General features: G+C 32.6%; 5 protein-coding genes across 8 annotated transcripts in view; 2 read left to right on the plus strand and 3 right to left on the minus strand.

Annotated features, from left to right (window-relative positions):
• Window positions 1-631: 631 nt before the first annotated feature.
• Window positions 632-9,096, plus strand: NFXL2 (NF-X1-type zinc finger protein NFXL2). Its single transcript, XM_011078391.3, has 13 exons — window positions 632-1,870; window positions 1,991-2,104; window positions 2,185-2,240; window positions 3,092-3,158; window positions 4,729-4,821; window positions 5,002-5,087; window positions 5,172-5,334; window positions 5,498-5,671; window positions 5,848-6,038; window positions 7,089-7,170; window positions 8,074-8,280; window positions 8,460-8,549; window positions 8,641-9,096. Exons 1-13 carry the CDS (start codon window positions 740-742, stop codon window positions 8,794-8,796), a joined length of 2,610 nt encoding a protein of 869 aa, XP_011076693.1. The 5' UTR covers window positions 632-739; the 3' UTR covers window positions 8,797-9,096.
• Window positions 9,097-12,901: 3,805 nt separating this feature from the next.
• LOC105160888 (putative serine/threonine-protein kinase-like protein CCR3) lies at window positions 12,902-15,767 on the minus strand. The gene has a single exon (XM_011078392.3). It carries the CDS (start codon window positions 15,615-15,617, stop codon window positions 13,227-13,229), a length of 2,391 nt encoding a protein of 796 aa, XP_011076694.1. The 5' UTR covers window positions 15,618-15,767; the 3' UTR covers window positions 12,902-13,226.
• A 7,071-nt stretch (window positions 15,768-22,838) lies between these two features.
• LOC105160889 (uncharacterized) lies at window positions 22,839-29,519 on the minus strand. Its single transcript, XM_011078393.3, has 6 exons — window positions 28,968-29,519; window positions 26,939-27,067; window positions 26,715-26,835; window positions 26,525-26,606; window positions 23,462-23,615; window positions 22,839-23,377 (listed from the first exon to the last, which is right to left on the minus strand). Exons 1-6 carry the CDS (start codon window positions 29,496-29,498, stop codon window positions 23,246-23,248), a joined length of 1,149 nt encoding a protein of 382 aa, XP_011076695.1. The 5' UTR covers window positions 29,499-29,519; the 3' UTR covers window positions 22,839-23,245.
• A 4,845-nt stretch (window positions 29,520-34,364) lies between these two features.
• On the minus strand, window positions 34,365-43,880 carry LOC105160890 (uncharacterized). 4 transcript variants are annotated; one of them, XM_011078394.3, is made up of 8 exons: window positions 43,280-43,870; window positions 39,716-40,559; window positions 39,231-39,510; window positions 36,700-36,807; window positions 36,268-36,546; window positions 35,613-35,756; window positions 35,100-35,280; window positions 34,365-34,655 (listed from the first exon to the last, which is right to left on the minus strand). In XM_011078394.3, exons 1-7 carry the CDS (start codon window positions 43,572-43,574, stop codon window positions 35,101-35,103), a joined length of 2,130 nt encoding a protein of 709 aa, XP_011076696.1. In that variant the 5' UTR covers window positions 43,575-43,870; the 3' UTR covers window positions 34,365-34,655; window position 35,100. The 4 variants fall into 4 exon arrangements, 3 of the variants coding, with proteins under 3 accessions (XP_011076696.1, XP_011076697.1, XP_088735797.1); XM_011078395.3 differs by lacking the exon at window positions 34,365-34,655 and having other exon boundaries at window positions 34,774-35,280; window positions 39,716-40,556; window positions 43,280-43,867; XM_088879671.1 differs by lacking the exons at window positions 34,365-34,655; window positions 36,700-36,807 and having other exon boundaries at window positions 34,774-35,280; window positions 43,280-43,873.
• Window positions 43,881-71,055: 27,175 nt separating this feature from the next.
• Window positions 71,056-72,089, plus strand: part of LOC105160981 (protein SMAX1-LIKE 7) — a 6,289-nt gene continuing 5,255 nt past the window's right edge. The window contains exon 1 of the mRNA XM_020693305.2: window positions 71,056-72,089. This exon is cut by the window's right edge and continues 394 nt beyond it. Within this exon, the coding sequence (XP_020548964.2) occupies window positions 71,270-72,089 (820 nt within the window). The 5' untranslated portion in view covers window positions 71,056-71,269.

A 72,089-nucleotide genomic window follows, 5' to 3' on the forward strand; every position in this document is an offset into this window, starting at 1 on the left:
TCTGACCACCGCTTTTGCCACTCGAACCCTCTCCTCTAGGCGATCATTTCCATCCAATCATCACATTCTTAACCATTTCATCAAATCCTCATTTCCAACTCCGTCTCAAATTCCTTGTCGATTCGCCAATTATCGAACGTCTAACGCCATCGGACCACCACCATCTTCTTGCCCATCTTTCGAGGAGTGCATTGCACCCTTACCCATCTATTTCCATAAACATTTTGGCCAAGTCATGACCCCTCCTCCTTCGCGATGCACTTCTATGTTTTTTGTTGTTTTTCTGCCGTCATTGGCCGTTTTTTCGGCGGGCTGCCACCACTAGCGTCGCCCTCTCATGGCGTATCATCCCCTTGGTTCAGATTCAGTCACCACCCTCTCAACGGACATGGCCATCACAATACACACTTCGAACGAGTTTTCCGCCAGTTAGCACTCAACTGGCAGCTAACTTGCCTCCTTCTAAGTTAATTTATCCTGGCTCAACCTCTGATCATTGACCAACGGTACGTGTCATATGTACCGTTTTTATCAAAACTTAATAGTACAAGACCAATAATATTAAAAATTTAGAATTTTGAGATAAAATATGTCGAATCGATAAAATTCAGGACCAAAAGCAAGAACGGCCTGTCTGGCGACTAAAAGTGAAATTTTGCCATTTGGGTAGACATTAGGACTGCTGTTCTGGTTGGCATAACATAAAGAACGCCCAAAGTTCTCTCCTCCGCCACCCAAAATGCTCTCCTCCGCCACTCAACCGCCATCCCGTTCTCCACTGCTCTCCTCTGACTCCGACTCTGATCCCTCCTCTCCCTCCGCCAATCACCGCCACCCCGATCTCTCCTCGTCCATCTTCCAGTCGTACCTCTCCCACTCCAGTTCTCATCATGATCAACGCCAAGATCTCATCAAGATCCAATCTTTCCTCGTCTCCTCACGCTCCGGAGCACTATCCTGCCTCATTTGCCTCGAACGCATCAAACCTACCGATCCCACTTGGTCCTGCTCCTCCCGCTGCTTCGCTATCTTCCACCTCCTCTGCATCCAATCCTGGGCCCACCAGTCCACCACCCTTGCCGCCTCCAGAGCCTCGTCACGTGCCGCCGTCGTCCCCGATGAGGATTCCCTTGTGTGGCCCTGCCCCAAGTGCCGCATCGAGTACCCCAAATCCCAAACCCCCAAGTACTACTATTGTTTTTGCGGTAAAGTTCAGGACCCCCCTCGTGATCCGTGGGTTTTGCCCCATTCGTGCGGGGAAATCTGCGGCCGGGCTTTGAAATATAATTGTGGACATTTCTGTCTGCTATTGTGTCACCCAGGTCCATGTCCCGCCTGCCCAAAATTGGTCAGAAATAAGTGTTTCTGTGGTAAATTAGAGGATGTGAGGCGGTGTGGGTTCAAGAGTTTCTCGTGCAATGGTGTGTGTAGGAAGTTGTTGGAGTGTGGAGTTCATAGGTGTGTCGAGATTTGCCATGATGGACCGTGCCAGCCGTGTAGGGAGAAGGGGGCTTATAGGTGCCAATGTGGGAAGGTGGAGATGGAGAGAGAGTGTTGTGACAAGGAATTTAGGTGCAATAGTGCTTGCAATAAGTTGTTAGGTTGCGGAAGGCATGTTTGCGAGAGAGGGTGTCATGAAGGTCAGTGTGGAGAGTGTCCTCTTCAAGGGAAGAGGACTTGTCCTTGTGGAAAGAGAGTATATGAAGGGATGGCATGTGATGTTTCTGTACCACTATGCGGGGCAACTTGTGAGAAGCTGTTAATCTGTGGGTTCCATAGGTGCCCTGAGAGGTGCCATCGTGGACTGTGCATTGAAACTTGTAGGATTGTCGTGACAAAGTCTTGTAGGTGTAGGAGCTTGAAGAAACAGGTAAAAACTTTGTAATGGTTGATTATTTTGAAATGTGTTATATTCTCTTGTCTTTTCATTCAATATCTATTCCATATAATATTTTGTGATATGGGGAATGGTCAATGGAATTTAGAATAGGTTCCTTGCTATCAAGAATTGACATGTGAGAGGAAGTGCCAGAAACTCAGGGATTGTGGGCGCCATGCTTGTAAGCGCCGCTGCTGTGATGGGGATTGCCCGCCTTGCTTGGAGGTTGGTTTCTCTATTATCTAATGGTCACAGTTATCCAGATGGAGACAGTAGTTAATTATCACACAACTTTTGTACTGCAGATTTGTGACAGGAGACTCAGGTGTAGGAACCACAAGTGCCCAGCTCCATGTCACAGGTAGTTTTAGTTGTTATTTGTTTTGCAATGTGTGGATGATAGGTTCTTTGATGAATCCTTATATTTGTGGAGTATTTGTTGGGTGCATAATTAGTTGAACACTTAGTGAAACACACAAACACAAAGCACTTGTAGATAATGTGGCAAAAGCAAATGAAATGAACAGTTAGCCTCAAGAATCTCCTCACCTGCAGTCTTGCAGCATATCTTGAAACTCTGATTGAACTATTTTAAATGGGACTTCTTCACCAAGGTAATCACTTTCTGACATATGAGCTTACTTTATAAAATGACAGTTTGACATTGGAACAATTTTTATCTAGATTCCGATAAAATATGTGTTACTACTGTATGTTAAACTATCAGTATGCGAGCTCGTAACAGGAAGCATTTAGGATTGATGCTGTTAAAATATTTGTGTGATTCATCAGGCAATATATAAGTTACATGTAAATAGTTTCCACTAAAAGACAAATTTAAGAGACCACCACCTTTGTTCTAAATCAATCACAGAACTCCAATGACGTGTAAATGCAGTATGCACACTTTATAGCTGTGATTCTTCCTCTTTAAGAATTGAAGAGCAGCATGGTAGCTTGTGTATTGATTGTCAATGCTTAGAGGTGCCATTTTGGTGCTAGACTAATTAAGTAACTAAATAAACAAGAAGTTAGTAAATAAAAGCTAATCCAATGTTTGAAGAATCTTAATTCAAATATCCATAAATACAAACATTAAATGTTGGCTTGTAAATGGTAAGTCAGATGTTCTTTTGCGTAAATAACATTCATAGAGGAGACCCAGATAATTAATTTATATGATGATTGTCATTTTTTTCATTTTTGTTGTAGAGGTGCTTGTGCTCCTTGCCCATTAATGGTGAGAATTGCATGTTCATGTGGAGAGACACAGTTCGAGGTTAGCATTCACTTGCTACTTGATTGTAGTTAACATGTCTGTTCATTTTATTGGATTTCACTTTTATCTTCTACAATGTTATCTTTTCATTGTGATAAATGTGCCCTTGATTTTGAAAATATCAAAGTTGCTTAGCTTTGCCAATTGGAGGTAAAAGAGTATGTTTTTAAACTTGTATTGTAGCCAGGTAGATTGAACAATAGTGAGAGATGGGGAAGAAGCAGAGTGAATATTTAGAGAATGAAGAAGGAAGAGATGTTTTTTGGTGGAGTAGAGGTACTCAGGCAGATATGGTGGAAGGTGACAGGATTGCCCCGGAGGAGAGAGTAGACTGGTGTGGACAAGGCAAGGAGGGCGAGGAGAACTTAGTGTAAAGGAAATTCTGGTAGCTTAAAGAGTAACACTGGTGGACAAAGGGAGAGATATAGGTAGTGGGGCTGTGGTGGGAGAATGTGACTGAGTCACTGAGATGAGAGTAAAGGGGAGAGGCAGATGTGAGAAGATGAGGATTTAAGAGAACTGGGGATTTGGGAGAGGATTAAATGCTATCTCTGGCTTTTAGTATGAATTGCCCTACTCAATACCTAAACTTGATTTGGGAAAATTATCCCACTAGTAGACAATCTATTTGAACAAGATCAGGTTGGTTGAAACTAAAAATTCCAGTCCAATGCTGTCCATAAATTTAACAGAAAATTTACATCACCCAGCATGGAATTGATGGGAGATTAGGCATACACAGCATAGAAAGTAGTTCAGCAAATCTGTTAAGTTAGGGATGTATGAAATCTCCCTTGGACACCTGTGTAGGTCCAGATTTCTATAGCTTTTTGTCGTATGGAAATACTTTTCTATTTTGCTTCAACTGTTCCCTTATAAAGACAAGAAACAGGAATGGACACAGAAATTACAGTAATTATATAGTAGGCTTGTCTGGTCGGGTCAGATCATAAATTTTGCTATCTTGATCATCAGTTTGTGCCTGATCTTTGGATGTTCATGTGGTAAAACAAATGCCCATGAACTCAATAGCTCGCTTAGGATTTAAGCGTGCAATGGTAGAGTATGTCATGTAAAAAATGGTAGTTAATATGGGAGGATGGATTAACATTTTAATATTTTGCTTCTCACATTGCAAAAGTGGTTTGTATTATTAACAACCAAATCTGTGATGAGGTACCTATCGGATTAACTTATCTCATGACTCATGAAGAAAAAGATTTCTGTCACATGCTTTGTAAGTTCTATTAAATTTTCAAATATAACCAGGCATGTGCTTTTGGGTGAAGGCTTATTTTGGTGGCCACTGCAAAGTCATAAAGTATTCTGCTCCCTATAGTTATTGAAAAACCACCACTTCATGGAATAGATGCATCTTGTTAGGTACTTCTGTTATCGGTTATCCTTTTTGCTTTAGACATTTTATATTAGGAGTAGGCAAAAAACTTAACGTTGCTTGTATATTGTGGATTGAAAAGAATTTAGAACATAATTTCAAAGCACTCAAATTCTGTTAATACAAAATTTCAGTAACTTGAAGGTTCTACTAACATGTTCAAATTGTGGCCAGGTTCCTTGTGGCACCGAAACCGAACAAAAACCTCCCAAGTGTCCGAAACCATGTCCCATAGCTCCTCTTTGCAGGCATGCGTCGAATTGCAAGGTTGGCTGGCTGATTTGCATTAGTGTAGTATGCTACCCTTCACTATTAAGCAAGACTTTCTGAAATCCGATTTGGCTGTCAATAATGAATGCTTTGTCTTAGATCTTTCCTGTATTAGTTGATTAATATGTCAAATTTAGATCAGAAATCCCACATTGTTTCATGTTTGTGTATTTCCAGCCACACAGGTGCCATTATGGTCCTTGCCCCCCATGTCGTCTAATTTGTGATGAAGAATACTCATGTGGTCACAGATGCAAATTAAGGTTTGCTTCAAATACTTGTAGTTCATTGTACAGTTTTCTGCAAGCATTGCCTCACAAATTCTGTTGTTTAAATATTATATGAAGGTGCCATGGACCTAAACCGCCTCCTATTCCTGAATTTACTCTGAAACCCAAAAAGAAGAAGCTGAACCATCTGATTGAAGCAACTCCTGGTTCCCCATGCCCTCCTTGTCCGGAAGTTGTGGTGAGGTCATGCGTTGGACATCACATAGGAGCAGAGAGGACGGTTGGTTTCTTCACACAGTATATAGGCTTTTTTATTACCTTTGAAATTTTTATGCTCTGTCTTCTCTGATGTTGGGGAAATAATCATACAATCTTGATCTGAAATAAAGTTTTATTGAGATTATTGAACATATATCTTATTGCCCTACCATTTTCGCTTTCAGATGGTTTGTTCAAATAAGGCAGAATTTTCTTGTGATAACTTGTGCGGGAATCCTCTCCCTTGTGGCAATCATTATTGCACTTATGTATGCCATCCCTTGAAAAGTCATTTTTCAATATCAGATACTTACCGGACAGGCGAGTCCTGTGAAGAGTGCAATCTCCCTTGTCAGAAGGTGTTCTGAACTCTAATTGAACTTTTTGGTTATTCTCTCATTTGTAATATATATTTCATGCATTGGTCATTATTTCTCTGGAATCCATTGATATATCTGCGTATCAGAAACTTCAACTGATGCTGCACACTGAACTTATTAACTTGTCTTCTTTGTTCATGATATTTTTCTCTTAGGAGAGAGATCCCGCATGTCCACATCCTTGTCCCCTGCCATGTCATCCTGGAGAATGTCCCCCTTGCAAGGCGCTGATTAAGCGTTCCTGTCATTGTGGGTCCATGGTACACGTTTTTGAGTGTATATATTTTAATTCCATGTCAAAGAAAGAGCAAATGGCTGTTCGTTCATGCAATGGACCTTGCCACAGGTAATTTCTATAGTTCTGCATCACAGTAACTTCATTGGAAATTGACATGTTTGCTATTTGTTTTTTTCCCCTCCAAATAAAAGCAAATCACGGTTCTAACCTCTAGAGATAAAGAGGCTAGTCATGTTTAGACTTTTTGTTAGAAAATTATTGTATTATCCTTTCCGTGGATTTACTTCCAAGTTGTGTGTATCTGAACTTCTGCTTCTATCCTTCATCCCTCAACCTGCAGCTAAATAATATAGATTGCTTACTGCATGTTCATTCTGAGGAAAATAATAGACTAGGTAGACAAAGAAAACAAAAGCTGGAACCTAAATGGCATCCTCGTTCTTGTGTTTGCTTGCCCTTCAGTACGAGATCCATTGTTACTTGTCGGCAGTGCTGGCCAACTTTATTTGATGTGAAGAGAAACTTTCATTGCTCTATTGATTAGTTCAAAAGGGATAGATTTGGCTGGCTATTTGATGATGAGTGTGTAGCAATGTTCTGCGATGATGATTATTGTTTCCCATAGTGAAATTTCTTTTAGTCTAGATTTGCTGTTGCATCAAGGTCCTGGGGCATGTGCCACTGCTTAGAATGTGGGATGTAGAGACATGATATAAGAGCATTGCCTGCAGTGCGAAAAAAATTTGCTGACAATTCACATCTGTAAGACTTTTAATTTATTGGTTGATAATTTTATCCCTGCAAAATGAAAAATGGTTTGTTTAGCAGGCCTCTATTCAGGGTAAATAATTTTGTTTTCTAAGTAATGTTTGTGATTCTTTCTCATCCTTCTTTTTGCTTTGGTTTTGGGGGGTTGTGGTGATTGGTAGAACATATTTGGACACATCACATCAGAATAGGTAATACCCTTGTGTTCTTAAGCAAGTATCACAAATGACGAATATGGACACGTGTCTGTGTCTATCAGTTCTATTTTTCCATGATAAGTTATATCCGTTTTTCTTCTCTATCTGTGTCTTTTATTCCTTGAGTTATGTTTGTTTCTTCTCTAATTTCTGTAGTGCAAAAATGAATTTGATAATGATTTTGGATTTGCAGAAAGTTGCCAAACTGTACACATTTGTGCCCAGAAACATGTCATACTGGTCCCTGTCCATCACCAGACAAGTGCTCTAAGAAGGTAACATAATGTTGTATGATCTTGTGGAATCATTGTCAATCTACTCATATACAAGAGGGTTATGAACTGAATTTCAATTTATGGAGAGAAGCTACCAACACCTCCATTTGCTCTGATGTCCTCATTTTGTTCAGAGTTAATAGCTGTCTGGTGGAATCTAATAAAATAAGATATTTAGAAGAAAAGTTTTGAAATTTTGTTACGTCAATCCTACCATAATACATCCACAAAAAAAAGAAGAAAATTTTTGATAAAGAAGAGATTAGAATGTATTATTCTCCTGCATTATTCTGGTTATGATGAAACTGTGCCGCCAGCAGAATTTTATATTAGAAACATTTGGCAAGATCTTGTAGTATTTAGAAAATCTTGTCTATTAAAGTTTCGTTCATGAGATTGTAGATACAATTGCCAATAATAAATTTTATTAATGCATCAACATCCCAATCTTTAAACTTTTGACTTTATTTTCAGTTTAGAAAGTTTCTAACTAGGAAACTATGATGCCTCTTTTGCACCTTGGAATAACAGAATAATGATAATGTTGAGTATGACAATAAATAGTTGAAACTAAATTATTAAATAAATAATGCGTGTTAGTTATAGAATAATTGCTGCTCATTTGCCTTGTTCGTTTTTAGCATTTATACTCTACTTGTACTTCCCACCACGTACCTAGCCTCACATTGAGGTAGGTGAGGAGTACATTCAAAGAATGAAATGCTAGATAGAAAAGTGGTGTAGTGAGAGTTAATTTAACTGTTTTTCTTTTCCTCCCAAAGGAAGGGTGAGGGTCGGGATTCTTGTTGTCAAAACCAACCCTTTTATCAACAGGCCCACATGTGAGCAAAAGAAACAGAAATGATAAGTTGCTTTATTAAATCTCTTGTATTTGTTTTGCAGGTAACTGTGCGTTGTGCATGTCAAACCTTGAAAAAGGAGTGGCTGTGTCTGAACGTGCAAGCAGCATATCGCAGTACAGGTTGTGATCCCAAAGATGTACCCAAGAATCAGTACGGAGTTGGACTCCTTCCTTGTGATAATGATTGCAAGAGCAAAATGAAGGTCCCTGATGCAGAATTACATTTTCGTCAAACAAAGCCCCCTGAGGTAATGCACCGTATTCTAGCAGTACCAGGTGAAGAATCACATAATTAGTTATAATATTTCATCCTATGATTCTGCATGTAAAAATTGTTTGGAACACATCATCTCTCGGAAGTCGGTCGCTACAGACGCAATCCTCAACTAATATTTAATATCACCCTGGTTTGTCTATTCTTTGGCAGGAAAAGGAGTCTGATAAAGCTACTAATGTATCAAAACGTAGAAGACGACGGCAAAGGGTACATGAGGAAGAAAATACTTCGACACTGCAGGTTTGGCTGTATTCTTAAGAAAACCAGTATACGTAGTTCTTGGCGCTGTTGAATATTTTCCTTACAATTAGCGAAATTGATTCGAGTGCAGAAAATAGTTGCTGTGGCTCGAACGGCTCTGCTGCTGCTTATTGTTGCTGTTATTATAGTTGCATCTGCATACTTTGGCTATAAAGGTCTCATGTGGCTGTCCGACTGGATGAACGAATATGAAACTCGACAAAGAACACGACATTCACGATTCTAGTCAGTCTAAGTCCCTGCATTTCAACACGTGCTGTTCTTTTATTAATTCTTGTTCAATTTTGAAGGTAAACTAAAAATCGAACCTCCATACAAATTCCGGTAGAATTTAAGAGTTAGTATATTATTTCATGTTCTGTTTTTTAGTTTTCCCCAGTAAGATTTTCGTACATATGTGAAAAAGTAGCTGCAATGGATCATTGTATTTAGTCCTTGACATACACAAAAGTAGGTTTGTCTTAGAACTGAGATTCCACTTGTTTTATGACACTTTAAATGAGTTGAAGGATGTTTGTTTTGTGCCTGTCCTGCTGCACCTTCTCTTCCGTACTTGCTGTTACTCTTCAGCCTAAGATGATGGGCATCCTGTTGTGCTGTAGACATGAACTCTTAGGCTAAGTGAAAAATACATGATATGCAGGAAATTGTGTAATTTGACAGTTACTGTCTGAGTAGTATGATGTCTGTGTTTATCTTAAAAGAAATTGAAAAGTGTTGGGTAAGTTGTTTGAGAAAAGAGATGGAAAAATGAAATGTTACGAGTTTATAAGATATTTTAAATAAGTTTAGTCAAATACACTCATAAAAAGCTCCTTTTCTAGTATTAATTAATGACCAAAGAGTATCAAATTTGAATTTAAATTCATGTAAGTATATATTTGTGCTCTGAGATTAATTACGTGAAGAGTAAATTAAAGTATTAATAATATTGATGTGGGAATATATTTCATGAAGGTCGCACTAAAACCTACTCCTATCGATTAATAGCATTTTATTCTAGTAGACACGAAAGCATTGGCCAAGGAGCCCAAACTTGAGGGGGCTAGGCCTATGACCTGTGGTTAGCTCGAGGAGACAACCAACTCATCCCTCAAGCTCCCACCACTCCTCCCCTCCTTGCCAAAACTCATTCTTGCACATCAAAAAACAGTCATTGCTCAATCATACTTGCTCTTATTTTATTATTCCTTACTACTCTTTTTATCCATCATTATTATTTTTACGATTCTTTATTCATTTGAACATCAGAGTGCTAATATATTTTTTTGTAGGTTTCTTGCAAAAATTCAGGTCTAAGAATTTCGAACTAACATTGAGACGAGCAATTTTTTATTCGCATAAACAATAAAGGTGAAAAATACCATGACAAATTGTAGAGATTTTAGAACCGGTTCGAAGTTGTTGAGATATTCTCAAAATTCTTGATATCATTTTTAGAGTTATCTTCTAAAAAGATATGCCAGCTCAAAAGTGATCCGGTCGGGTCAAACGCAAATGTGGGAGAGTTAGTTATTTGCTGCTTCAAACAGCTCGATCCAGCTGGCTTCATCATCGTTCTTGGACACCCTTTTAGGGTAATATGGTCCCAGATGTGTAGAAATGTGGCTGACGTAGTGGTCTTGTTGTTTGGTATTGGGCTTGTTATATAAATCCTGTTTGAGAGTGTTGTCCTGTCAATAGGGTGGCTGGATTGGACTAACGGGCTCTATGCCCTTGCTGCCTATAATTGTGCTTGGCCCAATAAAATTGAGCCTGATGAACTCAACAGATAGAAAATTTGACTCTTCGACTAATATTTGGACATTGGACTTTAGAATAATAATTATTATGGGCATCAAATTTAATTAGAATTGATTATGCACCAAACTAATCTAAATAAATAATATTGCATGATCTCATTTATAATGCTAAAATGATATGCATAATTGATGTAGAACACGATGTTTCATGACAAATCTATAGAATCCTTCATTTTCCTTTCAAATGAATTGATTATAATTATGTCATTAATTTTAATTATTAATAATTAATACATCAATTAATAATATATAAATCTTGTAATTAATCAATAACTATTATATAAATAGAGAGTGGACCACAACTATATTATCAATGCACATATCTACTAATTAAACACTCATGAGGCTTATTAGGGTGACCACTAGTTGAATTCCTCCCACACTCAATTTAACAATCACTTTGGTGATTGAGGTCGGATTAATAAGCTATATCTTTTTTAAGCAACCACGATTAATTATTATTAATTGAAATAAATTAATTATAATCTTTTCTGTTGTATTACAATAATCATACTCTAATTAGTAATATCAAATAAACTAAATCTAATCAATACCTATTATTACAATAGAATCAACACTTACTATTCAGTAGATACAATATCCCATACATAAAGTCGGGCTCAAACTCTTGACCTCTAAAATCATGAGGTCTCAGCTTCATCAACTGAGATAGACTTCATCAGCAATAAGCTACAACTTAAAACGATTAATATAATATCTATCGAATAATGCATTATGAATTTTAATATATTATAATTTATACGACATGAGAATGTAAATCAAGGGCAAAATTATAATTTTTTTTGCTTACATTAGCATTATCTGTTCAAATCCTAACGAAAGAAAGTCAAGTAAAGTAAGAATTTTTGGAGGAAGTGTAAATGTAATTTTAAATTTTTTTTGGAGAAAAGTATAATTTAACATTTTTAAAGGGAGTCTGAGTATAATTAATCCTAAAAATGGTTATGATCATCTTATTGTATTGATACAATTTACAATTTGATCGATGCTCCATTCGCGGACTTTGACTTTAAATGAATTTTATAATTATGTACTGAAAAAAATCTTATTAAAAAGAAGAGAATTTAATATTTATAAACAATTTGAACTTTTTATTTACAACAAATATAGAACGAATACATACATTTCTCGTAAAAAAAAATTATTAGCTTATTAAGTTAGCTCCATCTGACTCAAGAAATCAGATGAGAAATAGGGCCCACTCAAGTTCTAGCCGGTACGTGATAAACTCAGAGGTGCCTCACCGCCGCCGTCCACCATTAAGAACCACCGGTCCGCCGCCGTGACATTGGACGTACTTGCTCAAACATTTACTCACAAATGATATTTCACTATGAGAAATATAACCGAATTATAGTATTAAGTTTTAATTAATATTCGATTGGGGCCCATGGCCCGGGCCCAGGGGTAAGTAATAAATAGATCAACAATTCGACGGCCAGTATAGTGGAGGGTCCACACTCCACATCAATGAGGCTAATGCACCTGATCCACGCTCCAGACGTGTTAACACGTTGAGGCTTAACTGCCTTAAATTGACTGCTTTGATGAGAAATGAGAAAGTCAACAACGTCCAAAAAGCGCTTTTTCGTTCAAACGCAAGAGTGGACCAACCTTTGCTACGTGGTTTCACGCTTTTTGCAATCTTCAAATTGGTCAATTTCAATTTCCTTTTTTGTTTTTTCGAAAATTTTATCTCGAATTTAATTCGAATTAAATGTACATTTACATCATCATAAGTGTACTAAATTTATTACATAATTAATGTATACTCTAGATTGAGTGACAATCGTACGATAAGTATAATAATATTTGTTATAGTATAATTTAATTTGATTTGAATAAACATTTATTTATTTTTAAAGCACCGAATCTTTTGTGTGCCCTCTTGAAAAAAACCGTATTATAACTTAAAGAATGTTTGCAAAAGCTTAAAAAAAAGTATTTATCAATTTATTGCTGAAAGTAAATTAACAACAGTGTTTTTTATTTACAGTAGACTAAAACTACTTAAATTAAATTAATTCAAGTCAAAAGTTATAATAAACTTTCTAACCAGTTATGTGATTTATTGGTAAAATTATAAATATTAAGTCGTATTACAAAATATTCCTATTTTAGTTTCTTTCCAATTTTCACTTTCATTTTAAGAAAAACTACAAATTTTCATCAATACTTAAGTTACAACTTTTTATACAATCTATTCAAAAGTATAATTTCTTTGAATAATAGCAAAACTTAAGTTACAATTTTTTCTACAATTTACTTCCAGCATGAAAGTAGAAATTATTACGAACATCCTATGTGAATAATAGCGATACTTAAGTTAAAATTTTTTCGACAATCTATTTCCACCATAAAAGTAGAAAGTAGAATCTATTACAAACAACGTGTGAGAATAATAGCAAAACCCATCATCTATACATGTTACTAAAGTTTTAACTATACATGTATGGAAATCATAGTTCTACATAGGAAGACACAATACCATTCAAACAAGTAACAACGTTTCATCAGCAATTCTGCTCTCGGTCGTAATCAATTAGGCATGTTCTCATCTTTCATATCATATGCAAGAACTTGTGCATATACTTCTATGAAAATGGGAAGCTAGAAATTCATATTTTCTTGATTTCAAATCAGAAATTATGTGGAAAAAGAATAGTGGTGGCTGTTAGTGTTCTACAAAATCCTACACTACAGCTCATGTTAGAACAGAACAACCTTTACACTTGACAAATTGTACCCACATATCTAGCTGAAAAATCTTGAATAGAAAGAAGGGGAAAAAAAAGAGGAAAGAATCGAATTTCTTTATGCTATGTCTAATTCTTTAATCTGAAATAAAGGAGATTGGACCACTAGAGATGCTGCCATGGCTATCATCACATAGACTCAATGCTCGTTCCAGATTAGCGACAATGTCGGTCATTGTAGGCCTATCTTTGCCTTCCAAATGCACACAGTGCATTGCGGTGTAGGCCACGAGTTCCACCGCCTCCGATTCATTCATTTCCAGTGAACCAACTCGAGGGTCCAAAATCTTGGCTAGTTCACCGGCCATGATTGCTGGCACAGCATAATCGACCAGGCTGATTGGTGCCCCTCCGTTTTCGCCCATCTTGAATATAGCCCTCTTCCCTGTCAAAAGTTCTAACAACACCACTCCAAGACCATAAACATCACTCTTTGCTGTCAACACATTTAGTCCATAATATTCTGGGTCGATGTATCCCACTGTACCCGCTGCCTTGGTTGGCCTATAATCGCGATCATTCTCAGGCCCCATTAGCGACAATCCAAAATCAGACACTCTAGCAGTCCAATTTGCATCGAGCAATATGTTTGAAGACTTAATGTCTCGATGAATTATTGGAGGAACTGCATAGTTGTGGAGGTACTCAATCCCACGAGCGGCGTCCAGTGCAATCTTGATCCTCATTTTCCAAGAATTCACAATGCTACTACTCTTTTCAACGTTGTTCTTGTCATGCAAATGATCATACAGAGCTCCATTCTTCATATACTCGTAAACTAAAAGCCTCTCATCCCTCTCATCACAGTAACCCACTAGCCTAACCAAATGCTTGTGATGAAGCCGAGACAAGAACGCTAGTTCTGACTCAAACGCACTCTCCTTCTCTTGAAACTTCTTTGTCTTTGGACCCGTCTCACTTCTTTTAATAGCGACCTCACGACCATCAGGAAGTTTCCCTTTATAAACGACCCCAAAGCTCCCAGCTCCAATCTTGTTCTCTAAAGAAAAATCATTGGTAGCGGCAACAAGGTCCGAGAACAAGAACTCCTCGGCCCTGTCGGTGTGTTTCGACGACGTCCCACTCCTCTGGCGCCTCATGAGTATCGAACCTTGGCGCCTAAGAGTGGATGATCGTGAAGGTGGACTGCTACTAGACTGTTGAGCAGCATTAGAACCATTAATGGTTGGCTGCACAGAATTATGAATCTTCTTCTTCCCAATACAAACACCAGTCCACAAACAATAAACCATTGTACAGATCCCAGCCAATCCACCAACTGATCCAACAACAGCGAAAGCCAATAAACCCCTTCTGAGCCCTTTAGAAGGCGGGGAAGGACTAATAACAACTAGTGGAGGTGCAAGTGATGGCGGTGAAATTGGTGGAATTGAAGTTGGAATATCACAAGGTCTACAAATATGACCATTTCCAGAACAAAGTACTTGAGATTCAGGGTATAAATTGCACTCACACCCCTTCTCCACGCACGGCCCTGGAAGAGTCTTCTGCAAAGGCAGCTCTATCCCAGATTCATAATACCGATTAGGCCAACCGGGACCCCAACAAATAATCGAGAAATTGCTTGTGATCAATCCACAAGTAAAATCAAGCCCTGCGACAATTGATTCAAACGAAATGCCATCAGTTATACTACTAGAGAACTCACCATTTCCACCCCAACAAACCACCGTGTGGTTCAGTCTTCTGATCGCGCAGCTGTGGTTGGCCCCCAGAGCCAGACCCCTGTATTCATACGCCGTATTAGCGGGTACGTTGAGTTGTCCATTATCGTTATTCCCCTTGCAGACCACAAATCCGGCATTATTCATCCCGCAAGCAAACCCTCCCCCGACCTGAATATTCATCATCGAAGAATTCTTGAACTCCGATTGTATCGAAAGAGAAGTTCCATCATCTCCCCAGCACAAAACCCGGTTATTATTCTCAAGAACTCCGCAAGAAAATCCCAACCCGGATGAAATCACGCGAAATTGAGGATTACCAGTAGGAATTCGAGCCCAAGAAACACTATTTCCTCGCCAGCAAATCGCATTATTATTCCCCGAAGTAACGTTCCTCAACGCACAAATTTGAGTGTCGCCAATCACGAGAGAAGTCAGCGGAGACGAAGCGTCGTCGTAAATTCTCTTCGGATTGAGTGTTGTGTTCCAGCAGAGGAGGCTGAAACCCCCGGACCGAAAGCCGCAGAGGGTGTCCCGGCCACCGGCAACGGCGTCGAAGGACGTGGTGGGAAGGATGGGCGGCAGTAACTTGCCGTTCCGCCAGCATTGAATCTGTTGGATTGGCTGCTGCGCAACTATGGTGCAGACGGTGATGGAAGAACCGTAGACTACGGCGAGGGTCGCGGCGGAGCCGCCAAGACCATGCGCGGAAGGAGGAGGAGGGCACACGGCGGCGAGAAACAATAAGGTGGCGGAGATGACCGCTGAAAAGGGTGTCTTCATCTAAGGGGAGCTGCTTCTTTAGGAGAGATGATCGGAGTGGCCCTCATTTGTAGATAGAGAAAGAGGAAGTTCTACTCTGCAGGGAAGAGGAAGAGTTTAGGGAAGTTTTGCAACTTTTCATCCTATCTCAATCTGTTGAGGCTTTTCGACTTTCATACCGTATTTTTACAATCAATTTTTTATGTTACTTAATGTTTAAAAATATCAAATTACGATTTGGGTGAATTACAACAAACTCTTTCCAAATTTAGTATACTTAAAAAATTATCAATATTCTTTATATTTCATCGAATTATATAATTTTTAGACGATGACCTAAAAATATCTATTTTATCTTTGTTGTATTTTTTTTTCAATAAACAAATTTTAATAAAGTTGACTAGGTAAAATTTCTTCTTGCCCTTCCAATCCATAAATTTTTCAAAGAATTAAGTAAAATTATTTTATAATTCACGAGGGTATTTTGTTCAAATCACCAAAAAAAACTACAAAATGGGCTAGTTATTGAACGAACGTTACAATAAGGAGGATAGTAAACCATATGAAAGTTGGTTGTAATTCATCCTATGATTTAGGACAGAGCAGGTTTGGACTTTTGGACTTTGGATACCCTAAAAAATTATGGATTTTTTAAATCTAAGTTTATTATCTTGTGCCAGTTGAGTTTGTTTAAGGTGGATATCCATAAATTTAGTGAATTTATTATTTTGTATTTTAAAATAATTATGAAATTTTTATATTTATTTTTTTTTAAAAAAAGAATGAAAAAGATAATTGATTGATTTCATATTGACTGATAATTCAATAAGATTGTGGTGGTGGGCCCAATATTTTGAACGATACACTAAAAGAAATATGATTTTATGTTTAATTATCATAGTAAAATAAAATATTATAGCAAGTACTAATTAATCACGGATAAACAACTGGTGTTATCATTATTTTTGCATACGAGACCAAAATATTAACCGTAGTAAAAAGCAACAGGAAATGTTGATCAACCGTGGCTGAATCTTAATTGTGTATATTATTTTATTTAACCATGATAAATAGTATTAATTTATCATAATTGTTTTTTAACACGTAGTCATTATAATGTAAGGAATAATACATTTTTGCAAGAGACACTGTAGGTTCAAAAATTATTTTTCTTTTTTCAGTAAATTCGATGAATTTGAATAGTGGATGAATCAATTTGTTAGGCAAAAATAAGCCTCAGAGGTATTAGACGTAATTTTTAAAACCACATGGGGTCTACGTGCATGTAATTACACCAGACCTCAGGGGAAGGCAGTGTAATTATCCTCAATATACATTACGTCGACACCCATTAAAATCTACACAAACATCCCCAATTTTTTATAAAATGATAAATACACCCCGCAATTACATGTCAATTCAGTTATCTTGAGGGGTGTTTGTATAAATTTTTATTTCTCAAAAAGTATCGATATGAATATAATTGTAATTGTACAAGGTGTAGATATAATTTTATAAAAAGTAGGTGGGGGAGTATTCTCATTTGATAGTCCAAGTGGTTACAATCAAATTATTATTATTAGGCAGTAGTGATTATTAAACAGTATAAATTCCAAAAATTCTCAGACAGCCCCAATGAGAAAACACATGTTTCAAATTAATATGAATGAAGAAACAAGAGTCAAGACAAGACCAGTGTGAGGAACTTCTCTTTACCTAACTTTTAACTTTTCTAGGAATATCAACATATTATATACCTTGTTTGGATATATATTTTTTAAGTGGAGTTTCATATATAAAAGTTCATTAATTTGGAAAAATATTGGATATTTGAAATATTTAGATATTATGGACATTTTTTATCGTGTAAATTAAATTATCTGAGATTTTTGTTATCTAACTTTCTAAGGTGGAATTTCGTCTGCCTCTTTTTATTTTTGCAATATCAATCATTTTTTTCATTGGAGTTCACTCTTCTTCCCTGGGAGGTGAACTCCAACGAAAAAGAAAAAGACTGAAATGGTAAAAATTAAAAAAATAGAGACAAAAATATTAAATGACATAAGTTACGGAACAAAAAATGCATTTAGCCCAAATGGTATTTGTCATGATATTAACTACGACAAAGTCTATTGACCATGAATTTTTAGCTATAAGCGAAGCATTTACCATGATTTTTTAGCTATGATTATTTTTTTGACCTCAATTACTGAAACAATTAATAGTTTTTGTAGTAATTAATTATTATTAACCATATCTTTTTATTTTCAGCCTTGATAATTAATTATGTCAAAATGTGTAGTAAATGAATAAAACAACAAAAATGTCATATTTCTTGAAGTACATTAAATCTTGGTAATGTGGACACAAATGTTAACCAAAATTGGTGATGGAATATTTTTCATGATGATAGACAGAGACACATCCATCATATAGTACAATGACAAATGTAGTTTACTATGTGCCATCAATTTTACATGTATATATATATATGCAGCGAAAATTACAACTATTTTTTTCGAAGTTTGATATAATTATAAATATTAATTGTTATTTAAAAAATTATAAATACTCTTTTCACATGAAAAATAATTATGTTGCCTCTAAACAGTGATGCAAAATTACTGCTTTATCCTTACTAGTTTAAAAAATTATGTTTGAAAAATATAAGAAAAATAATTTGAGGGTGGCTTAAAGTAAATAATCCATCAGACATATTAGTGCATAAAAACACTTTAGAAAATTCTAACAAATATGTAATATTGTAATTCATAATCCAAAGGCATTTTGTCCGGTTCCCCGTAAAAAGTGAATGAAAACCTAAAGAAGGTAACATAATAAGCTCGTTGTTAGACGAACGCTAAAATTAGGAAAATAAGTTATAATTTTTTAAACGACGATAAAATATTTATTTTTATGCCGAATTTGAGAAGAGATGATCGAAATTTATCCCTATATATATAGGTCTTTTCCAAAATCTTACAAAAAGTGTATGACACACTTCTATTTGTTTTGTAATGAACATAGGAAGATTCATAGTCACATGCAATGAGTTGGTACATGGTAATAATTTATGGTACACTTTTGATGTTAATTCAAATGAAGATATATATACATGTGTTTTTGAGATGTTGGGATCCCACCACTCCCTCAAACTAGCTATCATGGGATTTGTACTAGGAAATTTGACACATGATATGAGTCTTCTATGGTGGGGGGGGGGGGGGGAGTGAGTCAAATTTCTTAATTAGTCCCTTATTTGTTCATTTTATCCTTTTTGAGTCCCTTATTTTTAAATGTATTGTAAGACTCCCTTATCTCCTAAATATATCTCACTAGTTAAATTCCATTGGAAAAGATTAAAAAAAATTTTTTAAAAAAAAGTCAAATTTATGTACTAGTTTTCCAATACATATGGCATGATTGGAGACTAACAGGTTTCATGAACAAGTTTGAGGTCATGAGATCAAGTCCCATTGCAACATGTGTGTTTAGTCTCATTTTATGTGAGTTATTGTAATTTGTTTATTATTCTAAGTTATATTGATGTAGTGATTGAAATAATATACTACTCGATATATCAAGATGTCGATGTAATTATGTAATTACCACTAAAAGAATAAAAAAACTTATAAGTCAGCTTCCTGCTAGAGAAAAGTTTGATCTATCATTGTAGCAGTTGAATGTGAACTATTATTTTTGTACATATTATATCTTTTGATATGAATTCTTCACCTAACCAAAGATGCCACTAATGAACCAAAAATTATTTATTTACTTAGCCCTATTTTAGAATATGATCAAACCAAATTCAGATGCAAAGTCAGCATGAAAAGAGTTTTGATGGTCTACGAATTCCCACTTTCCAGCTGGCGTTGTCAGTAAAATCTCTATAAATTAATAACGTTGAGATCACATAATTTTATTAGTTTAAGAGGTGTTAATTAATCGATAAATTAATGATTTATTAATTTAAGGAAACTTTTTTTATTTAAATTTTTATGGATGTCAATACCTATTGGATTATTCAAGTAAAATGATACATGGTAGAGGTCCAAAATTTAGAAAAAACTGTAGCTAATGTTGTCGAAAATTCTATTGAGGATGAAATTGAAAATGATATAATGTCTTTGCAACCGATTACGCAGCAGGAAACACTTATAGTGGCAACAACTCTTTGCTATTTTTTATTGCAGTATCAGAATGGAGAATCAGAACTTTTGGATACAGTAAAAAAAGTTAGAAAGAAAATACAACTAGATTTAAATTTTAAGAAGAAGCAAACAATAATAAAATTATATTTTACTAAATTGTCCTAGTTGTGTTGTAATTTTATAGAATTATTAATTTATAATATGGAAGGGACCATAAAATTATACGTGTGTCTCCCGAAAAATTATTATCTTATTAATTTATCGAAATTATTAATTTAGATATTGGGTCGAATTTAAGATTGGAAAAATATTATTTTAATAGAATATTAATTTATTATATACGAAAAATGGAATAAAAAAATACAACAAAAGTTACCATAGAAAATCCGACCCATTACTTCATCCACTGATCACATGCATAGCAATATCATTTGCTTCATATATATATATATATATATATAAATGAAAATGATCATGAATCAAGTCAGTCATACTCTCCGTGAAGGATCTTGAGAATTTTATTATATGATGATGTTTTAATTTATATTTTACTGTCAAGCATGCATGTAGGTAGGTATGTAAAATATAATTGTTTTTAAAATATATACTAATTAATTTGCATAAGTGCTGTGAAATATAATGTAATTAAAACAGTAAGTTAAGGTAGAAAATCTAAAGTGGATGCATGACACCATATGTTGTGTTGAGTTGCCTCGGAAAATCTTTTATTTGGTAATTTTATGTTTGATTATGTTTTGTGTTTCCTCGTTTTTCGTATTTAGTCATATACGTCGTTTAGTAAACTCTTATTTGAAGGGTGTTTGGCTAAGTTTTTCTAAAATAATTTTATAAATTTATATATCTTATAAGATGTTTTAGGAGCTTATACGATATTAGATCTTATTTTGAAAATAAGCTCTTAAAATATTTGAATAAAATAAAATGTTAAAATTTATAAGATGTTTTTATATATTATAAGATGTTATGGTATCTGGCATGATTAATTTTTTTTTTATTTGTAAGATGAGGGGCGAGGAAGAGAGAGAGAGAGAAAGAGAGAATTGTTAATACAAAAAACTGTGAATTATGCCAAGCAATATAACAAATTAGTGAAGGTATTTTCATCTTATAAATTAATAATTACATGGAGCTTATAAGATGTTATAAAAAAAAATATAAGCTCTTATATGGTATAAGATATTTTTAATTTTAACAACAAGTTCCCAAAATGTTTGAATGAAATAAAATGATGAAACTTATACAAAATTAGTAATAATAACTATATAATTAATTTTAAGAAAACATGTCAAGATTTTAGAAGATAAGTTAAAAACTCTTTACTTTTTCTTAAAAAAACTTAGATGCTCCGAACATCTTATTTTTTAAGCTTACGAGCTCGTTTCTGGAAAGTTCATGGAACACTGATTAAATTTTATAAATTTTCAAAGATACGATGTAACATTTTGAAAAATATATAAATTGACCCAAAAAGAATCCAAATTTTTATAAGATCCAAAAGAAACAAGCTAAGGTGATGCTTCTGCTTTTGCAGGGACCATAATGATTCATATTGAAATGATGAATAATGATGAGGTAGGCAAGGATCTTATATTGGTTGTAAACGAGAAGTTTGAATGGCATATAAGCTACAAGACCTCTTCTCCCTAACGAGACGCCTTTTCAAGACAAAATCGTGAACTCGTGTGGAGAAAAGGTGCATCAACCAAGAAGAATGGACATTCATATAGAATTGAGCATTTGCATAAAAAAGGTGAAACGTCTATATCACAGTCCACCCTGAAAAGCTTACCATTACCAGAAGATGTGCTCTGGAAAATACCAAATTGTAATTTCCCAGTCAAAGGTGGCTGTGGGCAGATTGGAAAAAAGAAAAGCTAAGGAAAGAAAGAAGGATGTTGCAATATTCTCTCAACTTTTTCTCATTTGTTCCACAGCTTTAGGAGCATGGAGTTGCATGCTGCTTTAAGCCACTCCATCCCATCTCCCTCTATTCCAAACAAAATCATTGTGTCCCTAATATTAATAAGGGTTGATTATACTTAAATTCCTTTTAAAATGTGAAATTATACTTTTCTTATAATTTTTTTTTAAAATTATATATGCACACCATTCGAAAATTTTTCGTTTACACGTTATTCCTTTTCGTTAGGATTTAGAAGAAGAATATTAACATCAGAAAAAAAAATTGCACAAATTTTCAAATTTGCTCCTCATTCAACATTTCCATATATATTTGTGTACTTATAAAGAGTTAAATGTAATAAATATATATATATATATATATATATAAAATGAGGTTAACATTGTTGCATTTTTCCTCTTATAAGTACAAAATTATTATATGAGAATGTTAAATAAGAAGTAAAATAAAAAATTTATGTAAATTTTTGCTAAAACCAGTATTTTTCATTCAAAGTCTAACCAAAATAGGTTGGGTGTAAACTGTGAATTTTTTACAGAGGAGTAAGTGTAATTTTTTAATTGTATTTTAAAAAAAACTGTAATTTTATATTTTCAAAGAAAATTTACATATAATCAGCCCTATAGTAATGCATCTATATCTTTTAAGGTAAAGAGAATTTTTCACATGCCTCTCTCTCTCTCTCTCTCTCTCTCTCTCTCTCTCTCTCACACACACACACACACACACATAATGCAGATGCCCAGCGTAAGCTGGCAGGCTCCACCCTTCAATAGATAATAGCAAGATAGGCTTTACAGCAATACGCACAATGCAACAAACAAGCATGAATTAGTGCATCGCGTTCTTAGTAGAAAAGCTGCCTAATACATTCCATGTAATTTCATATGCTATTGGTTTGGGGACAACATTACAGACAGGTTCATGTATAGGGAAATTACATGAACTGGAATCTAAATTCAGTTATCAAAATAAAAGGGCGTCATCGTTTTAAATTCCTTGAGGTTATAAAAAGAATAATAAAAGAGTGAAAGCCGTCCTACACTTATCAATGGCTACCTCTGATTAACGATGCTGAATACGACTAGCAAAATTTAGGCACCATTTGTATAGACTAGACAAAAGTTTAAAAACCTAGAAGGGTAATTATCAGAATCTTGATGAGATATTTACAGAAATACTTCATTTAAATTTATCACGTATCTATTACACAGAAATGCACCAAGGCCTGTGCCACGACTAATAATTCATTGTATCAACAGCATACCACACTAGGGAGACATTGCGACATCCCATGATGCTGGAATACTACGAACAACGTTACACGAATCTTACTTTTTCACGATTGCACAATGTTTGATTGCGTAGAACGGAATTCCTCCAGTAAGACTTGAGATAATCAGAATCTCATCAATGGCTGCTTCCATGCACGGAATAATGCTATACAAAATTTTGTCGCTCTGGCTAAGAGATGCTGCCTTCTTGAAAAGAATAATTAGCCTGGACGCTTAAATAAAATATATAAGACAGGCACAACGATCAACAATGTTTTCCTATGTCCACCCTGAAGCAGGAATTCCGTGCTTCCGAAACCATTCAGGCATATGGAACCTTTCATAGAGGACAGGTCTTACATCCTTTTGCAGAGAAAGGTGCTTGAGCAATGGGAGGATAACTTCCATCAGCTGATAAGTACGCAGATCTACAAATTAGTTTTGAGGAAGAGAAGAGAAGAATGGGAGGAAGAACCAAATTTCTGTTACATATACCTGTACGTCGTGAGGTTGTCCAGGAGAAAATGGTATGCATGGAATTCCATTTAATGGTTGCAATAAGAAACTAAATGGGTTATTGTCAACAATTACAATTCGACAGAAGTCCTTTGACAAGCAAGATAAATCCTTTACATGTTCACGATACTCCCTGTTATTTGAAAATAGTGAGTCTCCAAGATAAATGAATAGGAGGATGACAACAATACAAATTTGCAGTAGGCACAGAATGGTAATTTAAGATGGATGTTGAATTCATACTACAATAGAAAGGTATAAGAGCAATGTTCTAGTGATTATCTATGCTAAAACTAGATTTCACATGGTACACAGTAACAAAATAATTCTTGATAAAATAAGAGGAATGTTAGTATATAAATAAAGGCATTCAGGTTTTCCTTAAAGCTGGTCCATCAAAAGAAGTTCGCGCGAGCTACTTTAGTCAAGATACATATTATATCACCACCATCCTTACTATCACCATAAAAGACTTGGTGAAAGGAAACCCAAAATTACGTCATGGAAGTAGTAAAGAAAACAGATGAATAACAAATGATGCCTTTTCATTTGTCTATCCTAAATATAGAACCTATATGGTACAAATCTAGATAATAAAGTCCAAGCCATTTAGCACCTGAATAGCCGGAGTATTAAATAGTAAGTTATACAAGCACAAACTTCTTTGGGCCCACAAATCCTTGTTCCACATTTTAAATACTGTTCAAACAGTCCAAGGTGCACAAATGAAATCGAGCTTTAATTGAGCTCAACACTGAACGGGCTCAAGTTGCTTCATATGTTAGGCACATTCAATCATTTCTTACCTTATTTAAGTCTAACTTGAAGCCAGTATCAAAATTTATCAAACAATAGCAGGTATACAATTTTGGTCTGTTATGAGTAAAGAAACAAGCCCGAACAAGCTTTTATCAAGTGAATTTTGGACCTCGATTACCTTGCTTTGTTCTTCAGTCCTAGCAACAACACATAAAAACTTCCCAAACCCACTTTTTCTCTTCCATATTTTAAAGTTTAATACTGAAAAAAAAAAAAAAAAAAGAAGAAGAAGTAATGAAAGAGATTACTGTGACGTTCTCCACTACAACTATTATTCATCTTCTTATGCCTTCCTTCCACCTACTGGCACAAAGTTTAACCGAAGTCGTTTTCATGTTAGACACTTCTTTATTTAGTTAACAATTGTGTTAGACACCTCAGAACTACACATTCAAAAAACTATCCACTTTGTACCTTTTATGAAATAATTCTACATACATGACCACCTTTTGTCTATTTTTTTCGAAATATAAACATGTAAGTTTAAAATCTGAATTGAACGGTTCCCTTAAAACATGTCAAACTAAGAAGATGAAGGAAGATTTTGGAAAAATAAATATTATATAATCTTTTTATCACATCCTAGCCTTATCAACAGAAAATGAAAACAGGCTACAAGCATGACCATCACAGTACATAACTAGGAAACAACAAACCACCAGCTTCTAAACTAGGAGGAGGAAAGCATCCTGGACTCAGAAGATGCAGGAAAAAATTGAGGATCTCTAGTTGATGAAAATCTGCAGCCTTATTATGTCTGGCCATGACCAAGCCCAATTTCAATTTGTCCCCAGACCAAGCTAACAGTCAAGTGATGCTTCAGTACCACATATGAGATGCATTATTCCCCGAAATCAACACTAATGTGGTCATCTCAACCACTACGTATTAACTCATTTAGCTATAATGTTTAATTCTACCAAATACATGAAATACTTTGACCGTTTGTAAACCATCCAATTAATCAGATTATGTTTAACTCCAGGTCTAGATCACCAGTGGCAGTAAATGCCAGTTACTGCCATACAGCAGCAGAATAAAAAAGGGGATTTTTCTATGTTGGTGCAGTAGTATAGAAGACAAGTTTGAGAATTTTCTGGCACTGCAATACTAATGAACTATATCAACATGGTTCTCATTGGTGAAACAGGGAGGAAGAAAGGATTCTGTTCGCAGGGCTTTGGCAAAGCAGAATGGATGCAACACCTCATTACTGATGTGTGGCCAAGCAGTGTGCCAGAGATGAAGACAACTCTCTAAGTAGAGTGCCGAAAAAGATGCTTCCAAAGTCCATTTTCATTTAAATTGACAGACTAAGAGGCTTCAATCCCAAGAAATAATTCAGAGAGAAAATGAAGAAAAATGATTCAGCACACTGGAGTACATTGCCAGCACGCAAAAGGGTCAAAGTGCGTTAAGCAATGCAATTAAAAACAATAAAATGAGAAAATTTACTTAGGTATAAATACAGGCTATAATTTCAATTTACATACACATTGAGGAGCAATACAAGACTATAATTTCAATTTACATACACATTAAAGGAGCACACGTCTGGAGAAATCTAATTCAAGTATGGAAGCTCAAATAATGACTAATGGAAAGAGTGATTAAAACCTATTTGACTGATGTTTGTATCACATGGTTCTCACAACACCACAGGGGGTTTAACAGCTGAGATTACACATTTGAAACAGTGACTAGTAAGGGTTGGCAACAGCAGAATGCGCAGTTCAGAAGCCAAATACAAAAAGAAAAAAAAAAGAAAAAAGAAAAAAAGTGGTCAATACTGCATGATACTGTTTAACCAAGGATGATTTCTGATATTATGTTCAGAATTAATCATCTTCAGAATTCATTATATTCAGCTGATTACATACTCTCCCAATCTTAACATTATCTTAGCACCATTGGGGATACAAGATGAAGTTAGTGACAAACATGGTATCCTGCTAGTGTACCGGTCGAATAGTGCGTGCTATTTATTTCTCCTATGTTCTTCGACTTTACACCACCATGCCCATGTGAACGCATCTAGATGTCATGCTTAAGTGGGTGTTAGCTATGCCTTGGACACACGAAAAAGCAACAGCAAATAGACAAATCTGGCAAATCTAAATGCAACAGAAATGCATAACCACTAACTTCTTGACAAAATATAATAAATCATGAGAAAATACCAAATATTCCCCGTGATTGACACTGCATGAACAGAAAACATACGTGCTAATGGTAGAAGGCCGATAAAGTCTTCGACTGAATCGATTGTCAACATCTATTCTATCAACAAGAGGTCTAGCATAGCCTGCAAGAACATAAAAATGATAATCTAACATGTAATATAAATTCTACACAAATGCAGCTGAAATGCTAAATATTGAGGAAAGTAAGGCATCATAAACAAACAGAAAACCTTCAAGTCCAGCTGTAAATAATACAAGATCAGCAAATTCACTAAGCTGGTTTAGAAATTCCTTCAGTCCAGGACGTTCAAACACTGTCACGTAGTTGATCTTAGGTTTGCCTTCAAATTCCTACAAGTCCAACCACACAAATAGTATGAGAGCAATATCAAATATCTAGACCCACTCCAGTTTTATGCCTAGTCATTGACATCTAACAGAATCGGTAACTCACCTTGTCAGAAGAGATGCATTCCAGTTCAAACCAATTTATGCCAGCTTCTGTAGCTTGGGTCCGTAGCATAGCTGGCAAACTGGATGTTTCATATGCACATACCAGAGTTTCATCCAAATCAAGAACGACCTGTCACCAGTGAGCAGATATGGATATTAGAAATTTAGATTAAAAATAAACATTAGCAACAAATCTGGCAGCTTCATGGTCATCAAAAGAATTATTTACACCAACACATGCTTAAACCATGCAATTTTATGAATGGTATTGACTTATGTATCTAAATCAGAAAAAACGATAACATTTAACTAGTTCACCAACAACCAATGAGATCAAAAGGGTGTGCTATCCACTCATAAGATTAGTAAAGCTAAAATTTCATATGGCTCCTTTTTCTTCTTATAAGCGGAAAATAATTTAAACTATCGCCCAATAAAGTTTTATGGATATAGCTTTATACCTTTCTAGTCCAGTAACAAAACCTCTTTAATTTCAACTAGATGTTTATGTGAATGAGCCATAAGTACAAAATCATACTCCTCATAGGTTGACCCCAAAATATCATATGCAAACTATAAGAAATCCAATATACAACCACTTGTTGAATTTGTATCCTTCATTTATGGAGTTCCGGTATGTAAATAAATCACGAATAGGATCCACTTGTCCAAGTAATAAAAGTAGAGTTTCTTTTTTCTACTTGATAGTATTAATATAATCTTGTATTTGATCAATTACCCATACACGGGGCTCTTGCCCTTGATTTATTTGAGACCTGCGCCACAACCCTATTCTTGTCATGGCTTCAAACTTCTACCACTTTAGGAATTGCGGGTTACTGCTTGTCAGCAGGGATTTCATGTCTGAAGTCTTTGCCATGCTTGTTTCACTTCACAATCACAATTTTCAGCTCACTAGATAATTCTTTGACGATATATTATGCAAATCCATTAGTATATGGACAGTGTTTCTTGCAACATATAGTCTTAAACTATCCTTATCCTATTGACCAGACACCTGTTAATGTGACTAATAAAGATAGGTAGATGGTACTGGATCAGGCAAATCAGTAAACAGCAATAACCAGGAAAAGAATATATGACAGTGAGGTTGCAAAAGATACAGCCATAGCCGTCATTTTGTACGGTACCTCTACAAAATGTTATGGATAAGTGGACTTACGTCATTGCAACATGTCAATAGCAGTTTCTACTTTCTAGAAGTCACTTCACACTCCAGTACATCCCATACACTAAATTTCCCCAGTATTAGTTCCAACTGGCAATAATAGATGTTCCGCAATTATAAATTAAGGCTCATTTAGATCTTCCGCCCCCCGCAAAAACTATAGATGCATCTGAGCTAGCAGGCTACGTCTTTTCTGGATTGCATTAATAAAGTATGCAAAAAATATTCTAGTGATTACTGTAACTGCAATGACAAAAGACTAAAACCTCATCCTACTTGAGTCCCTATGTCAGTCTAGCCAAAGAAATCTTCACTACATTCATCATAAAAAAGTTTTGCATCACAATACCAAAGTTTAGGCAGGTAGTGATTTAATGCAACACTTAGATTGATTTCACTGGAATGAAGTAGCATTATGACAATATGGCCCACTTTTGCCCATGTTAGCAGCAAATAGATTCCTAAATTTGACACCAGGATCTCATCACTATCTAATTTAAGGTAGCATTATATAGACAAATTGAAGGGGGACAGGACAAATTAAATATGAAATTATCAAATCCCTCTTGTTTTAACTCCAAATTCTAACAAACTATCAATCCTTAACACACTAGTTGAATCTCAGTAAATCCTACTAAGGAATACATAATCCCCAACTTAATTTAGCGCAGAGATCTTAATATGTACAAATTTATACACAAATTCGATCGATAGCTACAATCAACTGAAGCACTTCCCAAAGTCAACCATAATAATTTCAGCAACAGCGATGTTCATTAGCTCTTCTTAACCAAACAAATTCAAATATCTCCAAGTTTTAACCAAGCTCCTCGAAAATTACCGTTAGTTTCTCTAAAGGTGGAGAATCAACCATCTTCCCTCCACCAACGGAAACTGGAACGGCGGCTGGAGGCGGCGCCTCCTCTGGCTCTGCCGAGAACTCCGTCAGCTCAACCACCGACAGAGGCTTAAACTGCGGCGCGTGAGGGGCAGTAGAGAGCAAAGAGCCGGGACGGATGCCAACATAAGATAGGACCTGATTAAACGACGGGGTACCGCGGAGGATCTGTGCGAAGATCTGGAAGAAGAACGCCATCCAGTTCAGGAGCGTCCTCCACACCTGTATCGTCCGCGGCGCGTACACTTCAGCGGCCGCCAGCTCCGCCATCGTCAAACACGCGAATTCACACTGATGATTATCGCACACTGCGTAGACCTGAACTGGCGCCGGCTGATTATCGTGCGGACCTCCGGTCTCTCTTATCTTCAGGCCGCGGAAGGGGTTTATGAGAGAGTGAGAGTGTGTGTGGTGTGTGTTTTTGGGGCGACGGAGAGGAGAGGAGTGGTCAAGATGGAGGCGATGGCTATTCATCTAAGGCCAGACATCAGGCCAAGGAAAATTAAATCAAATGGAGAGTATGAGCCACGCTCTAGCGCTGAGACTGGGATAAAAATAATAAACAAGCAAAGATTAGTGTTATTGATACAGTTGGAATTTTGACCCTTTTCCCTTTTTGTTTTCTTTTTCTTTTTATGTATTTATTTATTTTTTCTGGTGGGGTTTGAAGTTTTCTTTCAGAATTTATTTGGATTAACGAACTTTATTTTGAGTGAAAGACTTCGTAAAAGAATTTTAAGTGAAATTTATTTATATTCATTTAAAATTAAATTAAAAAGATTTAAAATATGTTAAATTTAAAATTATTTAAATAAATTATTATTATAAATATAAAATACTTATTCTCAAATCATTCAACTATTTGCAAATAACTTAATTTAAACGTTATTAGCTTTTGGCTCAAAATAAGTCGGAAATTGTGTTTTTCGTTTTCAACTTATACTTTTTAACTACTTAAACTAAATTCATTTAAGCAGAAGTTATAAACTTCTCCTTATCATTTTTTACAACTTATTAATAAAAGTAAAATTGCATCTTTTATTACCGTACAATATAGGGATTCGTACTTTTAGTCTCACACTTTTTAGAACTAATATTTTTTATCCCACACAATTAAAAAACATTGCAGATGTGATCTCATGCACTGATTTCGTGAGATCAAATTTGTTAGATTTTAGGACCACATCTACAAAATTTTAAAATCTTATAAGACAAAAAATGTTAACTTAATAAAGTATATCGCCCATATCCTATAGAACTAAAAGTATAACTTTACCTATTAATAACGTTGTATATAACACTATATTTATCAGATACTTCAATTTTATTTTTATTTTTAAAACCCTCACAATATTTATTACAACTAAACTTATAATTGTCGATACAACTTATTTCAGTCGTAAAAGTAAAAAACTACTACAAAACATGGGCCTAACCCTTTTATATCTTTAGCTTTTGTTTCTTCTCCTCTTGTAATGAAATGGAAATTCATGCTTTTTTTAATGAATGGGGATTTAATGTTCAATAGTGGGGAAGTAGAGGATTTCATTCAATTCCATTAACCTAAAAAAACACTAGTTGATGAAGTGGTGATTAAGTTATGCTTTTCTTTAAAAAGTAGTTTTTGAATAATAATCATGTTGTGGAATATCTCTTGACATAAATTCTTCCATTTGATTTGGTAAAAAAAATTTATACTTTAGATTTCTTATTGTGAATTGACACATAACTCAAATGAAACTTGAAAAGGGAAAGTGTTCTTTTATTGGGTAAAAATACATTAAAATCTGCTGAGATTAGGACTGATTGTTCTATTTTTTGTAAAATTATAAATAATACCCCTCGACGTTGTAGATGTAATTATAAATACATTTATTGTTTAGTGGCAAAATTTTATACAAACACTCCCTAAAGTACATTACACTGACACACTCCTCAAGGGGTGCACCTATAATTTCATAAATGACAAGAAGTGTTTGTGTAATATAGTATTAGTGACGATTTCAATATTAACACTAAAAATATGTGTATTAAGACGACAACAGTTTTTATCTTGTCCCTGTATAATTGATACTTACAAAGTTTGTGTATAAAATCGTCACTCAATACGATCAGTGCCATATTTATAGTGACAATAATTATTTGTTGTCGCTAGGTCCTCATCATATATGTGTCATTAGTGTATATTTTTTTATCACTCTTACTCTTCTTGCTAATAACAATTTTTACAAAATAATAATAATTATTAAAATTATAAATTTAGTGTTGTGACAAATAAACATTCTTGTCAGTAAATATATATAATTAATGATAATATTGAAATTATCACTTAGTTTTTTTTTTTTTTTTTGTTGTCACTGATCTTCTACTTATTTTGTGGTGTGTTTAGAACGGATAAATAGCAATTTGCACCCCTAACTTTATTGTTTTTGCAATTTACCCTTTCAATGTACATTTGTTATGGTACTTTGTCCTTCAATAATTGTCACTAAGAGGGTGTTTGGCTAAGCTTTTTTAAAACATCTTATAAGATGTTTTAAAAGCTTATAAAATGTTAGATCTTATTTTAAAAATAAACTCTCAAAGTGTTTGGGCAAAATAAGATGTTAAAGCTTATAAAATGTTAGGGTTTTGGCATAATACAGTCTTTAATTGATAAAATGACTAAAATGGACATGTATACCATTAGAATCAAATCTTGTTTTATTTCTTGATATATTTTGTTTTAAATATTTTTAAAATATTTTTATAAATAGTATACATTAGTTTTATTTCAAATAAAATTTTTACAATAATAAAAAAATGACGAATTATTACTTAAACTTTTGAATAAAAATAATATATGTGTACATTTGTGCTAGTTGAATATTAATACGAATTTGGTTCACCATCTTCAGAAATAAAAAATCGAACCAAACACTGTAGGTTCGGTTCTGTTTAAACCCAAGACTATTCAGTTTTTTTTTTTTTTTTAAACTGAAAAATCCAATTTTTTTAAAAATATATATATAAATAATTTTAGTGTTTTTCCAATTTTATCCAAAAATACATGTACCAAAATATCAAAATCTAAAAAATAAAATGTATAATGAAAATAATATTTATAGATACAATTCAAAATTTCAAATCAAAATAAAAGAACACAATAACAATCCATTCATTTAATTTAAATTCAAATTTAATAGTACAACTATAATATTCAATATTCAAATAATACATATAGCAAATTGAATTGAAGTTCTGACATCGAGCATCAATCATCAACTTACACCTAAGAAACAAAACAAAAAGAAATTAGAAAACAATAAAAGTGCATGAAAAAAATCATTACTTACGACTTACTAATAAATGTGACTATGTGTAATGTGTGTGAGTAATAATAATTAATAAAATAAAATATATAAATTTAAAAAAAAAATGATTTTCAGTTCGATTCGATCATCGAATGATGACGAAAACACAAAATCAAAAACTAATTTTAAAAAAAAAACAAAAATTAAAACAAAATTTTCAATTTAATTCGATTCAATTCGATCGATTTAACCGAACTGGGAAAATCCCAAAGACATGGATTGTTAGGATTGGATCCACATCCACATCCACGCGCGTTGCAAGACATGGTATGAATCAAGAACAGCAATAGTAAGAAACCGACAAAAACATGGAATTCTGCCAATCACAAGAGACAGTTTCTTTCCCACTTTTGGTGGCTTTCTTAACTTTGTAGATCCCTATGTTTAATAATTCTCCATTCCCCCACACCCAACCAAACATACATCAACTCTTTTTTTATTTTTTATTTTTTTTATTTTATATAAAACAAGTTTACCACAATCGTTTGGCAGATGAGTCGAGTTAGTTCGTCGAGTTTGAATCGAGTCAACTTTGATCATCGAGTTTTTCTTTAATTATTTTTATATATTTAATTACACATATAATAGTATGACTATAAAAATAAAAAATTAGTGAGCAAAAAAATATTAAATGACAATTTTAATATTGTCACTAATTATATATATATATATTTAGTAATAAGAATGTTTAGTTTGTCACAATAATAAATTTTATGGTTTTAATAATTACTATTATTTTGTAAAAATTATAATTAAATTGAATTAGTAACAAAAAAAATGTGTACAAAGTGGTCACTAAATACAATAGGTGACATATCTAGTGACGATCCAATAACAATAAATAATACTTATCACTATATTGTGTTGTCACTATAGATGTGCCATTAATTGTATTCAGTGACAGTTTTATATACAATTTTTATCACTAATAATTATATAATGATAAGATAAAAATTATTATTACTTAATATATATTTTAATGATAACTTTAAAATTATCACATGATAATTTGTCAATATCATATTGTTTTGCGGTGTATATCAAGTTAATAAACAAAATATTTATTATATATTAGAATTATATTCATGCAATATCTCATATTTTAATATTATATAATCATCAAAGTATGGTATTTTAATATCTATCTAAAAATAAGCATAATTATTGATTTTTAAATTATCTAATAATTGAAGAAAATAAAAAATATATTTTTTGTTAAAAATAATTTGAGTTTGTCAATTTAATATAATAAATAAATATTCTAAAACAATATTTTTTTAATTGTAAAAAAAATTAAAAAAGTTAGAGTTCGAGCTCGAGTCTCACAAAACCAAAAACCCGAGCTCGAGCTTGAGTTTTTTGCCGAGATCGAGTTACATCCCTAGACCACAATCACGAGTTAGGTCATGCATTTTAAAATCTTCGATCGATTATAAAAGTAGTATGTACTAGAGATAATTACATTTGCATTCTTAACGAATGATCTATTTATACAAATCATTCATATTTTTTTATAATTACAGAACCCACCCTAACTGCCTAAAAGCAAGAATACTTTGTATAGTGATGTTGAATTTTCTAAAAGGTATTCGTATATTTTTTCAAAAAATAGGGGTAGTTTATGTGAAGGGAAAAAAACAAGCAACCTCACATTGTAAATGAGCAAATTATCCCCTTGAACAAAATTAGCAATTTACCCCCTAGACATGGAGATAAATTGCTTCATTTTAATTAATACAGGGGGCGTAAATTGCTATTTTTTTTTTAAATAGGGATAATATGCTCTTTATAATATCACAAATGACTAAATTGCATTAAACTCTTCGTGTAAATGATGTTGATGTTACTGATAGATGTATGTGTAATTTTTAAAAAATATGAATAATTTATGTAAATAAACTATAAATATGGGAGTATAGACGTAATGATCCTTTTATTTAATTTCCTCCGATGTCATTTTTGCGTCTTAGCTGCGTCAGAAAAGGAGTTACGAGTAGAATAATCATCGTTCCATGGATCAAAAAACGTTGTACTACGGTACAACTTACAAGAGCTATCAATGCCGATCAAAAAGACAAAATCAGACAAGTCAAGTCTGCATCACAGAGAAGACTTCACTGCAAAAACCGTGTCTCATACATGCACAAAAAGACTTGGATTTTCAGATCATATACGCTACTGACCGTGTTCGTGACTTCGGAAATTGACCTGCGAACTAGTCATTTTCGGTTCGGGCAGAACTAACGACCTGCAGATCGGCTGTAGACAGAGTCGACGTCTGGAACAAGAAGGGAGATCAAGTTGATGCAAGATTCAAGAAACAAGCAAACTCATGTTGTCCAATTCTCAACAGCGAGAACCAGGTTTCCCAAGAAACATATGTTTCAGAAAATGTATAGACACAAAACATATCAATATCTGCTGTTGTGTCACATGTGGAAAGTACATGTAAGGATGGATGACCGCAGCAATCGCTCGTGTTTTATCTCATAACTGATAAGAATGGTATTTACATTTCAAGGAATGATAGTCTAATCCTACAAAACTGTAAATCAATCAATGTAAGGCAGAGTGTGAACGGTCAGGTATAGTGTAGCGGAAAAGAATCAGCATAGAGCAATATATATGATCCTCCCAATTAACGGGACGATACACTTCAAAGTGATGCTGGAATATCTCTAGAGAAACTCACTCGACCAGAAACAGTTCAGCAAGAATTGACCTCAAACGTCATATGAATGGGAAAGCCACGGATGCTGTAGCGCCTCTCTTGCAGTTGGGCGTCTCTCGGGATTGATCTCAAGCAAGTACCTTAAAAAGTCGAGGAACTCAGGATCGGATATCTGCAAGTGATGCTCCAGTGACGACTCCTCGGGGATAACGTACTCCAGCTGATTTGCTTCCTGTTACAGGTTTAGGTGGTTGATGGCTATTATCCATCGATATACAATGCCAGAAAGGCTACTTGAAATTTTTCGCAAACCTTTCTGGCGAAACTTAAACGTGCAGTCAATAGAGATTTATCTGTTGGATAAAGGAATCAATTGACAGACAAAAGAACTTTAAAGGAGATGGAAAATAATCATTAATTTGCCGACATCTTAGAACCACATAGAAAATCCAAATAGTTAAAGGTTTTGGTCAACATATCAATTTAAAATACAAAATGACATGGATCATTACCAAGCATAATTTGAATAAGACGGGAGAACGAAAGTAATACATAAAAGCATACCTCATTTATATAATACAGATCATATTCTTTTGTAAAATATTTGTGTGTCTCTTGGCCCTTCTGTAGCATATCCATGTCAATAGGACCAAGCAGCCCAATCATGCGTGCGAGCAGCATTACAACGGCTTCATTTGGAAAAAGTACCTGAAGCGCAGCAGCAGATGATTGAAGGGAAATCATGCACATGTATTTACCACCACATGTAAAAAGTACGCAGATCGGGTATTAGATTGGGATTATCTTTCTGCTTCTCAACGGAAGCCATCAAATGGGTTCTCAATTTGCAAAAGTTGTGTTTTATGGAAATTGTTTCTTAAAACTCATGTCTGTTTGGCATACCTAGACAAATTTCGGCCAATGTACTCTTCATCCATTTCCCACCTATACTCAACTCAAACCGTTGAACTTTTTGCCGTGAAAAACAATCCGTCATATACGCATTCCAAATCATATTTAACTTCTCTAAATTTACATTTTCTTATTTTTTTCTCTAACAATTAAATTTCTCAAGACAGACATACCGTAGAATCACCGCCAAACTGTTGTTAGAGAAACCCTTCAACGAACTACCACAAAACATAGCTCTTCCATGTCCTAATCAAATGGAGCTAACATAAAACCTAAAACAACGAAAAACGCGAACAATAAAAGATACCTCCCCAGAATATAACTCGGCCAAAATGCAGCCAATGGACCACAGGTCAATCTTCTGGTCATAAGGGAGGCCTAACATAACTTCAGGAGCCCTATAGGAACGAGATTGTACATACAAGGATAGGTTGTCCGTCTGAAAGCAACTGCTTCCAAGATCAATAACCTTTATCTCACATCTTCGGTAACTTTTGATCAGAATATTCTCTGGCTTTAGATCACAGTGGATGATTCCCAAATCATGCAGATACAATACCGCCTCCAAACACTGTTGAGTTATAACCTGCAACGGCATAAGCAACACTAATATGTCATTTTGTTCCTGATAATATGTTTACATGATCTTTCCAAGCATATATGACACAATTATATTATGATTATCCGCCAGGTAACTTCTTTTAATCGGAATTAGAGATAAGTTTCGGGCTAAGAGAACCTGCAGCCTGTGCAAAGTAAAATATGGCTCCCCACCAGATTCTTGGTTGTATTTCTGGAATTCATACAAGTTAGCTCGCAGAAGTTCAGTGACGATAAACAGATGCTCCTGCATACAATGTTGAACAGAAAGTATACATGATCAAGAATGAACGGATTACTTGATCACTTCAAGACAGTGCTTCTGACCATATTAATTAATCACTTCAGGATAGATTGCTTCCGATTATACATGGTTCTACTACATTGAAAATATAAACATGAAGAATATAAATAACAGGTACTTTTTGCCTGATCGACAAACTATTCAACACATTTTCTGAGTGAGTGTACTCCCAAAACACAACCAGGTATTCTGCCACACAACTTCAAATGCCATAACAAAATTAATAAAGAAGACATTGTATCTGAAGACATCATACAGGATACAGGTCTGGATTGACAAAGACAATAATCTCACATAAGATTGTTTTCAGTCAATTAACTTTTCTTCATGTCCTCAAAACTCTTCTACTATCTTATTTATTTATTTCATTTATTTTTTATTTTAGAGTAAATTACAACAAGTTTCCTTAAGGTTTAACATAATTACAAATATCCCTCGTTTAGAAAATTACCAATACCTCTTTGATTTTAACGACTGCCTAACAATTAGACCAATCCATTCGTCTCTGTTGGGTTTTCATCCATTTTTTGGTGAACTGACCAAAATGCTCTTGTGGATGATGAATTACAATTTTACTTAATTTTTTAAAATTTTCTAAAAATTTTATGGACTACAAACACAATTTTTTTTGCAATTTTTCATCCACCTTGTCCAATTTTCTTTTTACAATTTTTATTTGTTTAAAAAAAAAATACAGTAAGGACAAAGTTGACAATTCCATACTTCCATCCAATAATTACACAATCTCATCAAATATCAGGCGGTATTTGTAATTTCTCAAACAACGAAAGAATATTCATAATTATGCCATACTTGAGGAAATGTCGTTTTAATTTACCCTTTACTCGATTGAGCACAATTAGTACATCAATAACAAATTTGGTACTGTTGATGAAATTTATTAGCATAGGTCAACAACACTCAACAGTAAAATACATCCAGTGTACTGTAATTAGTAATTAAACCACAACCACCCTTATACTATTATTTGAAAACACACACCACATTTCTTTTCCTATCTTTCCGGCATAAATACAGGTATTCTTATTTCTACCATTTCCATCATTCAATAAAAGAGGTTGACTTAAAGTAGGTGGGGCCCATACCATTCTTAGAACAAAATAAAGATGAGTAAAAGAATACGCACCCAACATCACCGACGTACTAATTACCAAATAAATTTGTGTGTACATGAAAAAACTAAGTGAAAGTAAATTCAACCTTAAAAATATTGAATTTTTGAAATAGACAAACTTATTCTTAATATCCCATTGTAAAGCACAAAAGTTCTTGTGATGGTGCAAATTTTCCGTAGAAATGTATATGATTGGTGCGTATCATCATGTATATTAGACTTAATATTTTTATCTTCCTAAAGTTTTTCAAGTTTATAGTAGCATAATATTGAACATCCTACCAATATTAATGAAATCTAAATAAAATTAGTTATAGTTTGATAATATGATCGTGAGTCCGAATTTTGTCAAATGTCTTTGACCTTGTATCAAGCATTAATTCTTATCTTTCTTTTTTTTAACCAATTTGTTGTAAACAAGTTGCAAGCTACTTTAATAAAAGACATAACATTATTATGGCCTTTATTGCATGAATGACTTGAATAATACATAGGGAAAAAGTTTTGCTTATATCTATTCCACAACAATCCAAAGAAAAAAACAAGGAAAAAGAAAGAAATAAAACAAGTATTCTATATAGTAAGTCAGTCTATCCCACACTTTACGGGATTTCTATTTTGATCCCATTTTGTTAAAAAAAGTTTTCAAGTTAGTTGTCCGCAACTTTTAATCATCACTTTTTAATGGGAAAAATGGTCAAATGTTAGTCGAATTACGTTGTCTTTACATATTTAAATATTATAATTATTTTTTTGGCTCTTCTGTTTGTTCAATCTTGAACAATACAATTTATATTTATATGTATTCTTTTTTCTTTTTTTTTTCTAGATGAACATGAATATGCTATTACTTTGAAATTTCATCATGGAGGCACCTCCAACAATAATTAGACTAACGTTTGATTACTTCTGCCGTTAAAAATTGACGATAAAAGTTGCGGAGGGCTAACTTAATTTTTTTTTTAACAAAATGGGACCAAAACAGAAATCCCGCAAAGCATGGGACTAATAAGGAAATGTGCCTTCTTCATGGGACCAAAAAAGTAATTTTACCTGATTAGTTTTATCTGAATTTCCCTCTATTTTTGTAAAGAATCTATTATAAGCTTAACATCATTTCAGAAGAAGATGTTAGCATGATCAGACAGGAACGATCAGTGCCATAATTTGCATTCTCAAAATTTACGGCATTGTGAAGCTACAAAGATATTGAAGTTTCTGTTATGCATACCTGATGGTAGAAGTAATCATAAAGACGTAGAATGTGGTGCTCGTCAGCAGGATCATGTTTGTTAACAAACTTTAGAAGTTTGATCTCATCTAAGCTTTGATCAAAAAAGTCCTTGTCATTCTTTATGATCTTTAAGCAAACATCCATCCCTGAATAAAGATCATGGGCCTGGACAACTCTGCTGAAAGCAGCAGATCCGAGGAATTCCGTAACACAATATCTTCCTGCTATGACACTATTCAGAACAATAGGAAGCTCCTTGTTCTCTTCAAATCCAGTCCTGTAAGTGGCGTAAAAGAATTGAGCACAATGTTAGAACAAATCAGTATTAGAGACAGAATGTTCTGACATGACTTAAAGAACAAATCAAAATCTACCGGAACTTGACGTGCAGAAACAAATACTCTAGCACTTAAACTTTTTAAACCAAATCGGCAGCCAGTACAGATCATGAAGATACAATTAAATATGAGTTTCTAACAAACCTGTTTTTCCTATGTATAATTCTCAGGTTGAATATCTCGTAATTATCTCCCTTGTTGCCATAGATCATGAGTTCGTCTGGGATAGCACCATCCTCTTCATCTATCGAGGCTTCAGCATCGTGGGTTTCGTCAGCAATGACTTCATCATCCATGAAATCGACGTTGTTGTCTTCTTTTAACTGACAATCTTTCTTGAAATTACTCGAGTCATGCGTGCTGCTGAAACCACCATTACAATCACTCGTAGAACTCCTCTGGTTGGAGACGTTAGTCTCAATTATGGTGTGTTCTTCTCCTAATGGACCCGACTGATAGTCGTGTAAATCCATCACCTTTAGATTTTCGAGGTTGTAATTTGCAGGATCACCTTCATAAATCCTACCCACACTGCTGCAGCAAGCACAGAGAGGGACTGAACAGCTATAACCATTGCAATATTCTTCACACTTCTTATCACATTTTTCAAGTTGAAACTTCTCATCCAATTCATAATAATCTTTACAAGGTTCATATTTCAAGTCATCTCTCGAAGCTAAAGCCCGTCCATTTTCCAAAAAGTTAGTGCTTTCTTCAGAAATCAAACTATATTTCAGTTCATGTTCAACAGGCACTCCCGTTCGCACAGTCATTACAAACTTATCTTCACTTGGGTCAGCATCGAAATCTCTGTCGCCAAAGAACGGCGGCATTGCATAATCTTCATCATTCTCCTTGTACCAGAACAAGTCATTTTGCAAATCAAAATCAGGATAATCCCGAGCTGTGCCAAACTGAGACAATCTATCCGATGAAGATTGTGAAGCTGGTTGGCTGGCACCAATCCCATAAGGATTTGTGAAATCTGCTGTAAAATATAACAAAGATTAGAACAAAGATTCAGGCCACGCAGACAGCCAAAAAATCTCCAAGCATTGGCCACATGCTGCTAAGAAAGCGTGGCGAATGACCAATCATATATATCGTCTAATACTAGAAATACTGCAGATTGATGATTCATGAGATCCCAACATAACCAAAAATCACATTCTATTCTAAGAAAAAACGAGCAACTGTACAAATTTGATCTGAAAAGAGATTTCTTGACGTCGATTGATATGTTGATTGACAAGAACTTTGCTGACTTCATTTTGACGGATTAGCCAAATTACTGTGATAAAAGTCAGATTATTGCTGTGAAGGAAAGAGAAATTGAAGCCATAGTTGTGTGCAGAAGCTGATTTTCGTATTGTATTATTCATCGATGGTGCCTCTGGTGGGTTTAAATACAGAGAAGAAAAATTAACTACTGCTAACGTCTTAACTAACTCTTAACCAAAATTGCTAACAGACTATGCTAACTAAAACGTGTTGTAATGAAAGCTATATACATAACACGACTTTACACTAAAGCAACTAAATGTGAAAACGTGTAAGTACTAAAAGAAGCGTGTGAGAAGGTGAACTCATGAATGCGTTTCTAGGCAACACTGTCGTCGTCTTCAGCCAACTGTGTCAGCAACCTCTGTTCTTGTGAAGGTCTCACTTTTATCACATGGTATCAGAGCCTTCTTGTGAAGGTCTTTGAATACCCCTTCTGTATAAACACCATATACTCTAATCAATGGCGACTGAAGGAACGAGTAGAGAGAATGCAACTGCAGCAGACTCAGCAGCGAGACAAGACCCTGAGTTTTTGCAGCTTCATGGCGGAGATCACACTGGAATGGTTTTGGTGAGTGCTTCATTCGACCGAATAGATTTTCTGGCCTGGAAGAGGTCAGTGATTATTGCACTTCGTGCAAAGATGAAGCTAGGCTTCATTGATGGGAGATATGTGATGCCAGACAGAACTTCAGCCATTTATGACACCTAGATTCATATGGATTCAATGGTAGCCTCTTGGATTGCCTCGATCACACAGGGCACGTCCAATGTTGTTGAGTATTTCAACAATCTAACTGCACTTTTGGGGTGAACTAGAGTGTCTCATGCCGACCAAAACATGTACATGTGGGTTGTGCACCTGTGGATTTATGAAGATTACAGATGAAGAAGACAACCTTACTAAACTTGTGCAATTTTTTATGGGATTGGATGATAGTCACAACGGCATAAGAAATCAGATACTGGTTATGGATCCATTTCCAAGCATCAACAAGGCATACTCCATGGTTCTTAGAGTTGAAAGGCAAAGGTTAGTAAATATGCAGACAAATGACAACAATGAGGGGATTGCATTGCATACCAAGTGGAGTGATAACAGAGAGGTTTTGGGACAGAGGTCAGACATACAAAGTACAAACAGAGGTGGCTATAAGGGCAGAGGACCTACAGATAAAAGATCACATATATGCTCCAATTGTGGAAAATCAGGCCACACCGAAGATACTTGCTTCAAAATATATGGCATACCTGACTGGTATAAAACTTTGAAGGATCCAAAACGAAGAGATAGAGGACCAACAAGGGGCTTCAATGTAACAATTGGGGAAGGCAACAATGGGTGAACAAGTTCAAATGACTTCGGTGAAGCAATGAAACAAGTCAATGAACTGTTAAAGTTGATGAAAGGACAGCTACCAATGCAGCCAACAGATCCCTTGCAGGTCAATTTTGCGCAAGGAGAAGACTTTGCAGGTACAGGTGCATCACATAATTCCTATATTTGTGATTTTGGTCCATGGATGTTGATAGTGCCACTAACCACATGTGTGCAGATCCATCTTCCCTCACACATGTTCATTCACCCACACATAAATCATTTGTTCACTTACCTGATGGTTCCAACTGGGCTTCGTGTGTTGAATTACGGCGTTCTACCACTGGCTATTGCGTCTTTTTGGGAGGTTCTTTGGTATCTTGGAAGACCAAGAAACAGGCCACTGTTTCTCGTTCTTCCGCTGTAGCCGAATATCGTAGTGTGGGTACAACCATCTTTGAGTTACTTTGGATCTGCTATCTTCTCAAGGAATTTGGTATTTCTATCGACTCTGCTATTCCTTTTCACTGTGATAACAAGACCGCTGTTCATATTATAGAGAATCCTGTCTTCCATGAGTGCACTAGGCATCTTGATATTGATTGTCATCTTGTTCGCGATCATTTCAAGCGTGGTTTATTCGTCCTCACCATATTCCTAGTGCTCAGCAGGTTGCAGATTTATTCACCAAAGCTCTGCCAGCTGCGTCCTTTGGTCGTCATTTGTCCAAGTTGGGCATGGTCTCCCATGCGCCAACTTGAGGGGGTATGTACAAATATACATTGCTGCTGAACAATTACTCTGCTGAAAGAGATGCCTTTACAAGAAAATCGAGAATTATCACTATATTACTGAAAAGAAGGCCAGCAGGATAAATCAACAAAAACAGCATAACATCAACTTCTATAAAATTTGACCAATCTTTGAAATGTCATACTGCACAACAGCAAACACTTTACATATAAAACTAACATCAATCCGTCCCATGATCGTAGAAAGAAACAAACAATGCATTAAGATAGCATCAGTGGAAAAAGAGGGGAAAAGAGTAATTCAACATCGACATAATTAACATCAAAAGAAAAGAAAGAGAAGGAAATTTTTACCACCAGAAAAACATAATTCAGCAGTAGAAGAACCCAAACTCACAAACTCATCATCAGAGGAACCCTTTGAGCTCCTATCACCACCACCGTCAGTGAACTCATGCGGCGGTGGCCTCCGAGTGGGCGGAATTCTCAGCGGCGGAGGCGGGGGCACCATGGGAAAGAAGAACTTGGCGAAATCAGAGGAGCCCTGTTGAGATTTCTCCATGACATCCTCCATGAGAGCTGATTCACACTCCGATAAGCCATTTTCCCTCAAGAATTTCAACACCGCCTCGAATTCAATCTCTGCCATGTGAAGCACGGAACAGAAGAATTGAATTCAAAAGACAGGAAAAAACAAAGAGAAGTAGTGAACAAATAAGGGTGGGATCATGGGATTGGAGTGGGAGTGGGACGATGTCTGAAGGGTCAAAAGTAGGAGGAGTTGATGACGGAAATTGAACATCAGCAGTTGGGTTTTGCATGTCCGCTTTCTCTGTGTCTCTCTCCATAAATATATATATATGTATAATAGGTACGTATATATGTATGTGTGTGTAGATATAGAGAGAGAAGCTGCCTGTGTATGAGAGAGAGAGAGAAGTGTGACTTTCAACTTTCTCTGTTTAGTTGTTCTTTTCTTTTTCCTCTTCCTGCTGTAATTCAGAAGCCAACGGGAAAGAGATTTCTTACAAACGTTGAAATGCAAAGGACTGATTTCTTGGTGGTAATGGGAAAAAATATTATTCAACTATTAAATCAATTATAGAATAAATACCATATATTTGTTATATAATTTGTCATTTTTTTAAATAATATATCGATCACACTATAAAAATATTATATTTGTAATAGGTTCAAGATTAACCGAATCCAATCTACATTAGAATTTTCGATGGGAATTGAAAATGAATGATGTTCTCTCACAATTTCGTGGGGTTAATTATTAATATTAAATATTTATGACTAAGTCATAAATGTTTATGAAATAATTCATAAACTTTTAGCCACGGATTTTAGCTTCGTCAAGTAAGTTACACATCATTGATCACCCTTTTATGTTATGATAAATTACACCGAGTTTTTTTAGATTTATCATAATTTCAAATATTTTCTTATTTTTTAAAAAATTATAAATACTTTTATAAAAATTGATAATTATCTAACAAATACACCTCGTAATAACCCATTGTAACAATATTTGTTAGATAATTGTTGATTTCATAAGGATACTTATACTTTTTTAAATAAAAAAATATTTATAATTATATCAAACCTTGATACAGCGGATTCTATTTATACACTTAGATTGATTGAAATCTAAGCCGAATATTGAAATAGGATTTTGAAATTTGAAGTAATCAAGGTTGTCTTTTTTAGATTGTCTTTCTTTTTTCTTCTCTTTTTGTAAATTTTTCTTCTTCTTCTTCTTCTTTTTTTTTTTTTTTTTAAGAAACTCACAGTAATAAAACAATAAGCACGTAAGAGTAATTAAACAATACTTTAATAACACTTTTCCTTCGTTTTTTTTGGAACTTAACGAAAATACTTATTTATATTTTGGGGCTAAATCATTTACTTAATATAAATAATTTTCAATTTCTACTTAAATTTAATTATTAAAGAAGAAATTTAATATTTAATTATTGCTAATTCTTATAGTTAAAAGTAAATAGATGTTGTATATACTCATTGACCATGGTTACACAACGATTGTTGGCTTTTTTGCAAGTGTGGCTAAAACTTTTTTCGTGGATAAAAGTTATGGCAAAAATATTTGTTATGACTCCTAGCCATGACAAAAGTAGTTTCATGATGAATAATTTAAATTTTTGTATCGATTTTTATTTAATCATGATTTTTTTCCTAAAAATGAGCTTATTTGAAAAAAAAGAAAAAGTATTGTGGCTTATTTTCCTAATTTTTACCACAAAATATAAACATTAAAGAGCAAAATCTTTGTCTTAATAGTAGTTTAATATATTTGTGTAAGAAACATATATTTCTCTTACAACAATATAAAGTTATTTAATTATGGGCATCATATTCATTGCATATACATTTACAAGGCCTTTTGACTATCTAAAAACTATATGCATTTTCATAAGAAGTGTTAATAATTCTTGTTAGGGTAAAATATTGAGAATTATATCATAAATTAAGTTCATAATGCAATGCACAATTACGTACTCATTGATCGCTCGATTTCTCTTTTTTATTTTATTATTTTTGCACGGAGTTTTCTACTTTAAAACGCGGCGTAAGCTCTTCAAATTTGTAATGAAGCCAAAACTTTATATGCTTTCAAGATTCGAGTCTAATAGTACTAAAAAAGTTGGGTGCTTAATTATGATTGTAGAGATGCTTAAATAATATGTTAATTATTCCTAGAACGGCGAAATTATTTGTCACCTACCAAATCAACCTACAAACAACATTAATTATTGACATAATCGAAAATAAATTACTTAATTTATTTTATTGATTTAATTACAAATTTTTAAGTACATATATATATAGGTAGTTGATCACTTTTTACTCTTCTACGATTTATATTTTGTTTAAATTTTGTTAAATAGTATTTCGAGAGACAATAATTAATGGTAGTATTGTTAAAAAGTGAATTTTTTGGAATAAATTAGGAAAAATATAATAAATTTTAAAACAAGCACATATATATATATATATTGCAAAAATAAATAAAAAATTTGGTTATGTTGTGTACCAATTATATAATATATATGTGTAGCAAAGGTTTGCTTTTAAGTTAATAATGTCTCATGTCTATCTACATAAGCAATCCAAAATACATTGGGTCATCATTATTTATTTGGTTGCATTGATTATTACAAACAATCTTTAGATGTAGCGCCAAACAATCTTATATTGCAATATTCTAATTTATATTGCATGCAAAATTTTGCAATTTTGAATTGTAATTGCAATTTAGGGGGTCCTAGTTGTGGGGTTAAATATATTTTATATTCCTATAGAAATACTATTAAGTATAAAAGCTTTTTTTTATTATAAAAGATAAATAACAATTACGTTATTGATCTTCGTACTTTTAGAAAAGAAGTTTATTGTTTTTTTGCATAAGTGGTCGTGTTGCCTATTTTTTCTTTTTTTTTTTAAAAAGAAAGGAATAACAATAAAATATTGATGATTTGGTATAATTACGAATTTATTGTTCGAAAGTTTAGCAATATTTTCTGGTTTTTAATGAAATTATGAAATTTTTCGATGGAAGCTTGAAATTATCAATGTTGCTCTTGTATCTTTTTCTTTTCTTTAAAAAAAAGTTGAAAAATTATAAAAAAAAAAATTCAGATGGGGTGGATGGAAAAATTGTAAAAAGAAAAAATTCACTTAGTTCATAAAAATTAATTTTTTTAAAAAAATAAATAAAATTATAATTCATAGTCCATAAGGATATTTTGGTCAATTCACCACAAAAATTGATGAAAATATAATAAAGACTAAGATAATATGTACACAGCACATAAATGAATAAGTCTAAGTGAAACTGACATACTAAGGATAAAAACTATTATGCCTTCCAAACCATGGGTATTTTAGTATTTTTGCCATTTATTTTTTTCTTGTTTTAATTTACCATTCAAACTACACGAGTTTTGCAAGTTACCACTTCAAACCATTTTCCATTTTTTCCACAGGAAAATGGTAATATGAATAAAACATCTTTCTTTTTCTTTTTTAATGAAAAATTACTCATAGATTTGTTAAATTTATGTTGCATTTCATTTTTTGTTATAAAAATATAATGTATTCCTAAAAAGACAATTATGGTGAAAATTTTCACATATGTGCTGGATGTGACCATTTTTCGATGAAAAATTCTACCGAAAAGAGGTTTGATATGGTACCTTGCAAAACTCGTGTAGTTGGTATGATAAATAAAAAATAAAAAAATAAATCATAAATTACAAAAACGATCACAGTTTTCGGAGGACAAAATATTTTTCAGGGTAAAATATACTTTGCCCCCCGAACTATTCTTGATGTAACATTACCCCCTTAAACTTACCCCCTATAATTAAATTTTTGGACAATCTTGCCCTTAATTGTATATATGGTTCAAAGAATTTCTTTTTCTAATAATTTTATATTTTAAGTTCAAGATAAATTTTCTCAATTGGAAAATTTTTTAATTATAATGAAGTAATAGAAAATTAGTAAATTGAATAGTTTGAATGTTATTATATTTTACAGACTCAAAGTTAAGTAATAAATGTGCATAAAAACATACACAAAACAATTTCATAAAAAGATTTTATTAATTTGATAATAAAATCAAGTTATTAACTATTCATTATTTTCAATAAAAATCAGTTAATTAAATGGTTTCTTTTCGAATATATTTTCTTTAAAGAATATGATAAAATTTTTATATTTATTCATTTTCTTTCTATAATTAATTTTGCGTTAAGCATATATATATATGAATTTCTTTAAAAAAAAACATGTATGAATTGTTGGTTATATTATATTTATCGTGTATCTACTTATATATATATTAATTTATGCTCCACTTGTAATTTAAATTATTTTTTTATTACAAAAATTAATTAAAAATAATATAATGATGATTTAATATGCAAAATACTAAAATATATATTAAAAATAATATAATTATTCAAAGCATGAGGGGCATTTTTGTCCAACCAAAAAGGTAAATAAAATATTTATTAATTTAGAGGGTAAATGTTATATCAGGAATAATTCAGGGGCAAAATGTATTTCATCCTATTAAAAGTATTGTTGTCAACATTATTGAAAATTAAAAAAAAAAAAAATTGGTTGGAGATTTGGTGAGGGGTCTATAAATATATATTGTAAGAAGCAAAATGATGGTGCAACCTACTTTTCACGGGAGGAAGCATTATTATCATCACCCCTCAAAAACCATAATTTTGCTTCTAACATATTTCCCATTGCCAAAACATCTTTTTCACTTTATACTTCCCTTTTCATGTGATTCGCTTCAAGAATAAAGTTGCCATATTATATATATATATATATATATATATACATATATTTCTTGTCGCAGCATAAAGTTCTTTGTGATATTTGGGTTTTCAAATTCAAAATATTTATGCATTAATTTTGGAATAAATATCTCGTAAATGCAGGCGAGAAATCGCATTTTTCGTCAACAACTTAAATTCAGTATGTTTTTTAATCACATTGCTCCAGGAATTCTTGAAAGCAGTCCCGCCACGTGCGAAAGTTTTCATTTTTAGTCCTCTGGGCAATTTTTGTTAGGAAATTGACAAAAAAAATAACTACATGCAATCGCGTGGCTGTTATTTTCTCAGAGCGAAAAAACAAAAATGACTATTTGCATTGCCTACTTTTATTTTGTAATTATGTTTCTTGTTCATTGAGTAGTAGCTGAGTAGGTTTAATAGCAACTCTACTTGTCCTTAAATTACGTCTTTTTTCCAATGTCATGCAATTGGAGAATCTCGAGAAGTAGGTTGATTTATTAAGATGTTGGAAGACTTTTTCTACTTAGAATAATTAATAATTCTTCCCTTTTTTTTTCGATTTAAATTATAATATTGCGTGCTATTTGATAATAATAATATTATTGCGCAATAAAGTGGGGTTTGAAAAAAGTAATTCATATGGGCTAAGCCTTAGAAAAGATGAAGTACATTTTTTAAGATCTGTGAATTAATTAAAAGTGAGTAATATTCATTTATTTTTTTACCTTGAGTAAAAAAGTTATGTGACTGAACTAATATCAAAATTTAGAACTAGAAAAGTTTAATTGTTGATTTAAGTCGAACTTAGTGATGACCCTGCGAATTGAGCAGATAGGGGCCATTTGAAGAACTTGAGTTCGATGCTTAGTTGGCTTACACCACAAGTCCGTTAGGGTTGCTGAGGTGACCATCAGTTAAAATTCTCTGATGCCTAGTCAAATGGGCTAATTGGTATTTATAAAGGTTCAATTTTCACGGATTGTACAGAGCCACGCATCCTCCTGAAATTCCTATGATGGAATAAGCATCAACTGTTAATATTAGAATTTTTGGGTATCTGATCCGACTTGAAAAGTGCAGATCCTTATTCTGTTGAATAATTCTTGGATCTTTAAGGAGCACAATTGTCAGACGGGGGGTTTTACACTGTTTAACCCCTATCAGATACACAAAGCAAAATTCGTAGATCTACATTATTTACTAGAAGTTTAAGTATATTTTTCAAATAACCTACACAATGTCATTGATAATGTGTCTTCTAGACCTCCAATAATTCCAGTGGGTAGAGATTTCTCCGAAACTAAATAAGATAAATGAATTATCATAACACTGCAACTTTTATACAACTGTTCAATATCTTATATTATATAACTATACATTTACGATCGAAATAATTAGTTTTTTATATAAAGTACGACACTAATATACAAATATTATAGTTCCAGTTGTAAACGAATATTATTGAGTCTAATAATGTATTTTTCAAATCTTGTATCAATTTCTCGTCGACTATTTGAATATATTCCGATTGTGAGACGAGTCGAGCTTCATACAAAAAATACCAAAACAATCAACCTTTAAAAAACCAAACAATTTCCCCACACGCCACCAGAAAAAGAGAAGAAAAAAAGAAAAATTCCATAATATTTAAACTTATCTGTTTTTGAAATAATTGTGTATATAGAATATGGTCCAATTGAGAGAATAGACCAATAAGGGCATGGATATTTAGATGCCTTCACAATGCTTATAAAAGAAATTATTGAATTAAAAAAAGTAAAGAGTACTATAAAAATTAATGTTTGTTAGCTAAAGAAAGATACTTAACCACCAAATCTACCCATTTTCTAAGTTTGATAGTTCATCTCCACCCACTTACTTCACATTTTTTGTTTCCTTTTCACTTTATTTGCTTTTTCCCCCTTTACTTTTTCTAGTTTTCGTACTTTTGGACCGTTTATAGTAATTAATTTCATCATAATGGAAAAAAAAAAGCATAAGAATATGCAATTTGAATTTAATTAAGGAAAAAATATAATTTTGATCCTATAATTATAGGAGTGGTATTTGGGATTTTAAATTTGTAATTGAGGACTATAATTTAAAATTACTAGCACATTTAGTCCAAATATTTTTAGAAATACTAAATTCGCTGGAAACTAGTAACTGCTTGGCCTGATTTCTTTAATTTGGAAATTTTAATTCTTTTTCCTGTAACTTTTGCTGAAGTGACATTTCGACTAAAAATGTGTCTATTCTTATAGTTACAGGACCAAAGTTAGATTTTTTTCCTTACATTTCTCATGCCGCGTTAGCAAAAATGGCTGAAAAAATATAAAAAGTTCAATATTATTAGGTCATGGGGAATGCCTGTGATAATTTCCAGCTACTTTAGCTTTTTTCGGCGAGATTTAGATTAAATGGGCTTTTCTTTCCGTTTTTTTTTTATTAAATTACAACCATCAATTGCAATTTTCAATAGCACAAGATTGAAAGTGCCACCATTTTATAGTTAGTGGACCAAAATTGCATTTTTTCCTTTGGAGGGTGTCTGACAAAGCTTATATAAAACATCTTTATAAGCTCCTGTATCCTATAAGACGTTTTGAAAACTTATCTAAAACGTCCGAATAAAATATAATTATTATAACTTATAAGATGTGCAAATATCTTTTAAGTTGTTAGAATATTTGGTATAATAAACTATTTTTATTAGTAAAATGACAAAAAAAAAAAAGATGATATCATTAATTAAGATCAAGTGAATAGCTATTTCTTGTATTTTGTCTTTAATCTTTTAAAATACTTTCATAAATATTATATATTAGTTTAACTCGAAATAAAAATTTCAATAGATAATTTTTCTTTTAATTTTTTTTTTTTGACATCATGAGACTTAACAAATATGTAATCTAATATTGAATCTTCGTTAGGCGTCAAAAGACTACGGTTGGAGAGCGAGCGTTTTCATCCTTAAAAAATAGTACGAAAATTGGAATATAGTCGAAATAATAAATATACTTTTGTCTTATGAATTATTAGTTATATACAACTTATAAAATGTTTTAGAAAAGTTTGGTAAATTTAACTTTTATTTTAGAAAATCTTATAAGATCCAAATCTTAATTAAATTCCATAGTTTCTTAATGATATATGATCAATTTGTGCTTTAGTTGAGTTGTTAGTTAGATTCTGTACTCTAAAAATATCGCTTAAAAATTATCAATGCGATTAGTTTAAAAATTAATATACTTATATTTTTAAATTTTATTACCACTCTATTTCTTTTTTCCCCCAATCTTTAGGCTTATCATGTCATTTAATTATTAGGAAGATTCAAATATAAATAAGAAAAATGATTATGCAAATTAATAGTAGTATGTTTTCTTGAAAACCCATTTTAGCAATATCTATATTTGGGCTAAGCCCAGTAGTAGCCTTTAAGTCCTAATCCGGGCAGCAAATTATCAGCCCAAGAACGTGATGGGCCTTAATTACTAAAGACAGTTATGCCCAGTTAATTAGGCCCATTATGAGGGTCCAGATTATGAAGTACATGGGCCATGAGAAGTTAAAATGTGGATGTTGATTTGGATCCGGATTTAACCACACTCTTTACAGGGTTGTAATGATGGGTCGACACAACAAATTTCTTGTTTAATTTAACCAATTTACCCTTCAAAAAACGTGGAATCCATCTCCATCACCACCACCACTGCCACTTCAACTCTAATAACAGGTCGATTTTCGTTAAGTTGTCAGTCAGAAAAGTGTTTAAACATATTATACGCTAGCTCAACACAATGATGAATCTCGAGCAAGTTATGAATTTTAATACTCAACGACGATTATACTGTCCTTAAGTGGACTTTAGATCAAACGAATAGCTCCAACCTCAGCCCTTTACACCCTAATCTATTCGTTCTTATCACTCAGAATCAAAATATCAAAAAGAATTGACGCAGAGAAGAACCAAAATGGCATAAAATCAATTAACTGCACCATTCTTTCACATTAAAATATGTATTACTGATCACATCACTATTGATACATACTTGTTCGGTTTATACGTCGACACGTGTAACCGAAACCCTAAAAGTGTCCTTTCCTCGTTCCATCTCGCCCTTTTCTGTAAAGGAAAAAGAAAAAAAGAAAAGAAATATAAACACAAATGTCATATCAAAGAAACAATGGTGGAGAAGGAAGCATGTGTATACATATGACAAGAAATGTGAAATGATCAAGAAAGCATATGGTGGGGTGGGGGGGTGTCATGAAATAGGAACCCCACTAGCTATACCCCAAAACAAAGGTTCCTATTTATGGTAAAGTCCAAGGGAGAGACAAGTTACACACTCACCCACTCTATGCTAATAATATCAACTCACCTTCACTTCACCTTTTTCTTCTCCACACCTCAATTATTGTTTCTTTTAAGTGGGAAAAGCTTGAAATAAAAGAAGCTTTTTTGCCCCCAATTAAAGGGTTTTTATTTAAGAAATTGGGACCAAAAATGTACGTTGAGACACGCATTTATCTACCTCCAAGAACACAGGCTTCCCCACATGTTCATTTCATATTTTGGTTCTTACATGCATGATTAGCGTTACATATGACTCGTGACATGATATTATTATTTTTTTCTTAATTTAAATCTTAGGTAGTTCATTATTTTTTTCCAAAAAAAATATTGACATGTACGTCTTAAATGCATATGATTGTTGAGTATTTATTACGTTGTTAGAGAAACTATCTTTTTGTATGTATGTTTAAAAGAATTAAACATCTATCGAGTTAATTATTGTTTCCGTGCTTCACTTAATCACGAGTTCTGATCCTAGTCAACGTAATTTTTCATGTTTTCATATACTTTTGAGGGTTTATATTACCATGTAACTAGTTTGGAAATATTAAAAGGGTGGTCCCTTATGTTCAAAGTTCTCGTGATTGTGGTCCCTTAATTTTTATTTCAATTCCTCACCTCCGTCGTCAATATGCAGTTTCATCAGCACTCGGCATATGTGTTAGCATCATCGACGGAAGATTAAAATGTCAAGAATAAATTTCATTGAGAACTGAAAAATAGGTATATAATTGAACAAACGAATCGAATAAAGGACCAAAAGTATAAATACCCACGCATTTTTATCAGGAAAAAGAAAATAAAAAGAATATTGACCTTACTTTTGTTTTTATATCTTTACTTTTTAACTTTTTGTTTTTTTCCTCCTAGGAAAAATTGAATTATAAACAAGTAGATCTATTTGAAATCCTGTGCTTTTTTTGGTGCTATATAGGGAAATAATGTAAAAGTGGAATGATTAATGTGTACAAGTTGTGTAAGGTGGTCATTGGTGGATAGCACCATCTAACCCTAATTTGCTATGTTTCTTCCTATTTAGGCCTTGATGGACCTTTCTTGTATGATTGCCCTTTGAATTTAACATGTGGAATTCATTCAAATTTTGAAATATATAAAAAGGGACCACAGAAGAATAGATATTTTCACTATTGGCCCTCCACTTCCCACTAGCACATAAAAAATTTTGGAACTTTTAATACAATTGTAGGCTCTATTATTCCATGAGGGTTTTTTTATAGTAAGTCATTTTTTGTTCATTTTTAATTTAATTTCATTGCCACTATAGGAAAATAAGTTTAATAATATTTCTTTGTTAATGATGTGGATGAAAATTTTGGAGATAAAGAACATATTTTGTTGCATAAATGGGGTTGGCCTGCAACATACTAACACCTTTTCTGTTACTTTTACAAAGGAGGAATTCCTCCTTTAGAAGTTTGTTTTTGAAAAATCAACTCGTTAAATTGAGAAAGTCTAAACTTTATATGCCGTACAAATTCTTCGTCTGCAATTTATGTAAGAGGCGTGACATCATCAATTTGCAGGAGTTTATCTCCACCGACAAGAAGGGTGAACTCTAGCGAAGAAAATGATCGAAATCATAAAAATTAAAATGATACAGGACCAAAATACTACTCCAAGAGGTAAATGACAAAAATACTGAAAAAAGAATGAGTCAATAGGAACAGTAATCCTAATGCTTGCATTCTTCCGGTAAGAAGAGTGAACTCCGACGAAAAAAAAATTGAAAAAATATAGGACCAAAAATACTATTTTAAAAGAGTTAAAAGACGAAAATAATAAATAATTTAAGTTATGCGACCAAAACTGCATTTTGTTAATCCTTTGTAAGTCCATTTAGTATGTTTTGATTGGAAAATCCAAAATTCTCAAAAAAAAAAAATCATGTCTCAGTCAATTGTATAATTTTCCAGCAAAATTTATACGCGAATTTGTATTAACTAACAATAATGTTCTTAATTGTAAATCCTTATTACCACAAGATCGGAAAATATCGTTTTCCTATTTTAAGAAGAAGAAAAATGCGATTAATCCCCACCAGAGAGAATCCTTTCTCTAGTGTCGTATCATATAATTGAGTGCCCGTTTTCAGGATTTAGATGTCGTGGCACATTATTTTTGTATGTATATAATAAATAATTTTTTTGTATTTTAAAATATATTATAAATAAAAATAAAATATATAAATTATATTTAAAAAAAGAAAAGAAAATTAATTTTAGGTATTATTGATACAACAAAAGAATTGGTGTATTGGTGTTAAAAAAATATGGAGTCAATTTTGTTAAGTCAAAATTATATTTTTAGTCCTGTAACTTTAGGTGATTAGCACTTTTCGTTCTGTAACTTTCTTGGGTTATTAATTAAAGACGACTACGCAATGACTATTAATCATTATTTTTGGGAGTAAGATCAAAATATTAGCCACAACTAAAAATTATGGTAATGTTTTGGCCATAGATAAAATCATGATGAATATTGATTAACTATAATATTGATTTTATTTAGTCGTGGTAGATAAATTTTAATTTATCATAAGTATAAAATTATAGTAATTTATAATATAAAAAATAATTCATTTTATTTAATAGTGAATTTAGAAGCTGTATATGAATGCCACAATGGACACTATTGAAAAAGATAAGGAGTTATTTAGTTCAAGAAATCTCAAAGTTTTAATTTTACTATGGTAGAAGTTGGTAGCTGTTTTATTTATTTACCCATCATTTAACATTTGATATAATTTATTAGTAAAAAGGATACAAATATTTTTATATTTTGCGAGGAGATAAATCGTAATACATATAAAATTAAAAGGGTGTAATTATTAATAAAATATTATTTTTAAATTATTACCATTGGGTAAAATGTAGTTATTGATGAATGACAAACTAATAAAATGATCAATAATTTATACAAAATATTGAATTAGGTGTAAAATTAGAAGTTATCGAAACTGTAACATAAGGGTACAGTAATAAACCAGAAATTTCATAGGGGTACAAAAATTTAATTTCAATTTTATTTAAAAAAAATATAATTTTACGTTTTTAAAGAGGATATAAATATAATTAACTCTATCCTATAAAATATACATCAAATGGACAATATATAAACTAGAAATTATCATATGTAGAAGTAGACGATATAAACATATACAACAGGGGATTCATATATAATTTCTAATAATTGAGGGGCTGATTGTGTAATATGATGGAACCTAAAGGGTACATAAGCAAATACTCCTTAGGCGACAAACGTGGATGCACTGTTAGGTGCCAAACAATTTTCTTCCAGCCAAAAATTGAAAGGAATGTTGAATATCATCATGGCCACGAATAGCGACGGTTTTATAATCGTCCCAATTGTAGTTTTATATTTATTAATATAATAATTATTATCTAAAAAAGAAATAAAAACATGTTTGATATCTTTGAACATTTCCATTTCGTAGTTACTATCAAAGTGTTGGTCCCAAAATAGACCCAACCCTTGTGCTTACGAAGTGGCACTTTCTCCACTATTATTTATCTTTTCCTTATAATTTTTAATAATTCTTTTTGTGAGGAATAAATAATTCAAAATGGGTCGTTTTCGAATTTCTTTTGTGATTATTCGCTGTTGATTTTTCATTCACATGTATTTATGAGTACGTATATTAGGTAATTTTTCGATGATATAGGGTTAAAGACTTGGCGATAGTGATGCCACAAGGTTGGGCGAAAGGCTTGATTTTGTATTTTTTAAAATATTATTGTATTTTTTAATTCATCTAATATATAATACGTTATATGTATAAAAATTACGATTAGATTTAAAATTTGCTTGCTTTATGGGAAATTTACATTTTTCATTCCGTATTTTAGATCTAGTATACTTTTTGTCCCATCAGTTGTGGGATTCTCAGCAAAGGGCGGAAAGCTGAATATATATATAAATTGGATTCGAATAACCCAAAAACAAGTGATTGTACTTAATATTATATTAAACTCAACAGAACTCCCAGCGACGGATCTCATCAACTCAAAGCTCGACTAATTTATTTCTTTTTTCTCTTTGACTGCAGTTGAGTTTGAAGAAATAATTTAGAGAAAGGATCTCGGATAATTCCATGCCAAAAGAATATTTGAATTCCATTAACATTAAACAAAATATAGTTCAAAAGTATATTTGAATAATTTCAAATCATTTTCTAAAATATCCAAATAATCAAAAGAATTTATTATTAATTATTCAAATTTGTGGATTCGACAAGGGTAGAGAAGACATTTCACTTGCTTACATATAATTTTAACACACACCTGATTACCAGCACAAGTGCAAGTTGGAGACGGATAAGTGGAGGAAACAGTTATTTCCCCGTCGCAAACCATCATTCAGAAACTAGTGATTCATAATTACTACAACTCAACTTTCTTACAACAATCGAGAGAGGACAACTAATTAATCACACATGCCCACCCACTAATGACGCATTTAACTAAACTTACCACCTCAACACTTAATTTAGACAAGAATTAGCCACGAAATATTCCGTCTCTGACTTTTCTTTTTATGACTACTGATCTTTAAATCACCCTATTACATTCAAATATTAAAAATTAATTAAATAATACATCAATAATGACAAATCCAAGACTACATGAAAATGAATTAAAATAATTCAAATAAGAGTCAAATGTATTTTTGGGAGTGTTTTTAGCGACAAAGTCGAAAGCATGACGTTTTAAGTGTGGTTTGACAGCAGAACTTAAAACGGCTATAACGTTTGATTCCAGAGTTATGAGACAATCTACCTATTGATTCCTCTTTTTGAAGCCAACCTAACTCCTACACAGGGGCCATAGTCCGAGTGTTCCTTTAAATTTTCGTACTTTTTAGTTGAATTCAGTTAATTCTTATATTATTTTGTAGTTGCTTGTGTCTCATATTTTACCAAATCATTGTCTGAAGTTACGAAATGTTTTAGCCAAATTTCATAATTTTTTAAGATCAGCTCATAATTTAGCTTGTTTGAGGCATGTTTAGCCTTATGGCTCGTTCTTTTAAATACCTACAAACTCTATTATGAAAATTATTCCAAAACAAACTAGAGTTCTTAGAGGATTAGAGACGAGTTTTTAATTATTCTCTTTATTTTATTGCTTCCCGTAAATCACAAAAAATATAAATTAATATTAAATAAATAATACTCATATTTATTCCGTCCCTAACTTTGACCGTCGCAAAATAATCTTAAAGTCGAGGTGAGAATATAAAAATAAATAAATAAATAGAAAAAGAGGGGAAAGGCAGATATTGCCCATTATTCATAGAAAAAAAATAGTAAAGTCAAATCCCATCAAACTTTATAGGGAAAAAAAGGGGTTCACATTCACTAATGGTGGAGGCAGTTTTCAACTGCAAAAGTCGAAAGCATTGTTGAATATGTTCCAATGTTGTAGTGGCAGTACATCAGAAACAGAAGAAATTGCATTTGTCTTTGGTCCCCCAACACCCTAATTCTTTGCGCTTTTTTTTTTTTTTTTAAGTGTTACGTACATGATAAGGAAAAATTGTAATTTACGTTCTATAACTTATATTTATCGTGATCTTGGTCTTATTATTTTAGTACTCACCAGATTTAGTCCCATAAGTAACATAAATTTGCAATTTTAGTCTCAACCACAAATTCCATAAATTGAGGAATACGTCAATTTGATTTTCTCTACATGATTATGTAAACTATCTCAATAAATTAAAGAATACGTCGATTCAATTAATGCATTAATATAACTAAGAATAATAAAATAAATTATAACAATATCTATATATTTGACGGGACTCAAACTCATGACCTGTAATTTGTTGATAAAATTTCAACTTTTAACTGATAGATTAAGACATGGTTGGTCCTAATTCTTATCTTTAATATTAGCGAGAATTCAGATGTTCTTTTTCTAGTTAACAGTCCCCACAGGGCATCATGACATTAGCATTTGTTTGCACCATAAAGCAAGCACAAGGAGGTCTTGTGTGGAATATAAGTGGGAATTCAGTTTTTTAAATAATGATAATTGAAAAGGGTTATTTATTTGTATTATTCTTTGAGGATTATTTATTTTTTGGAATTTTTATAATTCGATTCGATACTATATAATTATTCTCTTTTAAGAGATTTTCAAGAGATCCGTCAACGTATCATGCTATTTTAGAGCTCTTGGATTTGAGCCGGATTTGATCATGTGGACGGAGAGTACTCCAATAATTAAAAAATTAAAAAAAAAATATAATTTTAATCCTATAACTTAAAAATATGACATATGGTATTTTTGGTTCATACGAGAATCGATTTACAGAATTAAAAAAATTATAATTTAATTGGATCATTTACAAGTCACATGCAATTTTTCGACCAAAATGACTAGAAAAGGACTAAAAGTGCATAATTTTAAAATTACAAGACTAAATTACAAAATCAATTCGTGCAGCCTAAAACTGCCACTCCTTATGTTACATGACTAAATTTTAATCTTTTCTTAATATATTTAGTGACAAAAATATTTATTTTGTCACATTATGTGAATATGGTTCGAATATTTTTTTTATTATTTTATAAAAGTTATCATTAGCAAAAATTAATGACAAAAAATGATGCATAAAGTTGTCACTAAAAATTATTAATGACATATATAACGGTTACCTAAGAGACAACAAATAATTGTTGTTAATATATTGTATTGTCAATGTAAAAGTGCCATTAATTATTTATAGTAGTAATTTTATGCACAATTTTTGTTACAAAAAATTATTTAGTGACGAAATAAAAATTATTATCACTCAATATATATTTTTAATAATAATTTTAAAATTATTATTTGGAACTTTATTGTAATGTAAATTAATTAATTATTTAAATTTCCTCAGAATTATGACGAAGGTGTGGTATCATAATGCAGATTGCATAACGGATGGTCGTCAAAATCAGTCTTCGTGTGAATAAATTCTTATTCTATTTAGTAAAGGAATTGCTAATAAAAAAATTAATGTTGACTATCAACGTGAAGGGAAATTTTTATTTTTGTTAGAAACAATAATTATATTATTATATCAATATGTTAATAAATTGGACAATTGAGTAATACATTATTAATTTGATCAATACATTAATTATTGAAAAATTGGTGAATGATATAAACTAAAGAATAAACTTATCAAATAAATTTATTTCGATTAAATTAAATCGTAAAATTTGATTGGTTAAGATGTGCGACGCATAACAATCTCATGACATATGGATGATGGTGGATGAAGCCCAATCATCATTTAACCCTGTTTAATCAACCGAATAAGTGTGTCATTTCATTGATGTATCCATTAGGTGAAACCTTTTGGATAAAACGATGCGTCCATTTGAGTGAAATGATATGTTATTTGGATGAAATAATGCGTCATTCGGATAAAAGGTTTTATAACCTTTCAAATGCATCTTTTCTGATTTGACATGTCTATGGATGATATTTTTCCAACTTCTATAAATAGGTTCCCCTATTCAATTCGATTTTCATAGCATTCTTAAGCGATAAAAGCATTTTGTAAGTATAGTTTTAGTAAGAGAGTTTCATAAATTTTGTTTGGTTCGCCATTTCTCAAAGTTTGTTGTGCTGCTACCTTGAAATTGTAAGTCGTTGAATCTTAGGAGATAAATTGCCGTTTTCATTAGCACCAGAGCCGAGCAATAATTGTCTAAAAGATAAAGAGTCTAACTCTTGTCTTCATAATACACAATTCCCACATATCCCTCATTTCTCCCTATAAGTTTAAGACAATTATTCGCTATTGTGTATTAAGAAGTTTTTAAATTGGTGATTGTTAATTCAGTTACTGCACTTGTCCAACCAGCCATGGTATAGCCAATTACTAATCAAGTGTAGAGGCCGGAGAAATTCACCTATGGCGACTTAAGTGATCGCATCAAAAGATGTCATTGTACCTCACTACATTTGAACCTAGTGAGATTCTTAAAGTGAAGAAAACCCCGATTATTTCTTAAAGGAAAACTAATGCTCAAAAGAATGTTGCTTTAAATGTATGGGGACACAAGGATTTTTCTTTATAGAAACCACAACCTCAATGACATGTATGATACGTTGAACAACGTATATTGCCCAACAAAGACTGCAAAAGTTTTTTTTTGGGAATCCTTAGAGAAAAACTACAAATGGACGTAAGTTATCATTTTTAAATGGCAAGTTAGATTAAGATATCTATATGGAATAACCTGAAGGGTTGTCATTCCTGGCCAAGAAAAGAAGGTTTGTAAAGTTATTGTAAAGGCTTAAACAAACTCTAAGCAATGGTATGAAAAATTTGACAAAATAATATTATCAAATAGCTTAAGGTCAACGAGTGTAATAAATGTGTCTATATTAATGGCACCTCGAACTCCTTTGTCACAAGTCTATCCATATGTAGATGACATGTTGTAAAGAGAAAATGACATTATTTTGGCTACCAAAAAAAGTATTGACAAAATATTTGGATATGAAAGACGTAAGGTTTAACCGACACAGTATTAGAGATTAAGATCTCTAAAACCTCTAATAACTTGCCTTATCATAGTCTTATTATATTGGGACTGTTCTTAGAAATTTAATATTTATGACAATCCACCTGCTAAGACTCTCGTGGATCAAAATCTATACTTAGTAAAGAACCAAGGTAAAAGAGAATGTCAAATTGAATATTCAAGAACGACTAGTAGATTAATTTGAATCATAAAATACACTCATGATGATAATGCCTATCCAATCCATAAATTGATGCCAAATTTGGATATCTGATACCAAAAACACTAAGTCCTCAAATGTTTATGTATTCACCATTAGAGGTGGTGCAGTGTTGTGAAAGTATTTAAAATAAACTTGTATAGCTCACTTCAATATGGAATCAGAGTTTATAGTTTTAAATAAAGTTGGAGAAGAAGCTGATTGGATTTTGGAAGACATTTCTTGTTGGACAAAGCAAGTGCATGTAATTGTGATATTTTGTGATTGTCAGTCGGCTATAAAATGGGCACAAAGCATAGTATAATAGTAGATTTTGACATATATGTTGAATGTATAATACCATAAAACAGTAGATCTCTCATATTCATTGACTATATCAAGTTAAAAGAATCGAGTTGATTCATTAATGAAAAACCTTTATAGAGATAAAGTATACTGTTTGTCGAGGGGCATGTGATTAAAACCTGACAAATTAAATCTTTATAGCGGTAACCCAACCTTATTGGTTGGAGATCCCAAGATCTTGGTTCAATGAGACAACTAAGTTATAAAGATTGTGAAAACCACTTGGAGTTTTACTCCTTTCTGTTCCTATGACGTTTAGTGATGTTAACCAAAGGGTAGAGGACAAGCTATAAGTTTTAATGATTCCTATGTTAAGTCAAGTACAGTACAGGAGATCATCTATGTAAGTGTAAAGACGGGTCGCTTCAAATGAAAAACACTTATGAATCCAAAATGATGCCAAGGCCAAAATGGACTCAATCGCGAGAATCAAAGATATTAGAGCAGGTATTGTGGGGGTACTATTGTCTTGTTTTACACCAACGACTTAACAGTTCAAGACATAATGTTCATTGATTAGCCAAGTAAATTCGATGGTATTTCTCTAAGGAAGGTTCAAAGCCACAAGCTACCTTTCCTGATGCAATAATTTCTCATTTGAAACTCTCTTAAGTGTCTGCATGTTCATATGCATTAATTTCTATTCATGTCGGGGATTGTTGGAAAATGGTGAATGACAAATGAAAAAATAAATTTATTTTGCTTAGATTAAATCTTAACAAGTGATTAGTTATAATGTGCGATGCATAACAAGTTCATGATATGTGGATGATAGTTGATGACACCCAATCATCATCTAACCGTATTTAATCAACCAAATAGGTGGGTCATTTGATTGAAATGATGTATCTATTAGGTAAAACCTTTTGGATGAAATGATGCGTTCATTTGAGTGAAATAGTATGTCCTAGGATGAAATAATGTGTTCGTTCGGATAAAAGGTTATAATCTTTCAAAGATATCTTTTCTGATTAGACATGTACATTGGATGATACATTTCCAACTTTTTTAAATAGTTTCCCCTATTCAATTCGATTTTCATAGGACTTTTATGCAATAAAAATATTTTGCAAGTACAGTTTTAGTAAGAAAGTTCCAAAATATTGTTTCGTTTGTCGTTTCTCAAAATTCGTAGTACTGCTACTTTGATATTGTAAGCTGTTGAATCTTAGGAGACAAATTGCCTTTATTGTTAGCATCAGAAGGGGACAATTATTGTCTTAAAGATAAATAGTTTAACTCTTACTTCGACTTCATAATACACAATTTCCGCATACCTCTCATTTCTCCCTGCATCAATCTGAATAAGAACCGAGAAATAAATTACAATAAATTCACATAAAGTGATACAAACCACTACACATTAGGTGGGACTCGTGTCCATGACAACTTATTTATGAGACATTAACTTTAACAACTAGACTAAGATATCATTGATTGAAGGGAAAGTTTTATTAGAATTGGGTTCAACTATAATCAATTAAAATTATACGTTAAAGTATAACAATTGTTATTAAATCTGATTTGAATAAAAATTCTGCCAGCATCACAATCCTTTTTCTCTTTCTCTTCTTCTTCTTCTTCTTCTTCTTTTTTTTTTGTAAAATCGGTTGATTACATGCTTACATCAATATCAATAAATTGATAAATACAGAGTGGACTCAATCAGTAAACTCGTATTAGGTGAGGTAAATACTGATTAAAATAAATTATGCAGATAAAATAAGATAAATACACATACGATTAACGAAATTCAAATCCATAATTTTAAATTTATTCATAAAATTTCGGTCTCAAACACTAGATTAAGACGTCATTGGTGCCAGCATCACAGTCCATCACGAAACGAATATAAAGTCAGACTCAAAAGCTGTATTATTTCAATAAATATCTTAGAAATGTTAGTGAAAATAATCACATGCTAGTTATGCAAAAAAAGTTGTATCACTTGATCTTGATCGAAGATGCCCGCTCCCTAAAAGTATATTGACTTTTGGCATTATAAAAAAGATCTCAATGCTACTTTTATACATCTTTTTAAAAAGTCAGAAAATATTAAATATTCCAACTTTTGGTAGATTGTAATATTTTGTAAGCTTTAAATTGAAACTGAAAATCTTATGATGGGAACATAAAGGTTTGTATATATATAGTTGGCCTCAAGATCAAAATACCAAATTAATATCCAATCATGCAGTGCAAATATTGTACTATGCGCATACTTTATTCTTAAATTCGTTTCTGTCAAGTTCGTAACGAGATTTTAATATAACTTAGGTAAATTTGGATTCCTCGTATTAAAAGACCTATAAGGCAGAAACGGTAAGAACTACATTAAGAATGTTTTGGGTTATAAACTCCCGATACCTATAAGTCAGTAAGGTCGTATATAAAAATATATAAGATTGTAAGAATGTGTCGGTGGGAAATGTTGTACTTGCGGCGTGGGGACCTAGTAATCATAAAATTTCTGATCACACGTGAACACCACATATATGTAGTCATCATGAGTCCATCATATTCGGGGTCCGACCGAAATGACCTCATATGAAAAGGGGCGGATCATCGCCCGTTTCATAATTAATAAAAGAGTTGGGGACATTTGGTCTGTTCACGACTTTTAGGTGATCTCCCAACATCACTATATTTGAGTGACATCAATTTTGTTCACCATTACAACTTACGCGTCAGTATGAATTTAAAAATCGTACATCATTTATTTGAATATCTATAAAATTACCCGTCAACGCAACAATCACATTAAAGAAAATTGACTGATGTAAGTAATTTATATTAATGCTCTTGAAAATTACAAATTAGTATTTCCAACAGCACTCAAATATTACATATGTACCTAATTATATAATTAGTATTTTAGAAAAACTGAAATATTGATATCCTCATTGGTAAATCAGCACAAAGAATATATATATATATATATACATATTATCGTATGAAACAATTTCACTACTATCACTACACAATCTAATTAATCAGCCATCCACCCTAAGAGATCCTACACGAGATTCTGCAAACATCAACCTCACGTACAAGCATTTAAAGCTCTAACGGTTGTACCTTTGGCATTTTTCAACATAAGGCAGCAACTTGCCAAGTGTGGCCACCACCGAATAAAGCATATATGTATTCTTCTCTGTATACACATGTAATATGTGTATATACGCGTGTATATAGACGCATATATACGTCTATGTGTTTGCATATGAATGTGTATTATTTGTATATATACACGTATATACGTATATATGTATAGATTTGGGTGTAATGCTTCAAATATCCCTGTAAAAATAATAATATACCAAAAAATAAAAGAAAGAGCAATGCGAACTTTACAAACGAAAACGCAACACAATCTCCTCATTCGGGAGTCAGTGAGCTTCTTTTTCAAAGACGTCTTCTCATAATTTTTTTATTTAGGGGGATTATCTGCCTAACAATATTTTCACAAGGAATAAATTGAAATTATTTTGTATAGAAAAATTACAATTTTAGTCTTGTAAGTATGCAAATGACAACTTTAATCTTGTAGGAATTCACTTTAATAATTTTATTCTGTAATTCAAAAGTTTCGCACATCGAAGATAAAAATGACCGAAATTTGCTAAAAATGCTGGAAAAGTGCACCCAATGTGGGAAATTCCAGCCACTTTTATCCTCAATGCGGAGTACTTTTAAAAATCATAAAATTTTATCGAAACAAATTCGTATAGAATTAAGATTGATAATTTCCACACTTAGAGAATTAAAATTACAATTTTTGTGGATCTGTATAAATATGTCAGACTAGTATTATTGGGTGCTCATGTTTGGGTGAAATAGTATCTGTATATATATAGGGAGAGAGAGTGGGTGACAATGGTGTGTTTGGGAGGTTTTGTGAAGCAGCAAACACCAAGTTGTGAAGTGACTGAATTGCTGGAAAAAGGGGGAAAAATTATTCCCCTTTGAGCAAAATTATTCATTCAAAAGCCAATTAAGAAAAGAATCCACACCAAAGAGATCTTCCACTTCCAGATTCTTCTGTTGAGGGACCACTTCTTTGCCCCTTTGCAAGTGGAGAGGCCATATCAAATGTTCTTTGAAAATGATTGAGGGGGAGATTTTAACCCACCATCAAAACCCTCTTTAATTAACTTTTTACCTACGTAAATTCGTATTTAGGGCTGTCGATTTTGACTCTGACTCCATCAAAATAAGGTGTCGAGAGGTACTGAATTCAACTCGCAGCTTCAAAATATCAGGCTTACGAGCTAACCAAATCGTATGTCCCGACCGTTTGAGCCATTTGCATATTTTCAAAATATCCAAATATATAAAGTCGTAACTAAAAAACTACTAAATGTATACTTTTCAAGAAGAGAGTACTTTTGGCCAAATTTTATAATTTTATGCGCTCAAAGAATATGCAATAATTATGACGGTTTTGAATCGTACATGCTCGAACTATGGTGGTTAGTACATATCTTTAAAACCCTAATCAAGACATTGTGACAAGAAAAAGCTTCAACTTTCATTCATATGTTACGGGGACGAACATAAATTCTTGAATCATAGGAAAATAAATTCGATTATATTTTAAAAAGTAAATAATAAGAGAGAGTGATGCATGTGTGGTGATGGGCTCCAATAGAATCGGAGGAAATAGGAACTGTTGGGGTGCAGTAAGAGAAAAAGTAGATGAAAAGGTTGCAAAAGTGAACAAATACATGAAAACAAAGGAACATATCAAATCAAACAACTTTTTGGAGCCCCCCTCTTTCTCTCTCTTGTAATGAATAATAACAATAATATGGGCTGAAGAGGAGGGGCGGGGGCGGGGGCCGGGGAGGAGGTGGTCCACCGCGACGGAGACTCATCTCTCCAAGCCAAGATAAAATGATATGTTGTAGTGTGTGGTGGTGATGGTGGTGGTGGTGGTCGTTGCCTTTCTTCATCTGTCGCACTCCTACCTTTACGAATTGAAGACACGTCAAGAAGGTTGGTCTGGGGCGGGTTTGCGAATATATAATGTCAACATTCACGGCAAGAAAATATAATAGTAGTGATAAAAAATATTAAAATGACAATTTTAGAACTGTCACTAAAAGTATATATTAAGTGATAATTTTTATTTTGTCGTAATATAATTATTAGTGACAAGTATAAAGTTGTCACTGAATGTAATTAGTGACACATGTCTAGTACCGACAATCCAATATAGCGATCAATGCATCATTTTTTTTTTTTTCAATAGATCGTCATTATATATGTGTCACTAATTGTATTTAGCAATAATTTTATATACTATTTCTGTCGCTAATTTTTGCTAATAATAATTTAGACAAAAATATAATAACTATTAAAATCATAAAACTTATTATTATGATAAAATAAAAATTCTCACTAAATATATATAATTACTTATAATATTAAAATTATCATCACTCTCTCTCTCCCTCTCCCTCCCCTCTCTCTCTCTCTCTCTCGGGTAGTGGTTGTAACATTTTAGACATGGGAGAAATATTGTTCTATAGAAAAGTATTGATTTGTCTTTACACTGTAAATGGCTACAGTTTACAACTCATAGAAAATTAACTTATTAACAACGATCAAATAAAATCAATATAAAAATTAAAATTTTTATGACAATTAATTAATATTTGTCATAGTTTTAGCTATAGCTTTGGCCTCGCTAAAATAATTACTAATGATCGTTGTGGAGCCGTGGTTAATTTGATCTGCCGCGATTTTTTTCTTTTCTTTTAATCATAGTAATTAACTGTTGCGAAAAATTATATATCTTCTAGCGGTATAAAAAAAAAAATAGTTATTCTTAAATCAATGTACGGATGTTCCAATTTTGAGATCATAGGCTCAAGTCCCATCAAATGTGTGGGTATTTATCCTACTTTATATGAATTTATTGTAATTTATCTACTTATTTTTAATATAATGATGTAATGATCAAATCGACTTATTGCTTATTATTGTAATCAATAACTACCCTATTATGTGAATATATAATATGTATGGAAAATTATTAGCCCCTTAAAATAATTCTTTTCAGATATGAAAAGTCCATAATAAAAATGTTTTAATCCCAAAATTCATTCGATAACTTTTTATTTTGAAATATCTTACTGTTAATTACTCTCGTTATAGACAAAATTACTCTTAGTCTTCATAAATCCATTCACTATATAAAAAAATTCAAATAAATGAATACGTTCAATAGAAAAAAACAGTAAGAATCTACTATCGATGTAACCAAATTTGTGGGATTCGAACCCATAATTTTTCTAATTATGGAACCTTATTTATAGTTTCAAAATCCGTCTCAGTTTAAGTTGATTGGACTAGTACATTTTCAATTCCATGTAACACACATACACACAATGTTTATAAAATTTTAAAAAATAAAAAACGATATAATAAATAATGTAATTTTTGTATGTATGATGTTTATATATATATATATATATATATATTAATAAATGAAATAAAAAAATAAGAATAATTACATTTATACTTCTTCACCTATTGTATTTTTACACAAACCACCATTGCCTTTTATAAAATAACAAAAATCATCCCTAATTAACAGCTTTTAAAATCCAAAAATGCCTCTCTTGACCTTATCAAATTTTAATTTGATTTTTCAAAAATAGAAATGCCCTTAGGGGTGTTCTTGTGATTACCAAAAGGTAGAGGGAGTATCAAAATAATGTATATAGGGATTAGTAATATGATCCCATATAATTTTTTATCATTTATAGTAATATTATTAATTTAAGTTTAAATTATTTTGTTAACCTTTTTTAAAAATTGAAATATTAAATTATTCAATTAATATATTAATAAAATTAATAATTAGATTATAAGTTTAAATTAAAAAGTTATCACACTTTTATAAATTATTTAAAAATATTAAAGTTAAAAGATTAATTATCGTCTATTTTTATTTATAATTTTATTAAAATTAATAAATAATAATTTAAAATAATTTATGTAGTTTATATATATCACATTAGAATTAGTAAAAAATTATTTATTTAGTAAAAAAGTATTTTAAATTATTAAATTATTTTTTTAAAAAAAATATTTCTTTTTCCCCAACCCTATGGTCATCCTCACTCTCAAATATATACACATAAATATGTCAAAGTATATGCATATTAATATATTTATATTGTATAAATATATATACATATATGTATAATTTATTAATTTTTATAAAATTTAGTTATAAATATAAATAAAAAAGAAATCTTTTAATTTTAAGAATTTAAAATAATTTATAAAAATAGTTTTTTAGTTTAAATTAACCTAGTAACTAATATTTATTAATATATTAATTGAATAATTTAACATTTCAATTATTAAGAGGTCTAATTTTATACAAAGAATCAAAAAAGAAAAATGTAATAAAATAGTCATATCATTCGTCCCGTATACATTACTTTGACACCCCCTTTACATTTTGGTAACTATAGATTCGCCCTCAGGGCATTTTTGTCATTGAAAAAGTAAATTAAAGTATGATCGGATCAACAGGATCATTTTCGAATTTTAAAAACTGCCAGAGGTGATTTCTGTAATTTTTAAAAAGACAAGAGTGGTTTGTCAAAAAGACTATAAATAAAAAAATATAAATATAACTATCCCTAAAAAGATATAATATAATTTAAAAATAAAAAATTCAATTTGCACTAAATATGTTAAACGCAACCCAAAATTCTACCAGACTTAATTTCCATATTTAGAGCACATCAACTCCGCGCCCCAACTTATAGTCGGAGCAAAAGATGCTAGCGTTGTAAATTACAATACCACAAGATTATGATATTTTCATATTATATAAATGTGTGATTGACACTTATATTTTTTTTTAATTTAATTCTTTTTAAATAAATAAAATTATAATTTAAAAATAAGGATGTATACCTGTTGGGAATCACACCTTCATATCACGTATTAGTATTCGATCAATGTGTTTTTTTAAGAATTAAAATTTATAATTAAATTATAAAAGATTAAATGCAATTTTTATTCTGCATCTTTTGTATTTTAGCGTTTTAGTCATTTATCTTTTAGGGCAGTAATAGGTTTTATAACTTTTTAATTTTTCGCGATTTTAGTTCTTTAATCATCGGAGTTTGCTAATGTTGCTGAAAAATAAAAAAAAAAACATGTACATCTCACGTGTTCTTTTTCTTTTTTAATAATTTGAGACTTTGTTCCCATTGATCAATTTAATGGATCAAATTCCAAAATATTAAAACGTACATGATCTATTTTGCTACCCTATAAACATAAAAGATGAAAACGCCAAAATGCAAAAAATACATAACCAAAAATTTGCTTTTTTGTTTGCAAAATTTGATCAATGAGAACAAAAGCCCCAAATTTAAAAAAAAATCCGACAATATTTGCAACCTTCAATGACTGAAGAACTAAATATTTAAAAAAATAAAAAATTATAGGACCTATTTGCTTTATACTATAAAAATAAATGATTAAAACATCAAAATATATAAAATATAGGATGAAAATTACATTTAAATCTTAAATTAAACTATGCGCAATTGGTATGATACTATTGCTCTATGAAATATGGATGTGACACGGCGACATAACACCAAAATTAGGATAAAAGATCTTGAATCCGAGGCCTCAAGCATCTTCTATTACATTTTTATATGGCGCACTTTTGTTACGTCCTTGTGTATATCAAATGCAATAATATTTTATATTATAATTTAATTTAAATATATTTTTTAATTTTAAAAGAAACACGTGTGATCACACGTCAACATAATAATACGAAAGTATGAAAAAAGATCCATAAAGAAGCAAAAGTAGGAAGAGAAAGAGTGAATGAAGCAAGAGAAATTCTTATTTAAATTAGATTTTTTCAAACTAAATTAGTAATATATTTGTTATATAATTGTTTATTTTTTTTAATTTGTATATTAATTATATAATAAATATATTATTATTTTTATATAATTGATTCAAGTTGTACGACATGGGAATTTGGTTAGAGTTTTTCATGAAGCAAGCAATAAGAGAAAGATGAAATTTACATACAGAATCTATACTCACCATCGACCTATCTTCTTGTTCACCCAAAATGCCTTAGACCCCACACATAACTTCACACGTCCACAGTCCCCCCACCACCAACAGTATACACTTTGATTACCAGCAAGCAGCAGGAGCATCAACCACCCCCTCCCCCCCCCCCCCCACCCCACCACCCTAATAAATAATTGAAAAGCCCAAATCGCTGAAAAGCCTCGTCTCAACTTCTGATGCCTACAAACAACAAAATATACTGATTTTATATATTTATTGTTATGGAGATTGAAAGAATATGGTCGCTGTAAGCTATCAATGTCTTCTTGATAACAACCATTAATTAATTCACCCTTTTGTTTTTCCTCAAATTTAACCATCCTATCAAGATCTTTCTTGCTGAGCCCGCAATTTGCCGTTCATGCCGACGCCTGTCACCGCTGCCAGGCAATGCCTAACGCAGGAGGCAGCAGCAGTCCTCGACGAGGCTGTGGCGGTGGCACGACGCCGTGGCCACGCGCAGACGACGTCACTACACATGGTGTCATCGCTGCTGTCGCTTCCCAGTTCTTCTTTACGTGAAGCATGCACGCGGACGCGAAACAATGCTTACTCTGCGCGGGTTCAGTTCAAAGCTCTCGAGCTGTCTCTGAGCGTTTCGTTAGACCGGTTGCCCTCTTCGCAGGCGAGTAAAACTGAGGAGCCTCCGGTTTCGAATTCTCTGATGGCGGCCATAAAAAGATCGCAGGCTAACCAGAGAAGGCAGCCCGAGAACTTCACCTTTTACCAGCAACAGCAGCAGCAGTATTCTTCTTCTGTTCCTGTTGTGAAAGTGGAGCTGCAGAATTTGATTCTCTCAATTCTTGATGACCCTTTGGTGAGTAGAGTTTTTGGGGAGGCGGGTTTCAGGAGCTGTGATATAAAGATTGCTACACTGAGACCGGGGAATAGTTATCATCCACACCATCTGTTTGGTTATTCTTCAAGGTACAAGCGGCCAATCCCACCTTTGTTTTTGGGTAATTTGACTAGTTGTGAGAGTTTCAGGGAGGTGGGGGGTAAGGGTTTTAGCTTTCCTTTTATGGGTTGTTTTTCTGGGGATGAGAATTCAAGGAGGATTGGTGAGATTATGTTGAGGGCCAAAAAGAGGAGCCCACTGCTTTTGGGGGTTTCTGCTGCTGATGCCTTGAGAAGTTTCTTGGAAACAGTGCAACGGAATATTGAAGGTGTTCTGCCTGAGG

The sequence above is a fragment of the Sesamum indicum genome, linkage group LG4, assembly GCF_026168435.1.
Source record: "Sesamum indicum cultivar Baizhima isolate 11 linkage group LG4, ASM2616843v1, whole genome shotgun sequence".
Lineage (NCBI taxonomy): Eukaryota > Viridiplantae > Streptophyta > Magnoliopsida > Lamiales > Pedaliaceae > Sesamum > Sesamum indicum.

Bases quoted from the DNA above. Each gene is read 5' to 3' on its own strand.
- LOC105160890 (XM_011078394.3), bottom strand. From the start codon at position 43,574: ATGGCAGAGATTGAATTCGAGGCGGTGTTGAAATTCTTGAGGGAAAAT. The intron at 36,547-36,699 runs GTTCTCTTAGCC...ATGCCGTTGCAG, and splicing joins TTACTTTGCACAGGCTGCAG to GTTATAACTCAACAGTGTTT. The intron at 35,757-36,267 runs GTATCTTTTATT...GCTGCGCTTCAG, and splicing joins CCGAGTTATATTCTGGGGAG to GTACTTTTTCCAAATGAAGC.
- LOC105160888 (XM_011078392.3), bottom strand. From the start codon at position 15,617: ATGAAGACACCCTTTTCAGCGGTCATCTCCGCCACCTTATTGTTTCTC.
- NFXL2 (XM_011078391.3), top strand. From the start codon at position 740: ATGCTCTCCTCCGCCACTCAACCGCCATCCCGTTCTCCACTGCTCTCC. The intron at 4,822-5,001 runs GTTGGCTGGCTG...GTGTATTTCCAG, and splicing joins GGCATGCGTCGAATTGCAAG to CCACACAGGTGCCATTATGG. The intron at 6,039-7,088 runs GTAATTTCTATA...TTGGATTTGCAG, and splicing joins TGCAATGGACCTTGCCACAG to AAAGTTGCCAAACTGTACAC.
- LOC105160889 (XM_011078393.3), bottom strand. From the start codon at position 29,498: ATGAATAGCCATCGCCTCCATCTTGACCACTCCTCTCCTCTCCGTCGC. The intron at 27,068-28,967 runs GTAATTTTCGAG...CACTGGTGACAG, and splicing joins CACCTTTAGAGAAACTAACG to GTCGTTCTTGATTTGGATGA. The intron at 26,836-26,938 runs GTGAGTTACCGA...TTGGACTTGTAG, and splicing joins AATGCATCTCTTCTGACAAG to GAATTTGAAGGCAAACCTAA.